Below are 67,748 nucleotides of genomic sequence, written 5' to 3'. Positions count from 1 at the left end.
TTTTCTGCCCATGCCTCCAATTGATCCATATCTTGCTATATCCTCTGACAATCCTTCTCACTATCTGCAACTCTACCAATCTTTGTATCATCCGCAAACCTACTAATTAGTCCAGCTGCATTTTCCTCAAATCATTTATGTAGATCACAAACAGCAGAGGAACTAGCACTGATCCCTGTGGAAAACCACTAGTCACAGCATTTCATTCCACCGCTACACTCTGTCTCCTATCACTAAGCCAGTTCTGTATCCATCTTGCCAGATCATCCTTGATACCACATGACCACCTTTTCTACCAGTCTGCCATGAGGGACCTTTACTGAAGACCATATCAATTGTTTTTCACTCATCATCTTCGTCATCTCAAAAAACTTCATGTCTCGTCATCTCAAAAAACTTGATGCCATGCTGACAACTTCTTGATGGACTTGTGGTGAAAGGTGTTTTTCTTTGCAAATTTCCCCAGGAAGGACAGGTGATACAGAATGGTTCGACTACTCGGAGCATTCCACAGCAACAAGGCCAGTCCCAACCTTTGCAACATCAGGGACAGTAAATTCAGGGAATGCGATGGCAGAGTGGTATTATCACTAGATCATTAATCCAGAGGCCAATCTTCAGAACCATTCTTCTGAAATTGTTTTCCTGCTGAGTTTTTCCAGCAATTTCTGGTTTTGGTAGTGAATGTGTTACCAAGTATCTCTTTAAATCAGCCCTTGAATTGTTTGTGCATTATCTCATCATGTTCCACTGTTTCGGTAACAAATATTGGAATGTTTGCTTCAGCCCCACAAACCGAAAAGTCCACTTTACCCCCAAGGTCTGACACAAGTCAGATTTCCAAACAAGTGAGGGTTTTAGCCAATGGGGAAATGAATCCAACTCAACCCCGCCCCTCATTCACTCCGATTGGTTGGAATACCTGTAACGCGTACCACCCTCCGGTTCCGTCCCCTATTGCTATTGGTCGGGAGGCGCCGACAATCACCTGGGCCCTATTGTCTACCGAAACATGCGCATTGACAACAGGTGGGTGTTTCGAGCATGCGCGTTGTGAGGTCTGGCCGTGGAGAGACGTTAGTTTGTCAGATCGGCGGGCGGTAAGGCGGGGAGGGGCGGGAGAAGGGGAGGTCACCGTTCGGCTCTCTGGCTCAGCGGGAAACATTCTTAAACGTCCAGTGCACGTCTCAAACCGCAGTAGAGGGCCTGTCGGCCTAGGCCGAGCGGCAAAGGGATGCACGCTGCCCGCGGGAAACAAGGGGCCCAGCGAATGGCCAAAAGCTCTGGGGGTCGGAGAAGAGAGAGCGATGAGGGGAGGGTGGGGGGGGAAAGATTTGAGCGGTGCGCATGCGCGACACATCCAATGACATCAGATTGGGCGTGGCCTGCTCCTGTGCCCACGTGACCCGGGGGTATTCTGAGACAGAGTCACATTGAAATTGAAACACAAACTCGTTCCTCGGTCCACACAGGCTACCTGTACTCCTAAGCTTCTGTGCCAGTTATCCCTTTTTGTCCTTTGTGGACGGTGACTCAGTGATCAGCACTGCTGCCTCACAGTGCCAGAGACCCTGGTTCGTCTCCAGCCTTGGGCGACTGACTGTGTGGGTTTCCTCCGGGTGCTCTGGTTTCCCCCACACGGTCCAAGGATGTGCAGGTCAGGTGGATTGGCCATGCTAAATTGCCCATAGGTGAGTAGCTCAAGGTGGACTGGCCAGGAAAAATAGAGGGCTTTAGGCATAGGCAAAGCAGTGAGTCATTGGGTCGAATGGCTTGTTTCCACACTGTAGGGATTCTATGAGGTGGGGATTCTACGAGGTGGGCCTTCATGCAGTATGTTCCAGGAGATGGCGGAGCAGAAGTAGACCATTTGGTCCATTGAGTCCACTCTTTCATTCAATGAAATTGTGCTTGATCTCATGATTTTCAAATCCAACTATTTCCCCATGACTCTTGTTTTTCCTTACCAATTAAAAAGTTTCTCACTCTCTCTCTCAACCTTGAATTTTCTTAATGACCCAGCCTTAGCTTTCTACCATAAATAGTTTCCCTAGTGCTCAATGCTGTGAGAGCAGAAGTTCCACCTCCACTGTCTTAAGTGGGTGACAAGATTGTCTTCTGGTTGCAGACTCTCGTGATCTCTTCCTATCACCTTGTTACAGAGGTCAACAGCACAGAAAATGGCCCATCAAGTCAATGCTAGTTTTTTTTTAAAAAAACCTAATTCTTCTTAAACTCATTTTCCAGGTCTTGTCTCATAGCCTTGTATGGTTCTTATCTAAATATGTTGTAAATGTTATGAAGGTTTCTGCCTCGATGATCCTTGCAGGGGTTAAGTATTAGATTCCCACCATCTCATGAAGTTAAAGTCAAGCTCTCTTAAAAATCTACATGTTACGATAAGGTCTCCACTCATTCTTCTAAACTGTAATGATCATAAGTCCAATCTACTCAACCACTCTTAAAATTAAAATTCCTCCATACCTGGGTTGAACCTAGTTGAAGTTCTGTGGACTGCCTCCAATGCCAGTTTATTTTTCCTTGAATAAGGGGACCAAAACCATTCACAGTATTCAAATTGTGGGCCCAGGAACATCAGGAGAGAATGTTGGGAATACCTATTCTGGACTGACTGGGATCAATCTTATGAATTGCTTTTACAGGGGTTAGAAGGGAAGAATTGACATGCAACAAACCTGACGTATGCTTCATATTCAGTTGTCATAGTTACTCAAACAATCTGGAAGTAGACATTAAAGAGTTGCGTGTGAGCATTAAAATTTATTTTACTCTTTCAGGGGATGTGGGGTTAGCTGCCAATCCTTTTACTGCCCATCCCTGGTTTTCCTTGAGATAGTGGTAGTGAGTTGTCTTGCAGAACCACTGCTGTCCAGTAGTTATGGGGTGCACCAACAATGCTGCACAGGAGTTCCAGGATTTGGTCCCAGCGTTGGTGAAGGAAATGCAACATAGTTCCAAGTCAGAATGGTGAGTGGCTTAGAAATGTAAAACATTGGAGCAGGAACAGGCCATTCAGCCATTCAATCCTGCTCTCTCAATCAAAATAACTGTTATTGATCATCCAACACAGTACCTGGTTTGTGCTTTATCCCCATACCCTTTAATCCCTTTAGCTCTAAAAGCTACAGCTAACTCCTTTTTGAAAGTGTTCTATGTTTTGACCTCAACTGCTTTCTGTGGCACAGAATTCTGCAAGCTCACCACTCTGAGTGAAAATATTTCTCTTCACCTCAGTCGTCAGCCTTAGAGGGGAACTTGCAGGTAGAGATACACATTGATGGTACACATTATTGTCATTAAGTTGTTGGTGGAGGGACTGAATGTTTGTGGATGTAATCTTAATCAAGCGAGCTGCTTTGTCCTGGGTGGTGTCAAGCTTTGGGAGTATTGTTGGAGAGACAACCATTCAGGGCAAATGGGAGGATGCCATCACACTCCTAACTTCTGCCTTGTAGATAAGGATTTGGGGAGTCAAGAAGTGAGTTACTTGCTGCAGGAATCCTTGCTGCTGTCCTCCTCTTGTCGCCAGTGTTTATGTGGCTAGTCCAGTTCAATGTCTGGTCAGTGGTAACCCCAGGATGTTAATAGTTTGGGAATTTAGTGATGGAAAAGCCATTGATTGATTGATTGTCATGGGGAATGGTCATATTCTGTCTTGATTGATATGATCATTGTCTGACAGTTTGAGTAGCACAGCGTTACTTGCCATTTGTAAGCCCAAGCCAGAATATTGTCCTGGCCTGCTGCATTTGGACATGGAAAGCTTCGGTATCTTAGGAGTTGTTTATTCTGCAAGCATCTTGACATCTGATCTTTTGATGGAGGGAAAGTCATTAATGAAGTAGCTGAAGATAATTAGATTGAAAAGTGACCTTTCCTGGCCTAAGGACTTGTAGCACAGTGATAGTGTCTTTAATTCCAGGCCACTGGGCCTAGATTCAAGTCTGACCTACTCCGGAGGTGTGTCATAATGACTACACTAATGAAGACCTACAGCCCTTGTAGTTCAGTGGTAGTATCCATATGTCTGAAGTAGGAGGCCTGGGTTAAAGTCGCAGCTGTGCTAGGGGTGAGTAATAACACCTCAGAACAGGTTAATTTGAAAATGTCTGCAGTTGAAACTACTGACCTCCAACAGTGATTGTCTTCTCATTTGCTAGCTACTAGCAGCACAGAGTTTCACTCGATTCTCACTGAATCTTGTTTTTTGAGGGCTCCTTGATTTCATGCTTGATCAAATGATGCCTTGCTGTGAAGGGCAATCACTGCCTCTACAGAACAAAGGTGTTGCCAGAGTCCTTGAAACGTCTCCGTAATCCTTTTATGATTAGCTACAGCGTTTTCTGTATCCATGTCATCCAAAAATTCAAACATTTGCACACCTGTTAGTTTCCCTTCTTGAGATTCTTACACGCTTGTAGTAACTGCAATACATCAACTTCTGTGAACAGCCACGATTTATTTCGGCAAGTACCAGCTTTTGGAGGATCACTTAACACTCTTCGCGATGTTTGTGGAGTGTCAAGCGAGGCTCTCTGAACAAGGGAACCGTCCTCCCATTATACAGGGTTTTACATCACAGTCAGTGATGCACACAAGACACCACCCTGCTGCCGCTCCCCCACAGTTACATGCCACCCAAAGACAAAGTACCATAATTAGATTATTTCCAGAAACAATGTGTGGTTAGGTTATTCCTTAAAACAGAGTACCATTATCAGAAAATCACCCCTTCCCCAGGACATCCAATTTCTTACATGTCAGCAGAGTAAATTAACCCTTTAACATCTCACACCTCTATCAAATCTCCCCTGCACCTTCTTTCCTTGAAGAAGGACAGTCTCAGATTCGAAAAATGTGTTGCTGGAAAAGCGCAGCAGGTCAGGCAGCATCAAAGGAGCAGGAGAATCGACATTTCGGGCATAAGCCCTTCTTCAGGAAGGGCTTATGCCCGAAACGTCGATTCTCCTGCTCCTTTGATGCTGCCTGACCTGCGCTTTTCCAGCGACACATATTTTTCAGCTCTGATCTCCAGCATCTGCAGTCCTCACTTTCTCCCAGTCTCAGATTCCTCAACCTAATCCTGCAACTAAAATTGTTCAAGCCCTGCTGATATATCTCTACTACATCCTGTCAAGGACACTTCCCACCCTTCATGTTGTTTGCTGATCACGGGCTTGTGCAGACCCAGATGGTCTGTGTTGATGTGTTATGTGATGGCATTGCGTGATTCTTCAAGTGACTACTTCATGCACCAACAGCTGCACAGTGATATCACTGCATTCTTTGAGCTGTTTCTTCAACTGAGTTCTGACTCCAGGGCTTCTGAATCCTTTCCTGCAGTAGACTTCAGCGGGAGATTTAAATATTCAAATTCTTTCAGATGCAAATCCTTTGTCCATTCATCTTCAGTTTAGAGCTTTTGTCAATAGGCTCTGTTATCTGAGATGTTCCATATCTCCAGGGCTTGTGTAACCTCTTTGCTGTACTTCTGAATTTATGTCCATCTGTTGCTCTGTTTCAAGTTTTCCATTCCTGGACACCTCTGCAATTGTCTAGCCTGATCTATGTCTAATAATGGATATATTTTAATTCTGTTTAGTATTTCGCCATTAATTCTGCTGATCTTGTATAAATGAGGTTTCTCCTGCTATGCATCCCCTGACAACATGTTGCTGGTGTACCAGATTTGTTTTCCCATTGTACGAGCGTAGAACAGTACAGTAAAGGAACAGGCCCTTTTGGCCACAATGTCTGCACCAGCCTGATGCCACTCTAAACTAATCTCGTCTACCTGCACATGGTCTGTATCATTCTATTTCCTGCCAGTTCACATGTCTAAATGCCTCTTAAATGTTCCTATCATATCTACTATCACCGCTGTTAAGCATGTTCCAGGCACCTAGCACCCTTTTGTGTGGGGACGAAAAAAACTGTGCGTCACACATCTTGTGAAGGAGGTTGGCGAACGTGGTGCCACTGTTTAAGAAAGGTGGTAAGGACAAGCCAGGGAATTCCAGACCAGTGAGCCTGACATCGGTGGTGGGCAAGTTATTGGAGGGAATCCTGAGAGACAGGATTTATGTGTATTTTGAAAGTCAAGGACTAATTAGGGATAGTCAACATGGCTTTGGGCGTGGGAAATCGTGTCTCACAAACTTGATTGAATTTTTTGAAGAAGTAACAAAGGATTGGTGAGAGCAGAGCGGTGGACGTGATCCAAATGGACTTCAGTAAGGCATTCGACAAGGTTCCCCATGGGAGACTGGTTGGCAAGGTGAGATCTCCTGGAATACAGGGAGAACTAGCCATTTGGATACAGAACTGGCTCAAAGGTAGACACAGGGTGGCGGTGGAGGGTTGTTTTTCAGACTGGAGCCTGTGACCAGTGGAGTGTCATAGGATTGGTGCTGGGTCCACTACTTTTCGTCATTTATATAAATGATTTGGATATGAACATAGGTATGTTTAGTAAGTTTGCAGGTGACATCAAAATTGGAGGTGTAGTGGACAGCGAAGAAGGTTACCTCAGATTACAACGGGATCTTGATCAGATGGGCCAGTGGGCAGAGAAGTGGCAGATGAAGTTTAATTTAGATAAATGCGAGGTGCTGCATTTTGGGAAAGCAAAAATTAACAGAACTTATACACTTAGTGGTAAGGTCCTAGGGAGTGCTGCTGAACAAAGACCTTAGAGTGCAGGTTCATAATTCCTTGAAAGTAGAGTCTCAGATGGAGAGAATAGTGAAGAAGGTATTTGGTATGCTTTCCCTTATTGGTCAGAGTATTGAGTACAGGAGTTGGGAGGTCATGTTGCGGCTAATAAGGACATTGGTTAGGCCACTTTTGGAATATTGTGTACAATTCTGGTCCTTACTATCGGAAGAATGTTGTGAACTTCAAAGGATTCCAAAAAGATTTACAAAGATGTTGTATTGTTCAAGGATTTGAGCTATAGGGAGAGGCTGAATTGGCTGAGGCTATTTTCCCTGGAGTGTCGGAGGCTGAGGGGTGATCTTATAGAGGTTTACAAAATCATGAGGGTCTTGGATAGGTTAAATAGACAAAGTCTTTTCCCTGGGGTGGGCTGAGTCCAGAACTGGAGGGCATAGGTATAAGGTGAGAGGGGAAAGATATAAAAGGGACATAAGATGCAGCGTTTTCACTCAGGGTGGTACGTGTATGGAATAAGCTGCCAGAAGATGTGGTGGAGGCTCGTACAAAAAGGTATCTGGATGGGTGTATGAATAGAGGAAGGGTTTGGAGGGTTATAGGCCAAGTGCTGGCAAGTGGGACTAGATTAGGTTGGGATATCTGGTCGCCATGGACGAGTTGGACCGAAGGGTCTAATTCCGTGCTGTACATCTCTGACTCTATCTTTAAACTTTCCCTCTCTCACCTTAAACCTATGCCTCCTAATATTTGACATATCTATCCTGGGAAAAAGACTGATTAAATACCCTATTCATGCCTCACATAATTTTATATATTTATATTAAATTGACTTTCAGACTCTGACACTCTGGCAAAAACAATCCAAGTTTGTCCAACACAAACAAGAACCAGGTTGCTGGTAAAGCTCAGCAGGTCTGGCAGCATCTGTGAAGAGAAATCAGAGTTAACATTTTGCATCCAGTGACTCTTCCTCAGAACTGTTCTGAGAAAGCATCACCGGACTAGAAACGTTAACTCCAAGTTTATTCAACCTCTCCTTTGTCGCAAAGACGTTCTAATCCAGACAACATCCAGGTAAACCTCTTTTGCAGTTTCGACAGCCCCTACTTCCTTCCCATAGTGTGGCAACCAGAACTCTACACACTACTCCAAACGAGGCCTAACTAAAGTTTTGTATAGCTGCAACATGACTTGCCGACTTTTATCCTCAATGTTCCCCTGCCACACACCTCCTTTACTACTTTATCCACTTTTGTGTTGTAACTTTCAGGGGACTATGGACTTGCATCCCAAGATCCTCAAATCAAATTTACTGTATACCTGTACTTTCCTCTGGCATTTGACCTCACAAAATGCATCAACTCAGACTTGTATGTTTCATAGTCAGGCATTGTTTTGACTGTGCTATACTCCATTTGGTTGCAAAATTCTGCACCTTTTTTTTATTTCCTGCAATTCATTCTGCACTTGGAGTGTTAATCTTGTTTATCTCTCCACAGTTACCAGAAAATACTGCCCATCCACAGTTACTCGTGGAGAAGATGATGTTTGATCATCTGAAGTCGCTGCAATCCATGTGGTGAGGGTGCTGCCATAGTGCTGTAGGGTAAGGAATTACAGGACTTTCATTAAGATGAAGGATCAGCAGGTCAACAAACTAATTTGTATTTTTATCAGACTTTTAATGGAATAATATTTTCTAAGGCATTTCACATGGATTTTACAAAGCAGTGTTTGACACCAAGCCACTCCAAGTTCCTGTGCAGCCCAGATGAGATATTCTGAACCCAAACACCAGGTAGGCAGCACAACCATTGGGACTCTCTATCCTGGTCCGAGAGAACAGTGTCTGTGCCTCTAACTGTAGTGTCACCAATTACAACAACATTTATCTTCTCCCCCCCCCCCCCCACCACCACCACCACTTGAATGGCTCCCTGCACCCAGGTCCTGCAGTCCCCATTCCCATCCACACAGGGAGCAAAACTCTTGAATCTGTTGGACAAGGATAGGGTCTGAGGCTCCTGCAACTCTACTTCTTGGATCCCTCCATGTGCCTCACTCAGCGCCACACGCTCCTATATAGATTAGATTACTTACAGTGTGGAAACAGGCCCTTCGGCCCAACAAGTCCACACCGACCCGCCGAAGCGTAACCCACCCATACCCCTACATTTACCCCTTTACCTAACACTACGGGCAATTTAGCATAGCCAATTCACCTGACTTGCACATCTTTGGACTGTGGGAGGAAACCGGAGCCCCCGGAGGAAACCCACGCAGACACGGGGAGAACGTGCAAACTCCACACAGTCAGTCGCCTGAGTCGGGAATTGAACCCGGGTCTCTGGCGCTGCGAGGCAGCAGTGCTAACCACTGTGCCACCGTGCCGCTCCTGTCCCGGACCACTGGCAAAATTTGCGTTAGTTAGTCTGAGGGTGTGACTGTCTCCTGAAACACGGCATCCAGGTAACCCTGATGTGTCGAAATGTTTGAAGGTCAGATTCCAGCTAATCGACTCTGAGCTACAGTTCTCCCAGCACCAATATTTTGTACAGACAAGGTCATTGGGAGCAACAACTTGAACAGTCTAGTTCAGCCTCTGAGAGGAATGGAGTTGCTGGCTCAGAAATGGACATAGAGTCATAAAGATGTACAGCATGGAAACAGACACTTTGGTCCAACCCGTCCATGCCGACCAGATATCCCAACCCAATCTATTCCCACCTGCCAGCACCCGGCCCATATCCCTTCAAACCCTTCCTATTCATATACCCATCCAAATGCCTCCACCATATCCTCTGGCAGCTCATTCCATACACGTACCACCCTCTGCAAGAAAAAGTTGCCCCTTGGGTCTCTTTTATATCTTCCCCCTCTCACCCTAAACCTATGCCCTCTAGTTCTGGACTCCCCGACCCCAGGGAAAAGACTTTGCCTATTTATCCTATCCATGCCCCTCATAATTTTGTAAACCTCTATAAGGTCACCCCTCAGCCTCCGACGCTCCAGGGAAAACAGCCCCAGCCTGTTCAGCCTCTCCCTATAGCTCAGATCCTCCAACCCTGGCCACATCCTTGTAAATCTTTTCCGAACCCTTTCAAGTTTCACAACATCTTTCCGATAGGAAGGAGACCAGAATTGCATGCAATATTCCAACAGTGGCCTAACCAATGTCTTGTACAGCCGCAACATGACCTCCCAACTGTTTGTTACTGAGACTGAGACTTTGATCTTCCCAATATTTACAGGTAGAAAATGTCTGCTAATCCAGTCAGACATGTCAGGATGTTGTGTAATTTAGTGGTGGTGGTGTTCACATTCGCTTTCAGGTGCTCTCACTCAACTGAATGAGAGTTGTGATTTTTTTCCTTCTGAAAAGCAGCTTTCACAGTGATTTTGTTTTCCTTGTGCCAGCCTCAACCTACCAGATTCATTCAGCTCCATTTCACAACATGCCGTTGTGTTTTGGTGGGTTCTCTCTCACTCTCTCTTTCTGTTATGTCAATTTCACAGGATTTTGAACAGGGAGAATTTGCAGTTGGGAGTCTTGAATCAAACATCCCATCAAGATATTTGAGTCATTCAATTGAACGTAACCTTCAATGCCATAGAATTTTGAACATGGAAGAAAATAACACTGTTCGCCAGTACAGTCACACCGAGGAGCAACTGTTGAAGTGTGGTGTCAGAGAGGAGGGATTCAGTTACCAACCTGAGCTGGACGCTCATCAATATACTCACACAGGGGAGAGGCCATTAACCTGCTCTATATGTGGGAAGGGATTTGCTCGATTATCTCAGCTGATGGCACACCAGCGAGTGCACAGTGGGGAAAGACCTTTTAAGTGCCCAGATTGTGATAAATGCTACAAAAGCTCTGGGGACCTGAAGTCACATTATCGTGTTCATACCAATGAGAGACCTTTCAGGTGCTCTCAATGTGGGACTGGGTTCAGGGGATCATTCCAACTCACTGTGCATCAGCGAATTCATACAGGGGTGAGGCCATTCATCTGCTCCATGTGTGGGAAGGGGTTCACTCAGTTATCCCACGTATTAAGACATGAGAGAGTTCACACTGGGGAGAGACCTTATAAATGTCCAGATTGTGAGAAGTGTTATAAAAGCTCCGGGGAACTGATGTCCCATCAACGTGTTCACACTGATGAGAGACCCTTCAGGTGCTCTCAATGTGGGACTGGGTTCTGGCTGTCATCTGAACTCAATATACACCAGCGAGTTCACACTGGAGAGAGGCCGTTCATCTGCTCTGAGTGTGGAAAAGGATTCAGTCAGTCAACCCAGCTATTCACACACCAGCGAGTTCACACTAGGGAGAGACCATTTACCTGCTCTGAGTGTGGAAAGGGATTCACCCAATCATCTGACTTGCTGATTCATCAGCGAACTCACACTGGAGAGAAGCCGTTCAATTGCTCTGAATGTGGGAAAAGATTTACTACGTCATCCCACCTGCTAAAACACCAGCGAGTCCACAAGAAGATGCAGTGATGGGATTTTGCTGATAGTTGTATCCTGATTGAACTGTTTGTTGGGATATGTTTTTGCTGATGTTCACAAACTCCAGTCCAATTATAGGTGTTAGTATTCTGCATAGAAGTCAAATAAAGTAATTTTGTGTTAAATGCTGTGTACTGAATCTTTTTAATATCTATCAAAAGTTAGTTCTTAATGGGTTTGTTTTCTTGACTTTTTCCTCCATTCTTGCCTCCAACCAAGAGCTTTATGGAGCTTATGGAGTTTCTTTGTTATTAAGATTGAGCAGGGAATGTAAGATGTACAGCATGGAAATAGATCCTTCAGTCCAACTTGTCCATGCTGAGCAGATATCCCAACCCAATCTAGTCCCACCTGCCAGCACCCGGCCCATATCCTTCCAAACCCTCCCTATTCATACACCCATCCAGATGCCCTTTAAATGTTGCAATTGTACCAGCCTCCTCCACTTCCTAAGTTTCTTTTCTAACCCTGACCTTTTTGCACAATTCAAATTTTGATTGCTGGACCATTTGTGGATATACTTTGAGCTGTTGAAGTCTCTACTGTGTAGTTCCCTGCCCAAAGCACTCCATCTCTCAACATCAGGGACCCGGGTTCGATTCCAGCCTTGGGGGACTGTCTGTGTGGAGTTTGCACATTCTCCCTGTGTCTGTGTGGGTTTCCTCCAGGTGCTCCGGTTTCCTCCCACAAATACAACGATGTGCAGGTTAGGTGAATTGGCCATGCAAAATTGCCCCTAGTGTTCAGGGATGTGCAAGTTAGATACATTAGTCAGGGGGAAATGTAGAGTCATAGGGTAGTGGAATGGGTCTGGGTGGGTTACTCTTCAGAGGGTTGGTGTGGACTTGTCGGGCAAATGGCCTCTTTCCACACTGTAGTGATTCTATGATTTTCTATCTCTTCATAAGATGTCCCTAAAATTTTTAATTGTACTTTTTTCCATTGGTCCTAACATGTGGCTGTGGAGTTTAGATGATATGTCCCATTGGGATAGTTTACTGTGGTAAATGTGTGATATAAAGGGAGAAATTAATTTGGAAGTGATGAATAGCAGCAAGAATGTTAGACTCTTACCATTGTAATCACTTGTGATTTGGTGATCTAGCAAGCTCTACTGAAGTGACTTTAGTTTTTGACTCTTACTGAGAGCTAATTCAGACCAGGAGTATTTCCCTGAAGACTTATGTCTGCTGAACTCAAGCTTCACATCCCACATGGGAGAAGCTGCCAGAAAAATGGACTTGCCTCCAAATTAATTTTGATGAGCTTTAGCTATGCTATAAATATCATAGATATTTGAAGGGTCTGGGATTTCTCTCTCCAGAACTCACAGGTGCCAACTTAAGTAGCTTGGTTCATTTCACTCGTAACTGAAACATAAATGAGACAGTTTACTAATTTTAACAATTATATTACGCAATATGTTTTGTAGCAGCTACCTGGCTGCTAAAACACAGATAGATTGCTAACTTGGCCAAACAGCAAGTGACGCTGGGTATATTGGCCAAATAAAATGCTGAAATCTCAAAACGCACACTCCAGATATGGTGCAAACACAGCAGATAGATCCTAATGCTAATTAGCATAATGTAAAAGGCAACAGTTATCCTGGACATATATACCCCCAATAAATTATCCACTAAACAAGTGAGGGCACAGACAGGAAGGCATCAGGTCTCGCTGCACAAAGAAACAAGCAGTAGCATAGCACCCAAATGATTGACATTGTCAAACTATTAACCGAGTAGCCCTGATTAGCCAGAACTACAGAAAATTCCAGAAAACCATCTAAAAGGGTATAAAAACAGAGTCCACCTGCAAATGCTCTCCTGGACCTTCTCCTGAGGAGACTAGCAAGGCAACAGGCAGCACAGCTGACCATCCAGAGAGAGAGATAAAGAAAGCAGCTTCACAGAGCCAGAGCGAGTGACTGCGTATTCATAACATTCTGGTTGGAGTTGTCTGACTTGTTTAAGGAGGAATTAGACAACGGTTTGGATAAGTATGCTACTATGCCAAAAAAAATTATCAAAAGATGTATCATCAAATCTAATAAAATCCAGTTAGATGTTATTTATCATAAAGAATATCCAAGAACATCTAGAAGTATCTATAACAGCTAAGAATGGAATAACCATCAACATTTAAAGTAAACTTTTACCTGAAAGCCCTAAATAAAAAAGATATCTTCTGGTGGACGAAAATATATTTTGAGAAGTATTATCTGAATACTTCTGAAATTTCAGTGAAAGGCTTTTATTTTTGTATTGTTTGGACCCTTCTGGCTTTATACATGTAAATGTTTACCCTCTGTAGAGCTTCCTTCCACTTTTACGTGATGCTGTATCACTTTATGCTATTCCATAATTATTCAGTGATGATTCCTTGATGAAGTTGTGAACTTTTATCTCATCAACTTGTGATATTTTATACTCATATGGATATTCTATTCATCTCCCCTCATTCTTTCTGTTAGAATTAAAAGGCTTATCAGCAAAGTCTAAATGTCTGATCATGCTTTGCCATTTCTAAGCTGTTGGATGGTTTTGGTATTCCTATTGTAATTAACATCTTCTTTGTATGTCTAGGTGTGATGTTGCCATGTCTGTTTTTAGATCTTTTTCTCAATAATTAACCATTCTTTATACCTTTTTGTTGTCTGTATTGAATAAGAATCTATTAAATAATAACATATATGAGTCATATTTGTGTCCCCTTCTATATCCATTCTAACTTCAAAGTAAACCCTTCTTGTTTGCTGCAATTATACCTTTAATCATTAACTCCTACATGAATTTTTATTTTGCAATGTTTTTAACATCTATCCATGTCCTACTTAATTAGTTATCCTTATTTCTCAATTAAACTTGTATTTCTAAACAGGTGTCAATACAGTATGAAAGCAAAGTACAATCAAAATATTGCAGATGCTGCATATCTGAAATAAAAACAAATGCCAGAGAAACTTAGCAGTTTCAAGTTCAAATAACTTCTTAAGAACTGAATCTGTTCTGAAGAAGTCTCAGGCTCAAAACATTAACTCTGTTCCACTCCTGAGGGATGCTACCAACATTGTCTGTTTTTATATAATGTTGAATCACTTCCTTTACACTGACCAAGTGAATGGTCTCTCCCCAGTGTGACTGCACCATTGAGTTAGTGCCTTAGCTAGGTAAATGAATTCCAATCACAGTCCAAATATTTTCACAATATCTTCATAGTAGAGCAATGTAGAAAATAGAAGCAGGAAAAGACGATTTGGCTTACTGAATCCTCTTTACCATTCAATAAGAACATGGCAGATCCTCTGCCTCAACATTATATTCTTGTTCTCTGCAAGCCCATTTACACTTGTATCTTCTTGAAATTTATTGATTTTGTTTTAGAAGATATTCAATAACTTTGAATCCACAAGCTTTCATGGTAGAGATTCCATAGATTCTTTACTTTCTCAGTAAGGAAATTTCAGATTTCAGTTCAAAATGGCTTACCATTTATGCAGATATTCTTTTGTCTCTCCTATCTGGATGATCAGTTAAAGTCTCAGCTAAACATAAAACATGTATGTGGTTTCTCACCACTGTGGACCATGCATTTGAGATGATGCAACTTCATGTCAGTGAAACACTCTCATTTAGGTGTGTGTCTCAGCGCTTTTCCAGTTACACTGATGAATTAAATATTTTTCTGTTTCGAGGTTCCTTGTGCAGTTTCCAGTTTTCTCAATTATTTCAACCATCTGTTTCTTTACTTTTTGTCTTTTCTCCACTACACTAAAGCCCTAAAAGGAGCATTTTTACATTGGTAATCCAACTATATCCCCTTTGGCTGCCAGTGAGAACATTTTACTGTACAATGATACAACTCTTGTCTAATTACAGGTGTGATCATGTGAACAATATAACTCTGTCTAGGACAGCATGCACATTCCCCTGTGATTACATGGAACTTCTGCACATCCACCTAAAGACTATATAAATACTCAATGAAAGAAATAAATTCCTACAGGTGTTAAAACCCACGTGAAGAAGGCATATGGTGTGTTAGCTTTTATTGGTAGAGGTATTGAGTTTCAGAACCACAAAATCATGCTGCAGCCATACAAAACTCTGGTGCGGCCACATTTGGAATTATTGCATACAGTTTTGGTCACCGCATTATAGGAAGGATGTGGAAGCTTTGAAAGGGTTCAGAAGAGATTTGCTAGGATTTTGCCTGATATGGAGGGAAGGTCTTACGAGGAAAGGCTGAGGGACTTGTGGCTGTTTTCGTTAGAGAAGAAGGTTGAGAGGGGGCTTAGAGTCATAGAGATGTACAGCATGGAAACAGACCTTTCAGTCCAACCCGATATCCCAACCCAATCTAGTCCCACCTGCCAGCACCCAGCCCATATCCCTCCAAACCCTTCCTATTCATATACCCATCCAAATGCCTTTAAAATGTTGCAATTGTACCAGCCTCCACCACTTCCTCTGGCAGCTCATTCCAATCACGTACCACTCTCTGTGTGAAAAAGTTGCCCCTCAGGTCCCTTTTATATTTTTCTCCTCTCACCCTAAACCTATGCCGTCTAGTTCTGGACTCCACCACCCCAGGGAAAAGACTTTGCCTATTTACCCTATTCATGCCCCTCATAATTTTGTAAACCTCTATAAGGTCACGCCTCAGCCTCTGACACTCCAGGGACAACAGCCCCAGCCTGTTCAGCCTCTCCCTATAGCTCAAATCCTCCAACCCTGGCAACATACTTGTAAATGTTTTCTGAACTCTTTATTGAGACATATAAGATAACCAGAGGGTTAGATAGGTTAGACAGTGAGAACCTTTTCCCTTGGGTGGCAATTGCTAGCATGAGGGGACATAGCTTTAAATTGAGGGATGATAGATATAGGACGAATGTCAGAGGTAGTTTTTTTACTCAGAGACTGGTAGGGGCGTGGAACGTAATGCCTGCAACAGTCGTAGACTCACCAACTGTAAGGGCATTTAAATGGTCATTGGATAGGCATATGGACAAGAATGGAATAGTGTAGGTTAGATGGGCTTCAGATTGGTTCCACAGATCGGTGCAAACATCGAGGGTCGAAGGTCATTCTTCTGTGCTGTATCTGGAAACTGGATGGCTAAGTCGATCTACCCAGGCATGTAGCAAGTGAATAGCCTCATCCCAGTGCAATTTCACTGAAAACTTTCTAGCTTCAAGGGATTTTAAAACGAATTCTCAATGTCCCCACTTTTCCACGATTTCTCCCTATTGTGGGTGTCCTACTGCCTCTCCAGGTTGAAACCTTTCAATGATTACACAGGATACGCAGAACAGAAACGGGCTATTGAATTCTAGAAGTCATTGAATTTGACATTTTCATTCTGTTTCTCTCGCCACAAATGCTGCCATACATGTTCTTCCAGCATTTTTAAAATTCAGATATTTAGCATGACAGTGTTAACAAAAACAGGGCATTCAGCCTGACCAGACCATGCCGGAGTTTATGCTCCAGGAATTTTCATCAATTCTCTTTCAACACATTTCAAAGATTAATTTGGTCTATTTTACTCTGGTAGATTTATGCAAAATTAGATTTCCAGGGAACAGGAATCCAGTGCGCAGCCGCGGATCGGACAGTGCTCTGAGCATGCTCAATGTCAGTCATAGCGACAAGCTGAGGGGCGGACATTTCAGGTGGCGGTGGCAGGAGATTGAGACAGGGTAGGGATGGAAACCACGACACTGGGGCCTGGTAACTTCATCAATTCCTAAAGGTAAGGCTGGGACCTTGAATGAGAGTCCTTCGGTGCCGTATTTATCGTGCGGGCGGGATCAGGCCTCGGGGGAGCGGTCTCGCTGATCGCCATTTTGTGAGTGGGTGTCAGGGCGGATCAGGGAGGAGGGCCGTCCCGAGGTTACCCAGGCAACCGTTCAACCTCCCTCCATCTTTGGAAAGGTAGGTGCGGAGAGCACAGCGAATGGACAGCCATCTTGGTGAGGGAACTGGATGTGAGCTGGGCGTCAACACCCCAGTCACCATGAGAGATTAGATTAGATTACATTACAGTGTGGAAACAGGCCCTTCGGCCCAACAAGTCCACACCGACCCGCCGAAGCGAAACCCACCCATACCCCTACATTTACCCCTTACCTAACACTACGGGCAATTTAGCATGGCCAATTCACCTGACCCTGCACATCTTTTGTGATGTGAATTGAACCCGGGTCTCAGGCGCTGTGAGGCAGCAGTGCTAACCACTGTGCCACCGTGCCGCCCACGGTGATGACTGATTTGATTATCGCACTGCAGGACTACATTTCCCCCCCTCCTTTACCTTTGCCATTGGTACCAACGTGGGCTTTGGCTGCTCACCCACCCATCCTTATCAATGTCCTGCAACTGCATGTGATAGCCTTGATCCTGGCAGGAGAGAGGCAACATTAGCATTCTTGGAGTCATGTCTATAGCCATAGACATGTCTGTTTGTTCCCTCACCACGATTGCTCTCCCACTCATCTTCCTGTAGATCTGGACCATCAGTGGTGCTCTATGTTTACCTCTTGCCATTCTACATTGTTAAAGTTTTGAGAGATGGCCTCCGGGAGTGCTGCAATAGCTGTCTGGCTCTCTTCAACTGCCTGGTGGTCACCTGATGCTTCTCTACCTGCATGTGCCTAGCCTGTGTGTGATCACCTATCTGATTACGCTACCAACAAAGTTCCCAGCCTCATGGATATACCACAGTTAGTCCAGTTGCTTCTTGAGCTCTGAAACCCATAACTCAAGCTTGTTCAGCTGGTAGCACTTCCTGCTTATGTGCTTATCCAAATCGTAAAGTGTCTATGACTCTCCACGTGCCACAGATGGCACACCTTCATCAGGCTTTTGTGTTACTTAGATTCAGAGTCATAGAGATGTACAGAATGGAAATAGACTTTTCAATTCCAACTTGTCCATGCTGACTAGATATCCTAAATTAATATAACCCCATTTGCCAGCACTTGGCCCATATCCCTCTAAGTCCTTCCTATTCATAAACCCACCCAAATGCCTTTTAAATGTTGTATTGTACCAGCCTCCACCACTTCCGCTTGCAGCTCATTCCATACATGCACCATCCTCTGCATGAAAAAGTTGCTCCTTAGGTCCCTTTTAAATCTTCCCGCTCTCACCCTAAATCTATGCCCTCTTGTTCTGGACTCCCCCACTCCAGGGAAAAGTCCTTGTCTATTTACTGTATCCATGCCCCTCATGATTTTATAAACCTCTATAACATCACCTCTCAGCCTCCGACGATCCAGGGAAAACAGCCTCAGCCTCTCACTATAGCTCAAACTCTCAACCCTGGAAACATTCTTGTAAATCTTTTCTGAACCCTTCCAAGCTTCACAACATCCTTCCGAAAGGAGGGAGACCAGTATCGATTTTTTTTTTTAGTTTTTTTTCTAAATGTATTTTTTCCAAAATTTATGAACTTTGAGACACAGGTCCTAACAGCAGTTTAGAAAGGAACAACTCCTTACCCCCCTCCCCCCACCAGCTTCACTGAACTCCCCACTTAGCCGACTTAACTTCTTACATTAAACCTAACTTAAAACACACTTTTCCACAATGCATTGAATTCCCATTTTGAATTAAATTTCAGGTATTCAGTATCTTGTCTCAGTGTGGCTCACTCTGACTGTACATCCCTTACTGACCAAGTGATTTTAAAGAAAAACAGTTTTTTTAAGCGACACTCTGACGAATAGGAGAAGTGAGGACTGCAGATGCTGTCTGATGAGTAACCAGCTAACTTAGCTTCCTGTTACAATGATCAACATTAGCTGGGCAATGAAGATGATGGCATGTGAGTCTGGATTTCAGCCCAGGGAGAAGGGATAGAGTGTGGCATGGAAATTTACATTTGGGAAGAGGTGGGGTGTTGGGTCTAAAATGAGCATAACTAGTGATCTGCACAAGGGCAAGTCCTCTGCTCTTTTCTTGATTTTTTTGGGCCCTCTTCTTAAATCACACGTCGGTCCCACATCAATATCAATGAACCACGAGTAATATAACTGTGAATAGAATACATGTATTGGTTTCCCAGTGCCTTCCTTGCAAGTGTTTAAAGGAAAAGACTTCACTAAAAATCCTCACTCTTTGTCCTTTTGAGGTTCCAAAACCTCAGTCACCAAATATTTGCTCTTTGTCATATTAGTGTGACTCGATGCATTTGTGTCCGTGTTTGCATGTCAGTGAATGTGTTCGTGTGTCTGTATGTATGCCTCCAAATGTGTTTTTGTGGCTCCCTGCTATTTCTCATCTATCTGCTCTTCCTTGGTGACATGAAGAAAACACAGTATATAATCGTGCATGTACATCAACAACCCCTAGTTCAACCTCCCAACCACCCCTCTCCTCTCCACCTTTTCCTTGCACCTGAAAAAAAATCACCCTGCTTGTTCCACATCTAAATTGCATCTTCAGAGAATCAGCTCCAGCTGGATGCGGTGAATGGCCTGCTCCTGGGCTGTAATCCTTATGAATCACACACAGGTTGTTATTTTAGTTTCTCTCAGGTCATGTTCTTTCTGTTATTTTAGGTTATAGCATTTCAAATTTGTATCCAGCTGTTTCAAAGCGTGTGTTTTTTTAAAATTATTCATTCATCAGCATTTATTGCCCATCTCTAGTTGCCCTTAAGAAGATGTGGTGAGCTGCAGATTAGGGTTTCAACCTCGACCAGCTTTTCAGGCAATGCGTTTCAGATCTTCACCACCAGCGTTTGGATGAAAAGATGTCAAAGTATCCATTCCTCAATCTTGTTTCCCTTACTTGGAATTGAAATATTGTGATTGGAGGGTAGATTGAAGAAGTTGGGACCGTCCTCCTTGGAGAGGCAAAGAGTAAGTCAGAGAGAGGTTTTCAAAATCATGAGCGGGCTAGCTACAGTAGATCGGGAGCAAGTGAGTAGAGTAGGTTCTTTCTTGATTATGTGTTTTTGGAGATGTCTCTTGATTAAACTTAAAATATAAGCCATAACTATTTATTTAACCTGGGGCAGTGTTTGTGGAGGAATATGACAATGTTATTTTCTGGGTTTGTAGATTGTGAAGGAGCAAAAATGGCCTTTAATAGAGTGATATGTACCTCTTGTCAGATGTGAGAGTTTAAAGAGAGTTTAAGGGTTACTGTGGATTATATCTGCCATAAATACTGTTGGATGCAAATCTTATCAGATCGAATGGATCGGTTGGAGAGACAGTTAGAAGCAATGAGGAATTTGCAACAGCTATAGTATGTGATGGATGGCAGTTATAGGAAGGGGGGGAAAGTCTCAGATACAGTCACATAGATGGGTTAACTCCAGGAAGGGTAAGAGAGGTAGGAGTGCAGGAGTCTCTTGTGGATATACCCATTTCAAACAGGTATGCTGTTTTGGAAAATGTAGGATTGATGGATTCTCAGGGGAGCGTTGTACGAACAGTCAAATTTCTGGTATGGAGACTGGCTGTAATGCAATGAGGGGACGTTGGGTTCCAAGAGATCAATTGTGTTAGGGGATTCTCTAGGTCGAGGTACAGACAGATGTTTCTGTGGCCAGCAGTGAAAAAGCAGAATGGTGTGTCGCTTCCCTGGTGCCAGGACCAAGGATGTCTCGGAGACGGTGCAGAATGTTCTCACAGGGGAGGGGGGCCAGCAAGAGGTCATTGTCCACATTGGAACCAACAACATAGGAAGGGAAAAGGTTGAGATTCTGAAGAGTGATTGCAGAGAGTTAGGCAGAAATTTAAAAAAGAGGTCCTCGAGAGTAGTAATATTTGGATTATTCCTGGTGCTACGAGTTAATGAGGGCAGGAGTAGGAGAATAGAGCAGATGAACGCATGACTGAGGTGCTGGTTATGGGAGAAAGATTCACATTTTTGGATCATTGGAATCTCTTTTGGGGCAGAAGTGACCTGTACAAGAAGGACGGATTGCACCTAAATTGGAAGGGACTAATATACTAGCAGGGAGATTTGCTAGAACTGCTTGGTAGGATTTAGATTAGATTACTTACAGTGTGGAAACAGGCCCTTTGGCCCAACAAGTCCACACCAACCCACCAAGGCGCACCCACCCAGACCCATTCCCCTACATTTACCCCTGCACCTAACACTACGGGCAATTTAGCATGGACAATTCACCTAACCTGCACAACTTTGGACTGTGGGAGGAAACTGGAGCACCCGGAGGAAACCCACGCAGACACGGGGAGAATGTGCAAACTCCACACAGTCAGTTGCCTGAGGTGGGAATTGAACCCGGGTCTCTGGTGCTGTGAGGCAGCAGTGCTAACCACTGTGCCACCGTGCCGCCCATAAACTAGTAAGATGGGGGGATGGGATCCAGGGAATTAGTGAGGAACGAGAGCAATCTGAGACTGGTACAGTTGAGAACAGAAGTGAGTCAAACAATCAGGGCAAGCAGGGACAAGGTAGGATGAATAAATTAAACTGCATTTATTTCAATGCTAGGGGCCTAACAGGGAAGGCAGATGAACTCAGAGCATGATTAGGAAATGGGACTGGGATATCATAGCAATTACAGAAACATGGCTCAGGGATGGGCAGGACTGGCAGCTTAATGTTCCAGGATACAAATGTTACAGGAAGGATAGAAAGGGAGGCAAGAGAGGAGGGGGAGTGGCATTTTTGATAAGGGATAGGATTACAACTGTGCTGAGGGAGGATATTCCTGGAAATACATCCAGGGAAGTTATTGAGAAATAAGAAAGGGATGATCACCTTATTGGGATTGTATCATAGATGCCCTCATAGTCAGGGAAATTGAGAAACAAACTTGTAAGGAGATCTCAGCTATCTGTAAGAAAAACAGGGTGGTAATGGTAGGGGATTTTAACTTTACACACATCGACTGGGACTGCCATAGTGTTAAGTGTTTAGGTGGAGAGGAATTTGTTATGTGTACAAGACAATTTTCTGATTCAGTATGTGGATGTACCTACTAGAGAAGGTGCAAAACTTGACCTACTCTTGGGAAATAAGGCAGGGCAGGTGACTGAGGTGTCAGTGGGGAAGCGCTTTGGGGCCAGCGACCATAATTCTATTAGATTTAAAATAATGATGGAAAAGGATAGACCAGATCTAAAAGTTGAAGTTCTAACTTGGAGAAAGGCCAATTTTGACGGTATTAGGTAAGAACTTTCGAAAGCTGATAAGGGGCAGATGTTCACAGGTAAAGGGACGGCTGGAAAATGGGAAGCCTTCAGAAATGACATAACAAGAATCCAGAGAAAATATATTCCTGTCAGGGTGAAAGGGAACCAGAGAAAATATATTCCTGTCAGGGTGAAAGGGAAGGCTGGTAGGTATAGGGAATGCTGGATGAGTAGAAGAGTATAAAGAAAGTAGGAATATATTTAAGAGGGAAATCAGGAGGGCAAAAAGGGGACATGATATAGCTTTGGCAAGTAGAATTAAGGAGAATCCAAAGAGTTTTTACAAATACATAAAGGACAAAAAGGTAACTGGGGACAGAATAGGTCCCCTCAAAGATCAGCAAGGCAGCCTTTGTGTGGAGCCGCAGAAAATGGGGGAGATACTAAATGAGTATTTTGCATCAGTATTTACTGTGGAAAAGGATAAGGAAGATATAGACTGTAGGGAAATAGATGGCGACATCTTGCAAAATGTCCATATTACAGAGGAGGAAGTGCTGGATGTCTTGAAATGCATAAAAGTGGATAAATCCCTAGGACCTGATCATGTGTACCCTAGAACTCTGTGGGAAGATAGAGAAGTGATTGCTAGATCTCTTGCTGAGTTATTTGTATCAACGGTAGTCACCGGTGAGGTGCCGGAAGACTGGAGGTTGGCTAACGTGGTGCCACTGTTTAAGAAGGGTGGTAAGGACAAGCCAGGAAACTACAGAACAGTGAGCCTGATGTCAGTGGTGGGCACGTTGTTGGAGGGAATCCTGTGGGACAGGATGTACCTGTATTTGGAAAGGCAAGGACTGAATATGGATAGGCAACATGGTTTTGTGCGTGGGAAATCATGTCTCACAAACTTGATTGAATTTTTTGAGGAAGTAACAAAGAGGATTGATGAGGGCAGAGCGGTAGATGTGATCAGTATGGATTTCAGTAAGGCGCTTGACAAGGTTCCCCATGGGAGACTGATTAGCAAGGTTAGATCTCAGGGAATGCAGGGAGAACTAGCCATTTGGATACAGAACTGGCTCAAAGGTAGAAGACAGGGGGTGGTGGTGGAGGGTTGTTTTTCAGACTGGAGGCCTGTGACCAGTGGAGTGCCACAAGAATCGGTGCTGGGTCCTTTATATAAATGATTTAGATGTGAGCATAAGAGGTACAGTTAGTAAGTTTGCAGATGACACCAAAATTGGAGGTGTAGTGGACAGCGAAGAGGGTGACCTCAGATTATAACACAATCTTGACCAGATGGGCCAATGGGCTGAGAAGTGGCAGATGGAGTTAATTCGGATAAATGCAAGGTGCTGCATTTTGGGAAAGCAAATCTTAACAGGACTTATATACTTAATGGTAACTTCCCAAGGAGTGTTGCTGAACAAAGAGACCTTGGAGTGCAGGTTCATAGCTCCTTGAAAGTGGAGTCGCAGGTAGATAGGATAGTGAAGGCGGTGTTTGGTATGCTTTCCTTTATTGGTCAGAGTATTGAGTACAGGACATTGGTTAAGCCACTGTTGAATATTGCGTGCAATTCTGGTCCTTTGTACTTTCACTCTGCATTATCTGAGTTAAATGTTCCTGGTAAACGTTTGTGAGCAGCCAGTTAATGGAATAGTCATTTCCTCATCTCTTAAGAGCTCAAATCTGTCTCTAATTAATGGGGCAGCCTGTCTCACTGCATCAGCGTTTCATTGTCCCTCTGTCTGTGCAAGAGGTGATGACTTGTCTGACATCCGGTTGTGGATGAACAGATGTTCCCTCCAATGCTCCCGATATTTAATTGAAGTTCCGGATCCAAACTGCTGACTTTGTCCCTCTGCATGGCAACCTCTTGAGGCTGAGGTGTCACATTTGATCTTTGGCATTAAGACCACCCTAACATCACTTAGCTTCACCTTTGTTTCAAGTCTTCTGCTGAAACTCTGTTTTAAAAAAATTCTCAAGGTCAGGTTCGCAGGAGAGTAGTCTGACACAGAACAAATGACCAAGAGGCGAGTCTGCTAGAATATGAGCATTTTATTCCCCGCAGCGTCGCCACAACCAGGTCTCATACTTACAACGGGTCTGGCTTATACTCACTCTACATGTTACCGGAACTGGGAGCCGTCAGTTCTCGTAGAGCGGTTGCCAACAACCCACGCTCGGCGGTTAAACGCAACCCCGGAGCAGACTCACCGAACTGGAGACTTTTCCAGCTGATATACTCTTTTCCAGATATAAACATTCATGTGAACAGCAGAGCAAGGCTAAAAAACACATTCCATTCTGGTTACATACAGATAAGAAGATTCACACGGGGAGGTGTGTAATAAGATTCACACGGGACTAAGCAACACCTCCATTCCGGTTAGATTCACACATGTATTGGGACATAATTTTTAACCGTTTCACCACAAACTCTCATTTGTATCTTTGTTAAAAAGCAATTCAGAGAAAATACATCTTTACTCGTTCCTGAGATGAAGGGGTTTTCTTTTGAAGATAGGTTGAATGGTTTAGGCCTACACCCACAGGAGATTGGAAGAATCAGAGGTGATCTTATTGAAATATACGACTTCCTGAAGAGTCTTTATGTGGATTTTAAGAGGATGTTTGAACTTCGGGAGAGCACAGAATCGGGGGGCAAGGTTTAAGAATTCTTAAGAGGTTGTAGGACAGAGACGAGGAAAGGTTTTTCTCTTTCACAGGATCATACGTCTTTGGAAACCTCTTCCATAGGGAACAGTGTGGGGTGGGCTTGTTTAAGACTGAGATGGTTAGGTTTTTTTGACAGACAAGGGAGTCAACATGAGGGATAGAGCAGACAGAAATACAATTTATACCACAACCAGATTATCTATGATCCTACTGAATGCAGGCTTCAAATTAAAAAGGCTATTTGCATGTACAAATGTTCATTTTGTGCCTCTGTTATTTACTTTTCATTTATTATTTTGACACTATTATTCCAAGGCCCTCCTTACTAGTACCCACATTCTACTCTCTGAATCTTGATGTTATTCAAAATTCTGCTGCCCAGTGTCCTAGCTCACACATAGTCCCAATTCACCCCTGAGCACACTCCAGGCTTGCTAACCTGCATTGACTCTTCGTTGAGCAATGTCTTGATTTAAAAATATTTGATCATATTTACAAATGTTTCCATGGTCCTCCTTCCCTTCTATCTCTGTGAGGTCTTCCAGCAATACATCCCTCTGACATCTCCACCTTCCTCTGATTCTGGCCTCTTAGCATCCCTGGTTTTAGTCATTCCACCGCTGATGGTTGCAACTTCAGCTACTTGGACCCTAAGCTTGGAATTCCCTCTCTAAATCTCTCTACTGCATGCTCTCTCTCTATCCTTTACGATGGTTCTTAAAAACTGGCTCTTTGAACAAGCTTTTGGTGATCAACTCTAATATACTTGATACAACGTACCCAGCTATTGAAGCTATTATGCAAGCCTAAGCAGTTGTTCTTTAATTGAAAGGACAATGTCACTGACCCATACATGACCCATTAAGTGCAATTTGGAAGGAGATAAAGCTAAGGCTGAAAATAGTCTCTTCTGAATTTCTATCCTGTGCTTACAGGAAATATTCATGCTAGCTGCCTGTAATGAATGAATGATTTGCAGGCAGGAAACTCGAACCAAAGTCAACACCAATATCCCAATCGTTCAGTCGATTTAGAGCGAGTCTTTGTCAATGGAGCGGGAAAGTAGCAACTACAGTTAGGGGACACCACATGCCTGCTGCATTTGTCATCGCTCGTTCAGCCGATCATCCAATCTGCTGAGGCATCTGCGCAGTCATGCGAGGGAGCAGCCACATCAATGTGGGCGCTGTGGGAAGAGCTTCAGTTACCCTTACCAGCTGGAAATGCACCAGTATGTACACACTGGGAAGAGACCATTCACCTGCACAGTGCGCGGCATGGGATTCACTCAGTCTTCCAGCCTGCTGTCCCACCAGCAAGTCCACACTGACGAGGCCCTTCCCGTGCACTGACTGCGAGAAATGCTTCAGGAGCTCCCGCCAGCTGTTGCAGCATTGGCGGCTCCACACCGGGGAGAGGCCGTTCATCTGCCCAGAGTGTGGCAAGGGATTTGGTCAGTCTTCCAACCTGATCAAACACCGGCGGCTATACACTGGAGAGTGGCCTTACATTTGCTCCGAGTGCGGCAAGGGATTCACTTTATCATTCAACCTGCTCGTTCATCAGCGGATCCACTCCGACGAGATACCCTTTCAGTGCTCAGACTGTCAAAAAAAACTTCAAGACTTCATGGGCACTGACCCAGCATCGGCGCAGTCACAGCGGGGAGAGGCCGTTCACCTGCTCAGTATATGGAAAAGCCTCCACTTGGTCATTCACCCTGCTAATACACCTGCAAATCCACTGATTACTGCAAGGGCCTGGTTGAGTCATTTCTTGCATCCAGGAGTTCTCACCTTAGGACTGGCCATTGGTGCTCCTCTTGCATTTTTAAAATAAACCCTGTAAATGGAATCTTGATTCGTGTTCAATGAGACTCAGTGTTGGTCTGTTAAAGGAAGACTTGTGTTCATTTTGCACGTTTCATGACCAATGTCTAAAAAGCACATTATGACCAATTAAGTACCTCTCAAGTGGATGTGAGTAAAGATGCGAACATGTTTGTGCACAGCAGGTTCCCACACACCAATAATAAAGGACAGATGGTGGCATGAAAAACTAGTCTTTGTAATAGTGACCAGGACAATTATCACGATTGTTGTGAAGATTCATCTGATTCACTAATGTCCTTTTCAAGAAAGAACCTGGTCTAGCTGACATGTGACTTCAGACCTCCACAATGTGGTAGCTCGGAGTTGCCCTCTGAACTGGCCCAGCAAGCCACTCATTTCAAGACCAATTAGACATGAGCAACAAATGATGGCCTTGCCAGCAATGCCCTCATCCAGTTAAATAATCCAGAATTGATATTAATGAGCTAAACTTTGGAACGTATGAATAAACTTACAGTGGAATACAACTGACATATGTTAAACACACACTAATGTAATATAAAGGAATGTAAATGGAATAGAGGAGCAAATGGGTATCGGGTACACATACATCCTTTTGTGGATGTGGATCTCGACGACAAGGTCAGCATTTGTCATCCATCCCTCTAGAAGGTGGAGGTGAGCTGCCTCCTTGAACCACTGCCACAATGCTGTTAGTTAGGTCCAATCCAGTCCAGTTCCTGATCAGTGGTAATCCCCAGGATGTTGATTGTAAAAGATTCAGTGACGGTAATGCCATCAAATGTCAAAGAGTGGAAGATTTGTAATTTGACTCTTGAAAGTATGGCTTTAATTTTTAGATTCCACCTTCTCTCCCTAGAGATTCCAACTTACAGAAGTAGTTTCTCTCTATCTACATCCTCTCTTGCCCCTTGGGTACAGTAATAGAAGGGTCTTTAATCTGTTCCCATTCATGATGGATGATCGAGGAGGATATGTTAGGGTAGTGTAGAGAGACAGTTTGTAACAGTATAACATAGTAGTCAGTAATGTCCAGCCTAAAACTGCACTTCAAGCCTCATAACTAAATACCAACAGTCTACATTCACCTTAAAACAATTGCCCATTTCCATCCCAGCCTTGCCACACTGTTGTGCAAATCTTCACTTGAACTTTGGTCCTCTGCACACTTAACTTTGTTCAGTTCCACCCTGATTAACGTCACCTCATCCCCAAATCTAATGCTTCCCTCCAGTCATAGACCTGCCCATCCAGCGACTGTCCACCAGCCAACCTCATGGTGACCATCGACTACCCTCAACACAAGTATAATCGAACAGGACATGGTCTGCCATTGTTGAAAACAAATTTTATAACAGCAAGGGGGAACCTGAGATGAAAAAGTCAGCAGCCTTGTTCTCCACACACCTCTGTTCCATCTTTATTGCACCCCTTCAGTCAATGAGTTGCTATAAATACATTTCATCTTACTTTCAGCATTTAACATAAACCTCTTCAAAGGTTGAATGTTTTGCAGTGTTGAAACATGAATTGTTTATGAACAACAGGTCACGTGACTATGCCCCAGGTGTCTTGAAGCATAGTCAGGTGCACACAACATTAACACAGCTCTTTCTGTCAGAGATATATCTATTTATTTCTTGAGGCCTTTAAATGTTATAAAAATGAACTTGAGCTCTCAATTAGTTAATGCTTCTTTTCTAGAACATTTTGTCCAATGTCAATACACAGAACTGCCTCCAATTAAATATGGGGGGAATTTATAGTCAGTAAAGTTAGGATAGCTCAATTTCTTGGAGTTAAACTTCTGACCATTTTAACCAAAGCCAACTCAAATGAATAGGTTCAGTCTGTCTTCAGAATGAGAGAGGAGACTCAATAGGATGTAAATAAGCTGATGACTTAAAGTCACAGAGATACCTCAATAACGAAGCAACTGTTACAACCAGAAATTTTTCCCGTCCTCCATCTTAGTTCCTCTTGGAATTGTTTCCTCTTTGCATTAAATTTGAGCCAATGACAGAAAATGTTTTGCTCCAACAGCAGGAGTAATGGAGAAAAATGCTCAGAAAACCTTTTGAGAGAAATAGAGGGTAAAAGGGGAAACACAAAGCTTTCTCTGAATGAATTAAGATCAGGTGGAGGTCTCCCGAAGCTGTCATTATTTCATGATTAGCTCCCATGACCAAATCTGGCCCCACCCACCACTACTCTATCTTATGTTTCTCTAACTGCATTGTACCAGAATGTGTACAGATTTACATGAACATCCCATCACAATACATAGCCTGTGGCTGCACTTGGAAGAAAACAGCTGCCTGTCCACATCCCCTTCAAATTTCTTTCCCCCATGTCTGGGCCATGCAAACATATTTAGCAGTCTTCAATTCCCTCTGTTGAAAAGTCTACACCTCCACCCCCTGGTTTGTGTGATACAAGGTGATACTCTCCTCACAGAGAAATCTCAACTCACGGAAATCCAGAGAGTTCAGGAGATGGGCTAAGGCTTCAGGCTTCCACATGGGTACTTCTGAAATTTAATGGGCAAAATCCACAAACTGCCAAACACATGGGAAATAATAATCTCACTAACAGTTCAGCTTGTTGCAGCCTACCTACTTAGCCCTTTGCTGAACAAAGTGGTAAGATTGTCTGCCCATTTCATACTAAGTCTATCCAAGGACATTTGGTACTGGAACAGAAGTGGAATGGGACCAGATGCAATGAAATCTGTCCAGCCTGTTATAAAACCAGAGTGTAGAGATGTCAGTGTGGCAATCTTGCATGGTCCAGAAGCACAACATCCCTGACTATATAGCGACAGGACTGCTTCAGCTGATGGAGTCATTAACATTGTGCAATCAGGGAACATCCCCACTTCTGACCTTACGATGAAGGGAACTTCCCCACTTCTGACCTTACAGTGAAGGGAACATCCCCACTTCTGACCTTACGATGAAGGGAATGTCATCAATGAGGCGGCCTGAAGGTGTCTGGGACAACCAAGAGTGATATCCTGCGACTGAAATGACTGACCTCCAACAAGGACAACCATCTTCCTTTATGTTATGTCTGACTCCAAACTGTGGAGATATTTCCCCCGATTCCCATTAACTTCAATCTTTAATAGGCACTTCTCTGTTTTTTGTAAATATAATGAGTAAGAGACCACAGGGGCCAAATTAGGCACCATTGAGGCAATCTGTGGATCTGGAAGACATGAGCACAGTCCTCAGTGAATACTTTGTAATGGTCTTCACAATGGAAAAAGGATGACACCAGGTGCAGACATTCGCATGCAGGACAGTGAGATATTACAAGAAATTAACGTAGAAAGACAGGAAGACCTAGCAGGTATAGTAGCCTTTAAAGTGAATAAATCAGTAGGTCTAGATGAAATGTATACAAGGCTGTTAAGGAAGACAAAGGACGAGATATCAAACATCTTTGCATTAATATTCAAATCCTCCCTGGTTACAGGTGAGGTTCCAGAGGCTGGAGGACAATTAACATTATCCATTAACTGAATAAATGGCAGGAACTAACAGACCAGGAAATTACACACAGTCAGTCTAACCTCGGTGGTGAGGAAGAGGGTCAGAATGTATCTTAGAGAGACACAATTAATCTGGGATAGTTGGTTTGGATTTGTTAAGGAAAGATTGACAAATTTGATCAAATATTTTGAGGAGGTAACCAGAAATGTTGATGAGGGTAATGTATTTGATGTGGACTTTGGCAAGGCTTTTGATAAGGACCCTCACGACAGACTGGCTAAGACTTTGTCTTAATGAGAGGAAGCAGAGGGTGATGTTTCTGAGATTGTCTACAATGGGGTTCCACAGGACTCTATGCTGAGGCCTGTGCTGTTTGTGGGGTAGATTAATGTTTTGGACTCGGAAGATATGATTAAGAAGTTTGCAGATGACATGAAAATTAGTAAGGTGGTAGATAGTAAGTAGGATAGTTGTCAGCTACAGGAGGATATCAATGAACTGATCAGCTGGGCACAGCAATGGCAAATTGGATTCAATCCAAATAAGTGTCAAGTAATGCACTTGGGAGAGAGCTAACAAGGCAAGGGACCCTAAACAGTACTGGAGATCAGAGGGACCTTTGGATGCATGTCCACAAATCCCTAAGAGAACAGGACAGGTTGATAAAATGTTTAAGAAGTCATATGAGGTACTTGCCTTTATTAGCTGAGGCAGAGAATGCAAGAGCGTTTCAGTTATACTGGAACTGTATAAAATGCTGGTTGTGCCTCAACAGGAGTACTGCATACAGTTCTGTTCACTACATCATCAGAAAGATGTGATTGCAGTAAAGAAGGATCAGAGGAGATTTACCAGGATGCTGCCTGGGCTGGAGGCTTTGTGTTATAAGGAAAGATTGATCTTTTGCTTTCCTTGGCACAGCGAAAATTGAAGGGGGAATTGAATAGAGGGTATATAAGATTATGAGGGGCCTAGATAGGAAGAGAGTTTTTTTTCTTTTATTAGAGGGCTTGACAACAAGGGGACACAGATTTAAGATGAGGTAAAAGGCGAACAGGAGTATTGAGGAGAAATTACTTATATCCAGAGGGTGATGGAACTCTAGAACTCACTGCCAGAAGGTTTGGTTGAGTCAGAAACTCTTGTAATGTTTAAACAGTATTTAGATTCACTTTTATTGCATTAACCTCCGGGGTTATGGAGCAAAAAACTGGAATAGGATTAGTGTAATCAGATTTTGTTGACTGAAATAGACATGATAGCCAAAATGCTACAAACATCTATGAGTGTTTCTGCCACTGAGTTGCACTGCTTCAAGTCTGTATCCAGGTGTTTGCTAAAATGTGAATACTACACTTAGTCAAATTCTTTGATAACAAGGGTAGTCATTCTGCACACTTTGGGTGACTCAGTGATGCCTCACAGTGCCAGGGACCCAGGTTTGATTCTAGCCACGGGTGATTGCCTGTGTGGAGTATTTTCCTCTCTCAGTCCAAAGCTATGTAGGTTAGGTGGATTGACTATGCTGAATTGCCCACAGTGTTTAGGGATGTGTAGGTTAGGTGTGAGGAGTAGGTTAAGAGTCCAGGATGAGCAGGGTAGGTGGATTGGCCACGGTAAATGCATGGTTTAGATCAGAGTGGTGCTAGAAAAGCACAGCAGGTCAGGCAGCATCCGAGGAGCAGGAAAATCGACGTTTCAGGCAACTTTTGCCCGAAACATCGATTTTTCTGCTCCTCAGATGCTGCCTGACCTGCTGTGCTTTTCCAGCACCACTCTGATCTAAACTCTGGTTTCCAGCATCTGCAGTCCTCACTTTTGCCATGGTAAATGCAGGATTACAGGGATAGAGTAGGGGTCAGGACAGGATGTTATGTGCAATCTCGATGGGCTGAATAACCTCTCATTGCTTAGTAGTGATTCTATAATTCACTCCTGCCTCACAGTTTACTATCCTGCTCGGTATATATCTCGAACATTTTCTATTTTAATTCGAGTTATGTTGCAGTTGTACAGGACATTGGTGAGGTTGCACTTGGAATAGTGTGTTCAGTTTTGGTCACCTTGCAATAGGAAGGATGTTATTAAACTGGAACGAGTGCAGAAGAAATTTACAAGGATGTCGCCAAAACTCAATGGTCTGAGTTATAGGGAGAGGTTGGAGAGGGCAGCACAGTGGTTGAGTAGTTACACTTCTGCCTCACAGCACCAGGGACATGGGTTAGATTCCTGCCTTGGGTGACTGCGTGGAGTTTGCACATTCTACCCGTGTGCCTGCATGAGTTTCCTCTGGGTGCTCCAGTTTCCTCCCACAATCCTCAAAGATGGGCAGTTTCGGTGTATTGGCTATGCTAAATTGCCCACAGTGTTTAGGGATGTGTTGGTTAGGTGCATTAATCAGTGGAGATGTCGAGTAATAGGGTAGGGGAATGAGTCTGGGTGGGTTACTCTTTGGAGGGCCGGGTGTGGACTTGTTGGAACAAATGGCCTGTTTCCACAAACAATTGGGATTGTATGATCTATGCTAGGACTTTTTTTCTTTAGAGTTTAGGAGACTGAGGGGGATCTTAGAGAAGATCATGAGAGGCATGGATAGGGTGAATGCACTCAGTCTTTTTCCCAGAGTTAGGGAATTGAGGACGAGGAGTGATCAGTTTAAGATGAGAGGGGAAAGAATAAAAAGAACCCGAGGGGCAATTTTTTACATAGAGGGTGGTATGCATATGGAAGGAGTTGCCCATGGTTATGGTTGAGGCTGGTACATTAACAACATTTAAAAGTAATTTGGACAAATACATGCACAGGAAAGGTTTAGAAGAATGTGGACCAAGTGCAGGGAAATGGGGTTAGCGTGGATGGACATTTTGGTCGGCATAGACCCGTGTGGGCTGTAGGGCCTGTGTCCGTGCTGTACGGCTCTGAGAATTCCAGCGTGCTGCAGTAATTTAGTTTTCATGCTGGAGGCAGCAAAACCCCACGCCTGTTGTTTGAAAGCAGTGCGGGCGTTAAGTAAATGCAAGTGTTTGTTGAATGAACGTGGGCGGGGTCGGAAAAGGATGTCACTGAAGTAGGCGGGGCAAGAGTTAGGACCGCCCACTTACCGTCACAATAGGTTGGAAAGGGCTAGTCCGGGCTCGCCCCCTCCGTCCCTATTGGTCACTGTTAGTGTCAATCAGCGCTCGTATTGTTGCGGTCACGTGGTCTTCCCGGCGCCGCTACGTAAATGCGGTTGTCGCGCGCGACCTTCAACGTTTTCCGTCCGTTAAAACTCACGGGTTTGAAACGTTCGTCTTTTCGCCGATACGAGTGAATTTCGAAACAAGAAACTTATCTCCAAAGATTCCTTCCCACTTCTAATCGCTGGCGGGCGGTCCGCCATGTTTTAATCACCATGCACGCGAACGAGTGTGAGCTGCGGGTAGTGACGCCCCCGTAGGATGATGGACGTGCGCTCGGGTCAACCACAGGCCGGGAAACCACTCGGAGGCGTTCTGGTCCTCCAACCAATCAGAGCACACGGTGCCCTTTGTCCGATTGTTACATCCCTCTGCCTGTAAATTAAATGCCTCTTGTGTTTCTCTTCATTCCATCTGATGAAGGCGCAGCGCTGTGAAAGCTTCTGGTTTCAAATAACCTTGTTAGACTCCAGCCTGGTGCCGTGGGACTTCTGAACTTGTGTCTGCGAAGGTGGGGTCCTGAAAATTTTGTTGCCTTGTACCTTTCTGTTGTCTGCACCCAGCACCAACATTCTCCTTTTTTTTAAATAAATGAAAGGGGCAGGCAAGGTGCAAATCACGTGAAAGGGACAGACGCCTTCCATTTGTGAGTTTAAAAAGCCTTTTCTTATCTCTTTTGGTACGAACAGAGAGAGACGAGAGTGTGGTGCTGAAAAAGCACAGCAAGTCAGGCAGCAAACGAGGAGCTGAAAAAATGTGTTGCTGGAAAAGCGCAGCAGGTCAGGCAGCATCAAAGGAGCAGGAGAATGACGTTTCGGGCATAAGCCCTTCTTCAGGAATGAGGAGGGTGTGCCAAGCAGGCTAAGATAAAAGGTAGGGAGGAGGGACTTGGGGGAGGGGTGTTGGGAATGCGATAGGTGGAAGGAGGTTACCCTCACCTTAACCAAAAAAAACGCCTCATCTACCGCCTAGGAATCCTCCAACCACAAGGGATGAATGCTGATTTCTCCAGCTTCCTCATTTCCCCTCCCCCCTTTCTCAGTCCCAACCCTCGGACTCAGCTCTGCCTTCTTGACCTGCAATCTTCTTCCCGACATCTCCGCCCCCCACCCCCTCTCCGGCCTATCCCCCTCACCTTAACCCTCCTTCCTACCTTTTATCTTAGCCTGCTTGGCACACCTTCCTTATTCCTGAAGAAGGGCTTATGCCCGAGACATCGATTCTCCTGTTCCTTTGATGCTGCCTGACCTGCTGCGCTTTTCCAGCAACACATTTTTCAGCTCTATCTCCAGCATCTGCAGTCCTCACTTTCTCCTAGCAAACGAGGAGCAGAAGAATCTACGTTTCAGGCAAGAGCCACACCTTTTAAATAGCCCCTACAACTGTTCGTATCACTGTCACCTCCTCCAGCCTCAATAATCTTCTCAATATCTCCCACCTTCTCCATTCCTGACATCTTCTATATCTCTCGCTTCCCACTTCCAAAGCCCTCACTGTCTCTCACCTCTTCTAGCCCCTACAGTGCTCCCTGTCCCTGTAACCTCCCCCAGTCTAATACCACTTTCTATCTCTGTAACCTCTTCCAGCCCTGACACCACTTCCTATCTCTGTAACCTCCTCCAGCCCCCTACAGCCCTTCCTGTTTCTGTAGCCTTCTCCAACCCTTACACCCCTACACATTATTGAATCATTTTTTTTAAAACAACTTGGTTACTTCATCGCCATGTTTTTGCACAAATTATAAAATTCACTCAATTCCAGTTCAGACTACATTTGTGTTTTCGTGGTTCTCTCTCGCTTTGTTTCTTGTTTCCAGTTCGTTTCACACAGTATGTATGAGAAGGTGAAGTTTGATATTTGGAACTCGAACTGAAATGTCACAGCAGGATCTGCCATCCATCTTATCGTGCCCTGAATAGCTTAGAATATTTAAGCATGGAAGAGAAAAATTTCACGTACAAGCAGAATCACACTGGGGGAAAACCATGGAAGTGTGGGCATTGTGAGGAGAGTTTCCATTATCCATCTGAGTTGGAAATTCATCGACGCAGTCACACTGGGGAGAGGCCATTCTCCTGCTCCATATGTGCAAAGGGATTCACTCAGTCATCCCACCTGCTGACCCACCAACAAGTTCACACTAAGGACAGACCTTTTGAATGCTCAGACTGTGGGAAGTGCTATAAAAGTTCCAGCGAACTGATGCGCCATCAACGCGTTCACACCGACAAGAGACCCTTTCAATGCCCAGACTGTGAGAAGTGCTTTAAAAGTTCGAGAGAACTGATGTCCCATCAACTTGTCCACACTGACAACAGACCTTTTAAATGCCTGGACTGTGGGAGAAGCTATAAAAGTTCCAGGGAACTGATGCGCCATCAACGTGTTCACACTGACGAGAGACCTTTCAAGTGCTCTCACTGCGGGACTGGGTTCAGGCACTCATCTCACCTCGCTGTACACCAACGCACTCATACCGGGGAGAGACCGTTCACTTGCTCTGAATGTGGAAAGGGGTTCACTCGGTCATCCAACCTGCTTACACATCAGCGTGTTCACACTGGGAAGAGACCTTTCAAATGCCCAGACTGTGAGAAATGCTATACAAGTTCCAGTGGCCTGATGTCCCATCAACGTGCGCACACTAACAAGAGACCTTTTAAATGCCCAAACTGTGGGAAGTGTTTTAAAAGTTCTGGGGACCTTCTGTATCATCAACGTGTTCACACTGACGAGAGACCATTCAGGTGCTCTCACTGTGGGACTGGGTTCAGGCAATCATCTCAACTCACTGCACACCAGCGAATCCACACTGGGGAGAGGCCGTTCATCTGCATTGTGTGTGGGAGGAGATTTACTCAGTCATCCAACCTGCTGAGACACCAGCGACTCCACAAGTGACTAAAGTGAATGAACCTTGCTGTTCATTGCATTCAGGACTGAACAGTATTCATTTGGGTCTGTTGTTGCTGATGATGGAAAATGCCAGGCCAGTAATATTGATATGTTCTGCGTAAAAGTCAAATAAATCAGCTTTGTGTTAATTATAATGTGTTGAATTTTCAATATCTCAAACACAAATCCATTCCTTTTGAAAGGCTTCCTTGTCTTCACTATCCTTACCTCTAACAAGTGCAAAGGGCTCATTAACATCTTTGACACTAAGATCGAGACAACCCGACTAGCTGCCTCTGCAATATGTTTCCTTCCACACACTCACTCTGGTGAAAATGTTGATAGATTTATAGTTATACAGCACAGAAACAGACCCTTTGGTCCAACCAGTCTATGCCAACCATAATCCAAAACTAAACCAGTTCCGCCTGCATGGGCTTGGCCCATATCCCTCCACACATTTCTTATTCATATACTTATCCAAATGTCTTTTAAATGTTATAACTACCCACATCCACAACTTTCTCTGGAAGTTCATTCCACACATGAACCACTCTATGTTTGAAAAAAAATTGCCATGCATATCTTTTTAAAATCTTTCTCCTGTCACTGAAAAATATGCCTCCTTGTCTTGAAATCCCCCAACCTAGGGAAAAGGCACCTGCCATTCACTCTATCTGCACCTCCCATGATTTTATAAACCTCTGCGAGGTCACCTATCAACCTCCTATACTCAAGCGGATAAAATCCCAGCATGTCCAGGCTCTCCTTATAGCTCAAACCTTCCATTCCGGCAACATCCTGGTAAGTCTCTTCTGAACTCTCTTTGGCTTAATAATATCTTTCCTATAACAGGGAGACCAGAATTGGACACAGTACTCCAGAAGAGGCTTCACCAATGTCCTGTCCAACCTTAACATAATGTCCCAATTTCTATACCCAGAAGTCCGAGCAATGAAAGCAAGTGTGCTAATTGCCTTTTCAATCACCTAATGTATATGTGATACAAACTTCAAACAATTATTTACTTGAACCCCTAGATCCCTCTTCTAGATCACTACCCAAGGCCCAACTTTTAATTGTATAAGTCTTGCCTCTGATTGTTTTACCAAAATGCAATATCTTGCATTAATCTTTCTTGTCTGAGCCTTGAATCTGCGACTTTCTTCAGTTCCTCTCCTGTATCCTGTCCTAGCCTATCAGATCTTATCTTGTGTATGAGATCCACCCCATGCTCCATTGATGCTGTTCCCAGTGAACTGCTGACCACAAACTTATCTATGTTCACTGATATTGTTCACGGTTCTCTTTTCTTGTCCCTCTCGCCTTTACATCTGCCATCGAAACCCAGCCTCTACGTGGTAACATCTTCCGAAAACACTATTAGTTTTCACGTACACTGACAATGGATAGCTGGTCCTCGCCATCATCCCTCTCCTTTCATCCACTGTTGTTACACTATCACACTGCTTATCCAAAATCCGTCATAATGAATGTGGCTCTGTAGTAATGTTCTTTCCTATGAACCAGGAGACCAGATTTAGGTTCCACCTGCTCCATAGGTGTGTAATAACATCTCTGAACAGGTTGATTACAAAATATGTGAAAAATTGTAATATTCTGGGGGGTAGGGATACATACAGTGGCCTCTTGGGAGCAGGGAGACGGAGTAGGAAGGAACTGCTAATAAAATTCATTTCTGCCTTATCTCTCCAAAGCTGCAGTGAATATTCCTGGTTTAGTTCTGTTCTGCTGGTTTCGTTGTGATTGGACACTGAAGATTGCTTGTCCATTGCTCTAAGGGAATGGTTTTAGCTTGGGGATATGGAATATGTGAGAGATCCTGGGTTCAAATCACAAATGAGCCCTGAGGTGTTGTCTCTCCAGGGCTTGTTAGGGACCTAATAAGCAAACTGCAGGTGCAATTGAAAGACATTGACGAGGTTTTAAATGAGTACTTCCTATCTGTATTTGTGATAGAGAAATGCAATAATGGTATAGAAATCATGGAAGAGGACTGTTACATCCTTGAATGAATTATGATTGAGAAAGAGGTACTGGTGGTTTTAGCACTTAAAATTGGATAAATTCCCCAGGCCCTGATGAGATGATTCCCAAGTTTCTGTGAGAGGTAAGAGAGGAGATGACATGTGTCCTGACATTAATGTTCAATTCTCTCTGGATACAGCAGTATTGGGGAGACCTAATGGTATTATCACGAGCCTACTGATCCAGAAACTAATGTTCTGGGGATTGGAACTCAAATCCCTCCACGGCAGATAGTGGAATTTACATTCAATAAAGAATCTGGAATGTAGAGTCTAAAGATTATCATGAAATTGTTATCGAAAGTGTTAGAAAAGCCCATCTGGTTCACTGATGCCGTTGAGGGAAAGAAATCTGTCATCCTTACTTGTTCTGGCCTACATGTGACTCCAGACCCTCAGCAAAATGGTTGACTCTTAACTGCCTTCTGGGCAATTAGGGATGGGCAATAAATGCTGGCCCAGCCAGTGACACTCATACCCCATGGGTGAATTAAAGAAAAGGAGAGGAGCTAAAAGAGTGGAAGATAGATAATGTGGTACCATTGTTCAGAAAGGAAATATAGGCTACTGAGTGTGATATTAGTAGGAGGGAAACTCAGTCATAGACTTGGAGACAGTAAGGACTGCAGGTGCTGGAAGCCAGAGTCAACAGATATGAAGCTGGAAAAGCACAGCAGGTCAGACAACATCTGAGGAGCAGAAAAGTCAATTTGTTTGTATCTGCCAAATATTCTAAATACATCTAGTCCTATTTGCCAGCACTTGGCCCATATTCCTCCAAACTCTTTCTATTTGTATACCCATCCAGATGCCTTTTAAATGTTGATGGGAGTGCAGCAAAGGTTTCCCAGGCTGATTCCGGGACTGACATATGAGGAGAGATTGACTGGGTTAGGATGTGTTTTCGCTGGAGTTCAGATGAATGAGGGGAGATTTCATAGAGACTTGTAAAATTCCAACAGAACCAGACAGGGTAGATACAGGGAGGATGTTCCCAATGGTGGGTGTGTCCAGAACCAGGGGTCACAGTCTGAGGATTCGAGGTGGGCCATTTAGGATGGAGATGAGGAGACATTTCTTCACCCAAAGAATGGTGAGCCTGTGGAATGCATTGCCACAGGAAGTAGTTGATGCCAAAGCATTTAATGTATTCAAGAGGTGGCTAAATATAGTTCTTGGAGTGAGTGAGGTCAAAGGTTAGGGGGAGAAAGCAGGATTAGACTATTGAGTTGGACGATCAGCCATGATTGTGACGAAGGGTGAAGCAGGCTGGAAGGGCTGAATGGCCTCCTCCTCCTCCTGTCTTCTATGTTTCCCTGCAACAGCAAGAGGTGAAACGCCTGCCCCTACACCTCCCCTCTCACCTCTGCCCAAGGCCACAAACAATCCTTCCAGATCCAGTAGAGTTTCGCCTGCACTTCATCCAACCTGATCTGTTGTATTGAGAATGTGTATACGGTATGAGTAGGTAGGGAAAGAGTTACGCTTTGGGCTGTGTGAGACAAAAGGCTCAGCTTTTATGACTCAGATCAGATAAGAATGTGCAGTGATCAATGAGGTGTTGGAGGCAAGGGTAGTGGTTTAACAAGGTGAAAACACATTCATTATGAACAGCTATTTAACAAGATGAAGCAGCATTCAGTATGTACAGTCAGTTAACAAGGTGAAAAGTATCCATTATGTGAAGCCAGTTAACAAGGTTAAGAACATTCATTGTGTAACATCAGATGGCTTAATCTTTGCTATTGACACTTGCTGATTGCAACGTTCATCCAAACAATATGTGTGTTGCCTTATCTGGATGCTCCTCCCTGTAAAATGACTATATAATTCATTAAGAAACTGCTGTTCGAGAGAAGACCGTGAACTCATGTCCCTGTGTACATGGGTGATCATTCTCTCTCCCTCCAGGGCCCGGAATAAAGATGAAGGAGGTAAAACGATATTTCACCTGCTTTGACTGAGAGGGGAAACAGGACGACAATATCCATTGCTCCCGATGTGGGAAAAGTCCAAGCTTAGTCAACCTCTCTTCGTACAACAAGCCCTCCCGTCCAGGTAGTATACTGGTAAACCTTCTTTGCACCCTTTCCAAAGCCTCCATATCTTTCCTATAATAGGGTGATCAACTGGACACAATATTCCCAGTGTGATCTCACCAGGGTCTTACAGAGCTGCAGCAAAACCTCGCGGCTCTTAAACGCAACCTCCTTGTTAAGAAAGCATATGGTATTTTGGCTTTCATTAACAACCGTATCCACCTGCGTGGCAACTTTGAGGAATCTATGTACTTGAACACCAAGATCCCTCTGTTCCTCCACACTGCCAAGAATCTTGTCTTTAATCCTATATTCAGCATTCAAGTTTGACCTTCCAAAATGCATCACTTCAACATTTATCCAGGTTGAACTCCATCTGCCATTTCTCAGCCCAGCTCTGCACCCTGTCTGTGTCGTGCTGCAGCCTACAATAGCCCTTAATACTATCATCGACAAATTTACCAACCCACCCCTCAACCTCCTCCTCCAAGTCACTTCTAAAAACTACAAAGAACTGAGGCCCAAGAGCAGAGCCCTATGGGACCCCACTCAACACTAACCTCCAGGCAGACAACTTTCCGTCTACAACCACTCTCTGTCTGCTGACCAATTCTGAATCTAGACAGCCAAATCTCCCTGTATCCCATACCTCCTGACTAATGAATGAGACTACCATGGGGAACCTTATCAAATGCCTTGCTGAAGTCCATATACACCACATCCACTGCTCAATCTTTGTTGACCTGTCTCGTCACCTCCTCAAAGAACTCAGTAAGATTTGTGAGGCATGACCTGCCCCTCAAAAAGCCATGCTGACTGCCTTTAATCACGCTATGCTTTTCCAAATAGTCCTATCCCTCAGAATTATTTCCAAAACCTTGTGACCACAGACATAAGACTGACTAGTTTGTAGTTGCCAGGGATTTCCCTTTGCCCCTTCTTGAAAAGAGGAACAACATTCACCTCCTTCCAATCCTCTGGTATGACTCCTGGGAGAGTGAAGAAGCAAACATTTTCGCCAGCGGCTTAGCAACCTCCTTTCTCGCTTCCCGGAGCAACCTAGGATAAATCTGGTCTGGCCTGGGGGCTTATCAATCTTAATCTTTGCCAAAATTTCCAGCACATCAACTTCCATCAATCTTGATCTGTTCAAGCCTGTTTCCCAGCTCCTCAAAGTTCTCATTCACAACAAGGTCCCTTTCCTTCGTGAAAACTGAAGCAAAAAACTCATTTAGGGCTTCCCCTATCTGCCTAGACTCCACATGCAAGCTCCCTACGTTATCCCTGACTGGCCCTACCTCCTCCCTGATCATTCTCTTATTCCTCACATATGAGTAAAATGCCTTTGCCTTTGGGTTCTCCCTAATCCTTCCTGCCAAGCCTTTCTTGTGCCCCCTCCTGGCTCTCCTCAGTCGATTTCTGAGCTCTTTTCTAGTAAGTCTGTAATCCTCCTAAAGCTGTGCTAGATCCTTGCTTCCTCCACCTTACGTAATCTGCCTTCTTCCTTTTGATGAGAAGCTCCTCTGTTCTCATCATCCAAGTCTCCTTAATCTTACCCTTTCTTGCCCATTTCAGAGGAACAAATTTGTGCATCACTCGTAACAACTGCTTCTTAAATAGTCTTCACATGTCTGCTGTGCCCTTTCTGTGGAACAATTGCTCCCAATCTGTACTTCCCAACTCCTGTCTGAAAGCGTCATAATTTCCTTTTCCCCAATTAAATATCTTCCCTTGGTAACTGCTCCTTTCCCTCTCTAAGGGTATGGTAAATGTGAGGCAGTTGTGGTCACTGTCACTAAAGTGTTCTCCCTGTCCTGGCTCATTGCCAAGCACCAAATCCAAAATGGCCTCTCCCCTCGTCGGCCTGTGTACATACTGAGTAAGGAAACCCTCCTGAACACACCTGACAAAAACGGTTCCATCCCCAAACCATCTGCACTAAGAAGGTTCCAGTCAATATTGGGAAAATTGAAGTTACCCATAACAACAGCCCTGCTACATCTGCATTTTTCCAAAATCTGCCAGCCTGTGAGTTTTTCAATTTCTCTACTGCTACTCGGGGGTCCGTAGAAAATCCCCAATGCGGTGTCTGTTCCCTTGCTGTTCCTAACTTCCACCCATACTGACTCAGTAGACAAATCTTCCTCAACAACCTTTGTTTCTGTAGCTGTGATGCACTCTGATTAGCAGTGCTACACCCCCTCCTCTTTCTCCATTCTCTCTGTTCTTCTTAGACGTTCTAAACCCTGGAACATTCTGCCCCTGTGAAACCCACATCTCCATTATGGCCACAACATAATAGTCCCAAGTACTGATCCATGCTCTAAGTTCATCACTATTATTTCTGACACTCCTTGCATTGAAGCAGACAAACTTTAACAGATCCCTTTGTTTCATCACATGAAAAACCTTCCCGATACATTCACTACATCCTGCCATCTACAATTACCCTCCTCTCAGATAATAAGCCATGGTTCCCATCCACTTGCCAAACTAGTTTAAACCCTTTCCTCTCATGTCCTTGTAATTCTTCATAAGTTTGAATTGAAAATATCTTCGCTCTGTCACTTCCTGGACCCAGATAATTTCTGGGATGGATTCTTGTGTGTGTTTGCCTGGCTGTCATTACACGAATGAATTATGTGGCTTCAGATTCTGGATAATCCAAGATAGAGGATGGGAAAAAAATAGTGATTGTAAGAGCTGCTCCTTTTTTTGGATATTTTAGGTGTTGGAGGTGATTCCCTCGAATTTGAGGAGCAGTAATTACTGTTTTATAAGCAGTTGCATTGTTTTGGAACTTTGGGGCAAAAAATATCAAAAAACAGCACTTTAAGAAGGAGAAAGGGAGACAAAGGTAGAGACCACTCGATCAGTGAATCAAACAAGAACGAAACCTGCACCGCTATCTGACACAGCAGTGAATCTGCACAGCTACTGCCTTTGCTCTTTGAGTTCAAGTACCTCTGGACATCGGAGTGCATCTAAGAAAAATTAACAAGCAGCAAAATTCACAATTGCTCTTGGAGGAACCTGTGTGGGAGAGCCCACAGCACAAGAGCAGCTAAATGTACAGTTAATAAGTGTAACCTTGCTATTCTTTTTATTTGTAAATCTACAAAATTGAGTAGAGTGTGTCATTTTTTGATTATATGTTTTATTGAGATCTGTCTCAATTATGTTTTAAAAATATAAAACATAGATTCTAAGTTAGTGTATTTTAGAGCAGTAAGACTGTACTATTTTATGGATCTGTAGATTGTTAAGGTGCAAAGATAGCCATTGGAAGAATGATGTGCTCTTCCTATCGGATGTAGGGGATTAGGGAGAATTTCCATGTTATTGATGATTATGTCTGCAGTAAATGTGTTTGGTTGTGAATCTTATCAGATCGCATGGATCGGTTGGAGCGACAATTAGAGGCAATAAGGAATTTACAGAAACTAAGGGGTGTGATGGATGGCAGTTATAGGATGGGAGAAAAACCACAGATACAGTCAGGTAGATGGGTTAACTCCAGAAAAGGTAGGAGAGTGAGACAGGTAGTGCAGGAGTCTTCTGTGGCTATCCCCATCTCAAACAAGTATGCTGTTTTGGAAAATATAGGGGCTGATGGACCGTCAGGGGAATGTAGCACTGAAAGCCAGGTTTCTGGTACTGAGACAGACGTCTCTGTGGCTGGCATCAAGAAATCAGAATGGTATGTTGCCTTCTTGGTGCCAGGCTCTAGGATACCTTGGAGAGGGTGCAGAATGTTCTCAAAGGGGGGAGGCACCAGCAGCAGTTAGTTGTACACATTGGAACTAACAACATAGGAAGGGAAAAGGATGAGATTCTGATAGGGAGAATGTAGAAAGTGATGCAGGAATTTAAAAAGAAAGTCCTCGAGGGTATTAATCTCTGGATTATTCCTGGTGCTACGAGCTGGTGAGTGTAGGAATAGGAGGGTAGAGCAGATGAATGTGTGGCTGAGGAGTTGCTGCAAGGGAGAAGGGTTCACATGTTTGGATCATTAAACTAGATTTAAACTAGGAAGGTTGACGGGGAGTGTGGTGGGTCCCAGGGAGATGGTGAGGAAAGTGTATTCCTGGGAATACACCCAGGTAAGTTATTTGGATGGAACTGAGAAGTAAGAAAGAGATGATCACTTTACTGTGATTGTGCTATAGATTCCCCTAATAATCAGTGGGAAATTGAGAAACAAATTTGTAAGGAGATCTCAGTTATCTGTAAGAATAATAAGGTGGTTATGGTGGGGGATTTTAACTTTCCAAACATAGACTGGGACTGCCATAGTGTTCAGAGTTCAGATGGAGGGGAATTTGTTAAGTATGTACAAGAAAATTGCCTGACTCAGTATGTAGATGTGCCTACTAGAGAAGGTGCAAAACTTGACCTACTCTTGGGAAGTAAGGCAGGGCAGGTGACTGAGGTGTCAGTGGGAGAGCATAATTGTATTAGTTTTAAAATAGTGATGGAAAAGGATAGATAGATTACCTACAGTGTGGAAACAGGCCCTTTGGCCCAACAAGTCCACACCAACCCTCCAGAGAGTAACCCACTTCCCTCTGACTAATGCACCTAACGCTATGGGCAATTTAACAAAGTCAATTCACCTAACCTGCACATTTTTGGACTATGGGAGGAAACCCACACAAACACAGGGAGAATGTGCAAACTCCACACAGACAGTCACCCAAGGCTGGGATTGAATCTGGGACCCTGGTGCTGTGAGGCAGCAATGCTAACCACTGAGCCACCGTGCCACCTTTTAGATAGCGTCTAAAAGTTAATGTGCTAAATTGGAGGAAGGTATGTTTGACAGTATTAGTCTGGAACCTTCAAAAGTTGATTGGGTGTGGATGTTTGTAGGTAAAGGAACGACTGGAAAATGGGATGCCTTCAGAAATGAGATAACGTGAGTCCAGAGACAGTATGTCCCTGTTAGGGCGAAAGGCAAGGCTGGTAGGTGATGGGAATGCTGGATGACAAGAGAAACTGAGGTATTAGTGAAGAAAAAGAAAGAAGCATATTTCAGGTGTAGACAGCAGATATTGAGTGAATCTTAGAAGAATATAAAGGCAGTATGACTATACTTGAGAGAAATCAGGAGGGACATGAGATAGCTTTAGCAAATAGAGTTAAGGAGAATCCAAGGGTTTTTATAAATATATTGAGGACAAAGGGGTAACTCGAGAGAGAATAGCGCACCTCAACAATTAGAATGGTGTTGGAAAAGCACAGCAGGTCAGGCAGGTCATCATTCCTGATGAAGGGCTTTTGCCCGAAACGCCGATTTTCCTGTTCCTCGGATGCTGCCTGACATGCTGTGCTTTTCCAGCACCACTCTAATCTAGATTCTGGTTTTCAGCATCCGCAGTCCTCACTTCCGCCTTAAAGATCAGCAAGGCAGCCTTTGTGTGGAGCCGCAGGAGATGGGGGAGATACTAAAATGAGTATTTTGTAACAGTATCTACTACATGGAAGAAATAGAATATGGGGAAATAGATGGTGACATCTTGAAAAATGTTCATATTACAGAGGAGGAGGTGCTGGATGTCTTAAAAATGCATAAAGTTGGATAAATCCCCAGGACCTGATCAGGTGTACCCTAGAACTCTGTGGGAAGCAAGTGAAGTGATTGCTGGGCCCCTTGCTGAGACATTTGTATCATCGATAGTCACAGGTGAGGTGCCGGAAGACTGGAGGTTGGCTAACATGGTACCACTATTTAAGCAAGGTGGTTAGGAAAAGCCAGGGAACTACACACCGGTGAGCCTGACATCAGTGTTGGGCAAGTTGGAGAGAATCCTGAGCGACAGGATGTACATTTATTTGCGAAGACAAGGACTGACTAGGGATAGTCAACGTGGCTCTGTGTGTGAGAAATCATGTCTCACTAACCTGATTGACTTTTTTGAAGAAGTAACCAAGAGCTTTGATGAAGGCAGAGCTGAGGACTTGATCTGTATGAACTTCAGTCAGGCATTTGACAAAGGTTCCTCATGGTCGACTGGTTAGCAAGGTTAGATCTCATGGAATATAGGGAGAACTAGCCATTTGGATACAGAACTGGCTCGAAGGTAGAAGACAGGGTGATGGTGGAGGGCTGTTTTTCAGACTGGAGGTTAGTTACCTGATGAAGGAGCAGCGCTCTGAAAGCTAGTGCTTCCAAATAAATCTGTTGGACTATAACATGGTGTTGTGAGAGTTTTAACTTTGTCCACCCCAGTGCAACACTGGCACCTCCACATCATGAGTTTAAAATAGAATAGCCTTTATTGTCACTTGCATTTGAATGAGTGCGGTAAAAAATTTGTAATGTTGCTGCTTTGGTGCCATCTTAGGTACGGGGTACCTAGGTACAGGTACTTTGTTGCAGAATTGAAAGAGTGAAAAAAACAGTCGAACATAGGAATACAAAGTTCAAAAAGTACTATGAATTACTCCGAGTCCAGAATAAGAATAAAATTATCTTTAAAAAGTACTCAAATTGCAGTCCTTTCCACTGAGTCCTCGCCTGTTGGGCTTCAGAACTTGATGACTCGCTGCCTCCTCACGCTGGCCTCCAGCTTGGGACCCACCACCAGGCATCGTCTCCCAGTCCAGCCTGGCCTGCCTCCCGCGCTGGGTTCCAGCTTACAGCTTCTCCACCAGGACTTGGCTCCAAAACTCATCTCCCATGCAGCTTTGGCTTGGCACTGCCTCCCGGCCTGGCTCCAGCCCGTGACCCGCTTCCAGGACTCGTCCTCCTGTCCGGCTGGGGCTTTGACTGCCTCCCGGCCTGGGCTCTGGCCCATGACTCACCTCCAGAACTCGTCTTCCAGGTCGGCCGGGGCTTTGACCGCGTCCCAGCCTGGGCTGCGGCCTGTGACTCAGCTCCAGGACTCATCTTCCTGTCCAGCTGGGGCTTTGATTGCCTCCCGGCCTGGGCTCCGGCCTGCGACTTGCCCCCCCGGGCCGGCATGACCTTTGATTCATCTCCTGCGTCAGCCTGGTCTTGGGCTCACCTCCTCCATTCTCCATTCTCTCCTGGAAAGTTTAAGAAATTAAAAGTTGTGGGGGCTGGGGGATCAGGATAAGAGAACCTGCAGCAAAGAGGTGGAGAAAAGAAAGCCCAAGAAAAGGAACTAGCAAAGCAGAAGAACTCCGGCTTCAGCGTATAACTCTGCTGGGGTGGCACGGTGGCTCAGTGGTCAGCACTACTACCTCACAGTACCAGGGATCCAGGTTCGATTCCAGCCTCAGGCGACTCTCTGTGTGGAGTTTGCACGTTGTCTGCGTGGGGTTCCTTCAGGTGCTTTGGCTTTCTCCCACAATCCAAAGGTGTACAGGGTAGGTGAATTGGCCATGCTAAATGTATAGGTTCAGGGATGTATTGGTTGTGGGTAAGTAGGGGATTGGTCTGGATGGGTTACTCTTTGGGGGGGTTGGTGTGGATTTGTTGGGCTGAAGCACCTGTTTCCACACTGTGGTGAATCTATCTTGCCATCAAAATTTTTTGAAGAAGTGAATGAGAGGAGTGAGGAAGGCAGAGCGGTGGACATTGTCTGTATGACTTCAGCAAGGAGTTTGACAAGGTTCCGCATGGTAGACTGGTTAGCAAGGTTAGATGACATCGAGTCTAGGGAGAGCAAGCCATTGGATACAAAATTAGCTTGAAGGCAGGAGAGAGAGGGTGATGGTGGAGGTTTGTTTTTCAGACTGGAGGTCAGTAACCAGAGGTGTTGCTGTAGGGATCAGTGCTGAAACCACTGCTTTTTGTCATTTATCTCCACGGTTTGGTTGTGAATGTAGGAGGAATAGTTACTAAGTTTGCAGATGACAACTAGGCTGGGGAAAGAAGGTTATCTCAAAGTACAATGGGACCTTGATCAGATAGGCCGATGGGGTGAGGAGTAGCAGATGGAGTTTAATTTAGATAAATGTGAGGTGTTGCAATCTGGTAAGTCAACTCAGGGCAGGACTTATACATTTAATAGTAGGCTCCTGGGAAGTGTTTCTGAACAAAGTGACCTTGGGGTAGAAGTTCAAAAGTAGACAGGGTAGCGAAGAAGGCATTCGGTACGCTTGTCTTTATTGGTTAGTGCATTGAGTGTCAGAGTTGCGTTGTCATGTTGCAGCTGTACAGTACATTGGTTAGGCTACTTTTGGAATACCACGTTCAATTCTGGTCTCCCTGCTAGAGGAAAGATATTGCTAAATGTGAAAGGGTGAAGAAAAGAGTTACAAGGATGTTGCCAAGGTTGGAGGGTTTGAGCTGTGGGGGAGGCTGAATAGGCTGGGGCTATGTTCCCTTGAGCATTGAAGGTTGAAAGGTGATCTTATAGAGGTTTATATAATTATGAGGGGCATGTATAGGGTGAACAGCCAATGTCTTTTTCCCAGGAAAGGGAGTGCAAAACCAGATGGCATCGGTGTTAGGTGCAAGAGGAAAGCTTTAAAAAGGACCTGAGGGGTAACTTTTTAACACAGAAGGTGATAGGTGTATGGAACCAAGTGCCAGTGGAAGTGATAGAGGCTGGTACAATTACAACATTTAAAACGCATCTGGATGGGTACACATGGATAGGGTTTAGAGGGATATGGGCCAAGTGCTGGCAAATGGGACTAGATTAATTTAGGATATCTGGTCAGCATGGACGAGTTTCCATGCTGTACAACTCTATGACTCTACCACTTCCCCTGGCAGCTCATTCCACACACACACCACCCTCTGTATGAAAAAATTGCTCTTTGACTCCCTTTTAAATCTTTCCCCTGTCATCTTAAACCAACGACCTTTCATTTTGGACTCTCCGAGCCTTGGAAAAAGACCTTGGCTATTCACCATATTTATGCCCCTCATGATTTTACAAATCTTTACAAGCTCACCCCTGATAGCCCAAGGAAAAATGTCCCAGCCTTTCCAGTCTCTTCTTCCAACTCAAACCATCCAGTCCCAACAACATCCTTGTAAATTTTCTTCCATACCTGTTCTAGTTTAGCAACATCCTTCCGACAGTAGGGAAACCAGAATTGTATGCAATATTCTAAAAATGGCCTCACCAATGTCTTGTACATCTGCAACATGACATCTCAACTCCCATACTCAATGCTCTGATCAATGAAGGCAAGCATGGCAAATGTTGTCTTCACCACCCAGTCTACATGCGATGTCACTTTCAAGGAACTGTGTGCCTGCACCTCTAGGTCCCTGTGTTCCACAACACTTCCCAGAGCCCTTCAATCAACTGTGTAAGTACTGCCATGATTTGCTTTATCAAACTGCAATACCTCACATTTATCTAAAGTAAACTCTATCTGCCACTTCTCAGCCCATGGGCCCACCTGATCAAGATCACATTGTACTCTCAGATAACCTTCTTCACAGTCCACTATAATACCCATTTTGGTGTCATCCTGAAACTTGTTAACCATACCTCCCATATTCTCATCTAAATCATTGATGTAAACGATGAACAACAGTGGAACCAGAACTGATCCTTTCAACACGCTGCTGGTTGCAGGGTTCCTGTATAACAATCCTCGACCAATACCCTTTGTCTTCTACCCTCAAGCCAATTTTCTATCCAATTGGCTATCTCTCCCTGGATCCCAAGCGATCTAACCTTGGATCCCATGTGGTTGTACTGGAGGGAGTGCAGAGGAGATTCACCAGGAGTTTGGTGATGAAGAGAGGCTGCGTAAGCATGGGTTTTATTCTTTAGAGCAGAGAAGGCTAAGAGTTGACCTGTATGAGGGCAAGGACAGGATGCAGCTGTTACCTCCATTGAAGATTTTTTAAAAGTTCACTGGTGGGATGTGGGCGTGACTGGCCGGCTAGCATTTATTGCCCATCCCTAGAAGATGGTGGTGAGTTGCCTTCTTGAGCCATTGCAGTCCATATGCTGTGAGTTGACCCATAATGCCATTAGGGAAGGAATTCCAGGATTTTGGCCCAGTGACAGTGAGGGAACAGTGATTTATTTCTAGTCAGGATGGTCAGTTGGTTGGAGAGGAAGGTGGTGGTGTTCCCATATATCTGCTGCCCTTGTCCTTCTAGGTGGAAATGATCATGGGTTTGGAGGATCTTTGGTGAATTTCTGCAGTGCATCTTGTAGATACTACACACTGCTGCTACTGAGTGTCTGTGGTGGAGGGAATGGATGTTTGTGGATGTGGTGTCAAGCGAGCGGGCTGCTTTGTCCAGGATGGTGTCAAGCTCCTTGAGTGTTGGAGCTGCACCCATCCAAGCAAGTGGTGTGTATTCCATCACAATCTTGACTTGTGCCTTGTAGGCGATGGATGGGGTTTGGGGAGACACAAGGTGAATTAGTTGCTGCAGTATTCCTAGTCTCTGATCTACTCTTACAGCCACAGTGTTATTGTGGCGAGTCCAGTTAACTTTCTGATCAATGGCAACCCCAAGGATGTTGATAGTGGGGAATTCAGTGATGATAACACCATTGAATGTCAAAGGGCAGTGGTCAGTTTGACTCTTACTGGAGATGGTCATTGCCTGGCATTTGTCTGACACAAATATGAAAGGTCAAAATATGTCAGCGTAGGCTTGGAGGGCTGAAAGGCCTGTTCCTGTGCTATAATGTTCTTTGTTCTCTTTTTTTTTAATGTTACTTGCCACTTGTCAGTAGAAGCCCAGATATTGCCCAGATCTTTTGCACTTGAACATGACTGCTTCAGTATCTGAGGAGTCGTGAATGGTGCTGAATATTGTGCAATCATCAGCGAACAACCTCACTTCTGACCTTATGATGGAGGGAAGGCCAGTGATGAAACCACATGAAGATGGGCTCGGACACTATCCTGAGGAACTCCTGCAGAGATGCCTTGGAGCTGAGATGACTGATCTCCAACAACCATGACCATCTTACATGCTGGGTATGACTCCAACCAGTGGAGAGTTTGCCCCTGATATCAATTGATTCCAGTTTTGCTCAGGCTCCGTGATGCCACACTTGGGTGAAAGTGTCCCTGATGCCAAAGGCTGTCACTCTCACCTCACCTCTGGAATTCAGCTCTTTTGTCCATACTCAAACCAAGGCTGCAATGAGGTCAGGAGCTGAGTGGTCCTGGTGGAAGCAAACTGGGTATTAGTGAACAGTTTACTGCTGAGAAAGTGCTGCTTTTTTAGCAGCACTTTGTTAGCACTGTTGATGACACCTTCCCTCACTTAATTGATTATCAAGCAGAGACTGAAGGGGTGGTAGTTGATTGGGTTGGATTTGTCCTGTCTTTTTTGTCTATGGGACATACCTGGTCAATTTTCCGCATTGTTGGGTAGATGCCAATGTTGTAATTGCACTAGAAGAACTTGACCAATGGTGTGTCATGTTCTGGGGCATAAGTCTTCAGTCCTATTGCCAGAATGTTGTCAGGGCTCATAGCCTTCACAGTGCCTCCAACTATTTCTTGATATCACATGGAGTGAATCAACTTGGAGTGAAGACTGGTTTGTGCTTCATCTTTTGCATTAATGTGTTGGGCTTTTCCATTATTGAGAATGGGGATATTTGGGGAGCCTCCTCCTCCAACGAGTTTTTTAATTGTCCACCACTATTCATGTCTGGATGTGGCAGGACTGCAGAGCTTGGAGCTGATCAGTTGGCTGTGGGATCGTTTCGCTCTATGGATATAGCTTGCTGCTAAAGTTTGGTAGCTTCATAAGGTTAACACCTCATTCCTAGGTTCGCCTGGTGCTGCTACTGGGAGGCCCTCTTGCACTCTCCTTTGAACTAATAATTAGGGGCATAATTTTAAGGTAAAAGGCAGAAAGTTTAGAGGGGTTTGCGGAATTTTGTTTTACAGAGGGTGGTGTGAATCTGGCATGCACTGCTTGGGAGAGTGGGAGGAACTGGAAACCCCACAACCTTTAAAAAGTACGTGGATGATACTTGAAATGTCCTAACATTCACTGCTATGGACCAAGGACTGGAAAGTGGAACTAGTGTGGATAGTTCAGTGTAGACTTAGTGGGCTGATGGGCCTAAACCGTACTGTATGACTCTATGGCCATCACTTTCCAGCTTCCCAAAAACCAGAGATAGTTTCCATCCCTATCAAATCTGTAGTTCAGTACAGATCTGTAGACGTCAGTACTTCTCTGTTCCTATGGGCTGCAAAGCCTCGTCCTTGGACATTCACACAACGGATGTCTTCAACTTTCTCAGCTTTGAATAACCAATGTGGATTTCTAAACATACACTCATAGACTTATACAGTCATAAGGCATGGAAATAGATCCTTTGGTCCAACTAGTCCATGCTGGCTATGTTTCCTAAACTAAACTAGTCCCACATGCCTGCATTTGGCCAGATCCCTCTAAACCTTTCCTATTCGTGTACTTATTCAAATGTATTTTCAATGTGTAACTGTACCTGCATCTACCACTTGCTCTGGCAGTTCATTTCATATATGAACCACATTCTGTGTGAAAAAGTTGCCCCTTGGTCCCTTATAAATCTTTCTCCTATCATCTTAAATTATGCCTTCTAACTTTGAACTCATCCATCCCAGAGAAAAGACCTTTGCTATTCACCTTATCTATGGCCTTTATGATTTTATAAACCTCTTTAAGGTCACCCCTCAACCTCCTAAGTTCCAGTGAAAAATGTCTCAGCCTATCCAGCCTCTCTGCATAACCCGAACTCTCCAGTCCTAGCAATGTCCTGGTAAATCTTTTCTGAACCCTCGTCATTTTAATAATATACTTCCAACATCCTGTACAACCTCAACATGATACTCCAACTCCTATACTCAATGGTCTGAGCAATACAGGCAAATGTGAATTGGTTCTAGGTTGTCAAAATGATCAGATTTAAATTTAATTGGTTCTTAGTCAACAAATGCCTGGTTTAAATAACTTGGCTAAATTTTTAAAAACATGTTGTCTTGCTAAAAATGCTGCTTGTCCATTTGATACAAAATGTTTCAGTTCGGGCACTCTGTGTGCATTTGCACTTTAAAATGCTGTTCAGATATCCATTTTAACTCTAAGCACTGAGAAAAAACATCTTTTAAAGGGACCACATAATGTTTTCTCCATATCATTTTACAAACATCAAATTCTAATATCCTGCCTTCCAATGCACAAATACTCTACCCAACTTCACAACACCCTCCAAGCCACTGTCACTTGGTCAAAATCCTGGAATTCTCTCCCTAATGGCATTGTGGGTCAACCCACAGCAGGTGGACTGTAGCAGTTCAAGTGGCAGCTCTCTATCACCTTCTCAAGGGCAACTAGGGATGGGCAATAATGCCCACATTCCAGAAATGAGCTTTTTTAAAAAAATTACCCACTTGTATTTCCCAACAGTGGAGTATAATCATTCCCAGAAAAATGTACCAGTCAGTTATCATGTTAGTCTCTTCCCTGACTGATTTCAGTCTGATGTATCACCTAATTTTATTATTTGATTTCCTTGGCCCTGGCCTTCCTGAAGAAGGGCTTATGCCCGAAATATCGATTCTCCTGCCCCTTGGATGCAGCCTGACCTGCTGCGCTTTTCCAGCAACACATTTGAACCCAGGCTGAACCCTGGCCTTCATCCAATATGTGCAACATAAGTCAGGATGAAGAAAAAAATGAAACAAAAACTGAAATTGCTGGAGAAACTTAGTGTTATAAAACAAAAGATGACACCTCCCTGAGAACTAAAACCAAACATCCAAAGAGGAGCACCTCACCCTGTAATCCGCGAAAAGTGGTGTAACCTGCTGTTCAGCAGCCACTAGTGGTTGAATAAGATAAATTTCTGACACTCACAACAATTAACAATATATCCAACTAACAAATTAACTAAACTATTAACAAACCAAAAAAATTCCTTCTAACTACCCCTCAGCCTCCGATGCTCCAGGGAAAACAGCCCCAGCCTATTCAGCCTCTCCCTATAGCTCATTCCTCCAACCCTGGCAACTTCCTTGTAAATCTTTTCTGAACCCTTTCAAGTTTCACAACATCTTTCCGATAGGAAGGAGACCAGAATTGCACGCAATATATGCGCAGTAGCTATCATGTACTGTGGTTTGTACTGTATGTTATTATAGTGGTACAGTTAACCCTTTGCTTCCAGCACACCACAGCACAACACAATGAGCCACTGTAAAGTTTTGGGCACAGCATTCACCTTTGGTTTGGCTCCATACGTTCTATGTTTTGTGTGGTTTATTGGAGAATTATGCTACAATATGCAGGCTCAAGAATGACATGCTTCTGATTTTTAAAAAAAATTCAATTTGGTCTCTGAGTGTTAAAATTGATCCCTAAGACATGCCCCTGGCATATATGGTCCCTCTGTCAGAATGATATCCATTATGGTCATTTCCACTGCAACCAGCTGAGATGTCCAAGGTTGATTCACTTCCACCAGTCTGTCTAATTGACATGAGTCGAATTTACTGATACCAATCAGCGAAGGAAGTATTCAGGAGAAGATAGGCTCAAGCTTAGGAGGATAACAACATCAGATCCGACACCAAGATAATGGTATTCAGAGCTGTGGTGGTTCGGACCCTCCTATAGGGCTCTGAGACGTGGACACCTCAAGGGGCTGGAGTAGTCCCACCAACAGTGCCTGCGCAAAATCCCGCCAACCCGCTGGGAGGACAGACCCACCAACAGCAGTGTCTGGGATGAGCTGCCAGAGGAAGTGGTGGAGGCTGGTACAATTGCAACATTTAAGAGGCATTTGGATTGGTATATGAATAGGAAGGGTTTGGAGAGATATGGGCTGGGTGCTGGCAGGTGGGACTAGATTGGGTTGGGATATCTGGTCGGCGTGGATGGGTTGGACCGAAGGGTCTGTTTCCATGCTGTACATCTCTATGACTCTATGACTATCTATTCATGAATAAAACAAGATTCTAACAGTATGCTGTTCCAATGAATACATTTCCCACTCATACAAACAAATAGAATTTAGTCTCCTGCAATTACAGCTAGGTTACATGTCTTCCAGAATGTTCTGTGTGCCTTCCATCGTTCTTCTGTCAGGAATGCTTCCTCCAATTCTTCTGTCATTTCATCATTGGTAACATTTTTTTAAGATGATGCTTTCTCTAATACATGGATGACTGTGAGAACCAAGTTCTCTCTCTCTCGAGCTGAGGGCTGTTGGCTCTGGCAGTTGGTAGTTGGGTCTAGGGTCTTTGTCCAACTGCACCTTTGTTTTATACCCTTGATGACATAACAGTATTTTTTACATAGGATCGGTCCAATGTTGTCAAAACATCAGATTTAAATTTAATTGATTTTTGGTATCTAAGTGCTTGGTTTAAATTGATTGGCTAAATTTAAAAAAGACTGTTTTCTTGATACAAACTGCTGCTTGGCCTGCTAACTGTACAGCCTTTGGATACAAAGGAGTTTGCACATTCTTCCGTGTCCTCCAGGTGCTCCGGTTTCCTCCCACTATCTGAAGGTGTGCAGGTTAGGTGAATTGGCCATGCTGAATTGCCTATAGTGTTCATGAATTAGGTTAGGTGCATTAGTCAAGGGAAATGTTGCATAGTAGGGTAGGTGAATGGGTCTGGGTGGGATACTCTTCGAAGGGTCAGGTTGGACTTGTTGGGCCAAATGGCCTAATTTACACATTGTAGGGATTTTATGATTCTATGAAATGTTTCAGTTTGTGTGCTCTAGGTTCCTCCAAACTTTAAAGATGCTCAAAAACATCCATTTTAACTATGAGCACTGAAAAAACATCATCTTTTAAAGACCCCACCCCCCACCAAATTCTAAATTCCTGTCTCCCAATCTACAATTATTCTCCCCAACTTTACAATACTCAGCATCTGAAGAAGAGTCACTGGACTGGAAACTCTGTTTTCTAGGTGTGTAGGTTTGCTCGCTGAGCTGTAGATTTGATATCCAGACATTTCGTTACCTGGCTAGGTAGCATCATCAGTGGCGACCTCCAAGTGAAGCCACTGTTTTCTCTTCTCTGATGCTACCAGACATACTGGGTTTCTCCAGCAATTTCTGGTTTTGTTTCAGAGATCCAGCATCCGCATTTCCCTTATTTAAGAAAACATAAATTTTTCATGGAGGGATATTACCCAGCATTCGCCGCAGCGGAGAATAGACCCTATTCATAACTGGGAAAAGATGCGCAGGCGTATTGTGCCAGTGTCTGGGGAGCATGCGCGGACAAGGTGCGGCGAGGGGAGGAGGTTCTTTTCTCTGATCAGCGACGGTAAGAATAGGGCGTAGCGGAGCGAGCGATGGATCTCGCGATCGAACGGGAAAGATTCATAAACATCTTGTATTAATCGCAAATCTTCAATAAAGTGGGTTATCTCTCGCAATTTGCAGTGTGTGGGGCGGTAACTCTCAGTGTTCGGCCCCGGGTGACAACCGCCATCTTCATTGGGGTGGTTAGGGGGTATTTAATATGTGGTCTGCTGCACCTCTGCCGCCATCTTTGTAGAGGGCAAAGATCTTCATAAGGGAGGGTTGGGCAGGGATCAAGCTTGCTTCCAGCAGAACAGAATAGTGGCAACTTGTCTATCCAGCTACAGTATTTGGATCCCAAGGTCTTAATGATGAACGATTTGCAATATCGATATACACATGTATGAATGTATATATAAATGAACTTGTCCCATTTCATCATCTGACAACAAATTCAAACCTGCTCTAACAGTGTGCCAGGCAGATAGTTGTGTTGCCTGTAGAACTTAAGTTCACTGAGGAATCATGAGCTGGACTTCTCCGTCTTCTCGTATTTCATTTGTTCACAATTTGATTTCTGACATCTGAGTGTTCTTGAGTGAAGATCAGAATGGAAAAACATTTCCACCACCCCTACATTGTCACAGATTCCCTATCGATTGATTTATGGAGTGTTACTCATGCAAGCTAAGGTCATCTCAATATAGTCTTTCTTCATTTTGTGTTCTGTCAAGAAATTATTATTTCCAGGACGCTCGCTGAAAGCAACAGTGTTTTCCTTGATCAGTTATTCTCTGACTGGCTTCTTTTTGAATAGACTTTGCATAACTTGGTTTCTTTTGACCTGTACACCATCTTACAGAACTACTTGAACATCATCCTTCTGATGCCTCAAGGATGTGCTTGCAGTCTTAAGAGTGAGAAGTGTTGATTGTAAGTGTTATGTTGTTTGTGTTGTATGAGAGTTTTGCCAGAGAGACCATTTAGTTGCATCTGTGGGCTGCTGCTTCTGTTCTTCAGCTTGGTATTCAATTTTGTATCATGATACTTGACCCTGCATTAACGTTAAAATGGATGAGAAAAATTAATTAAAAATGAATGATACAAATATTAGATTTGAAGCAGGAATAGGCATTTGGTCCCTGCCCACCATCCAAAAACTCATGGCTGCTCTGCCCCAGGTCTCAACTTTGTGCCAGCTTATCATAGCCCTCAGCTTCTCAAATCTACTTACTGCCTCTTTTAATATGTCATAGAATCCCTACATGGAAACAGGCTCTTCTGCCAACAAGTCCACACCAACCCTCTGAGGAGTAACGCACCCAGACTCATTCCCCCCTATCCTATATTTACCCCTGGCTCAGGCACCTAACCTACACATCCCTGAACACTATGTGCAATTCATCTAACCTGCACATCTTTGGACTGTGGGAGGAAACCGGCGCACCTGGAGGAAACCCATGCCGACATGGGGACAACGTGCAAACTCCACACACACAGTCACCCGAGGCAAGAATCGAACCCGTGACCCTGTGAGGTAGCAGTGCTAACCGCTGAGCCACTGTGCCGCCCTTTGTGATCTAGCCTCGACAACTCTCTACAGTAAGAATTCCAGCCATGTGGTCCTCCGGACAAAAAAGATTCTTTCACATCTCAGTTTTAAATGAGTGTCCCTTTATTCTGTAACAATGCCACTTGTTTGAGATTCTCCCATTGCTAGAAACATTTTCAACATATATCCAGTCAATTCTCTCAGAATTTTGTATGTTTAAAGTAAGATTACCCCACTGCATTCTTCTAAATTCTAATGAATAAAAGCCGATTTTAAAACTCCACCAGCTTTTGCCAAACTTAAGATGTTTGGATTAACAATTTCCCTTTGGAATGCACTGCATCTTTTATAATGCAGGTGTTTCTATTGCATTAACAGCTTTGTATGAGTAGGCATTTGAGTTTTTGCTGCTTTGAAACTACATCTTTCTTCTGTATATCTTCTGAAAGTGGCTTATAGTTTTCCAGATGTGGCATCCTTTTGTCATAACAGGATGCTGCTTGTTCTTAGACATTTTTGTTCAACAGTGCTGGCACTGACTCTGATGTTTAACGTACTCTTTGGATTGGCTTCTCAAACATGCTTATAGAACATTTCATACCTTATCAAGTAGATGGATTCTGTTTGCTCCTTGTTTGCTCTCCTGTCTTGATTTGTCTGGGATTCTTCCTTGTTTCTCCTCCCCGCACAGTCTGAATTGCTTTCTCCAAAGTCAGATCTTTGGACAGTAATAACTCTGATAAAGACTCATTAATAACTCCTACAGCAAATCTGACTTTGATCAATTCTGACTTCAATGTTCCATAGCCACAGTTTCCAACTAATATACAAAGATTATTAATGGATTCCTTTGAATGTTATCATCCTCTGTTAAATCTTGCTCTTTCAAGAACCTTATTTTATCTTGAATTAAAATATTTGTCAAAAGCTTGTAGAGCTTCATTACAAATAACACCTTTCTTTATCATAGAATCCCTGTAGTGCAGAAGCAGGCCATCCAGCCCATCGAGGCTACACCAACCAATCATAAGAGCATCCCACCCATACCAACCCCTCTACCCTATCCCTGTAACTCTGCATTTGTCATGGCTTATCCACCTAACTACACATCCCTGGACACTGTAGGCAATTTAGCATTGCCTCTGTATCTAACTGGCACATATTTAGACTGTGGAAGGAAACCAGAGCACCCAGAGGAAAGCCACCTGCAAATTCCACACAAACAGTCACCTGAGGGTGGAATTGAACCCAGGTCCCTATCGCTGTGCCACCCCATTTTGACTAAGTATATAACAATGTCAGCTGTAGCTCCTATATAAATATAGAAAAATAGAAGATAGCAAGAGGAGGCCATTGGGCCCTTCGAGTCTGCTCCGTTCACCACGATCATGGCTGATTGTCCAACTCAATAGTCTAATCCTGCTTTCTCTCCATAACCTTTGACCCCATTTGCCCCAAGTGCTACTTCTAGCTGCCTCTTGAATACATTCAATGTTTTGGCATCAACTACTTCCTGTGGCAATGAATTCTACAGGCTCACCACTTCTTCGGTGTTGACTAAAGAAATTGAGGGTTTGGTTAAGAAAAGAAGGAAGCATATGTAAGGTATTGACAGGATAGATCAAGTGAATCCTTAGGAGAGTATAAAGGCAGTAGGAGTATACTTAAGAGGGAAATCAGGAGGGCAAAATGGGGACATGAGATAGCTTTGGCAAATAGAGTTAAGGAGAATCCAAAGGGTTTTTACAAATACATTAAGGACAAAAGGATAACTAGGGAGAGAATAGGGCCCCTCAAAGATCAGCAAGGCGGCCTTTGTGTGTGTGGAGCTGCAGAAAATGGGGGAGATACTAAATGAGTATTTTGCATCAGTATTTACTGTGGAAGATATAGAAAGTAGCGAAATAGATGGTGACACCTTGCAAAATGTCCATATTACAGAGGAGGAAGTGCTGGATGTCTTGAAACTCAAAGGTGGATAATTCCCCAGGACCTGATCAGGTGTACCCTAGAACTCTGTGGGAAGCTAGAGAAGTGATTGCTGGGCCTCTTGCTGAGATATTTGTATCAACGATAGTTAAAGGTGAGGTGCTGGAAGACTGGAGGTTGGCTAACTTGGTGCCAGTCTTTAAGAAGGATAGTAAGGACAAGCCAGAGAACTATAGACCAGTGAGCCTGACGTCGGTGGTGGGTAAGTTGTTGGAGGGAAACCTGAGGGGCAGGATGTACATGTATTTGGAAAGGCAAGGATTGATTAGGAATAGTCAACATGGCTTTGTGCGTGGGAAATCATGTCTCACAAACTTGATTGAGTTTTTTGAAGAAGATGGGCGGCACGGTGGCACATGGCACATGGGCAGCGCGGTGGCACAATGGTTATCACTGCTGCCTCACAGCGCCGGAGACCCGGGTTCAATTCCCGCCTCAGGCGGCTCACTGTGTGGAGTTTGCACATTCTCCCCGTGTCTGAGTGGGTTTCCTCCAGGTGCTCCGATTTCCTCCCACAGTCCAAAAATGTGCAGGTTAGGTGAATTGGCCATGCTAAATTGCCCATAGTGTTAGGTGAAGGGGTAAATGTAGGGGAATGGGTCTGGGATGGGTTGCGCTTCGGCAGGTCGATGTGGAGTTGTAGGGTCGAAGGGCCTGTTTCCACACTGTAAATAATCTAAACAAAAGTAACAAAGAGGATTGATGAGGGCAGAGCAGTAGATGTGATCTATAAGGACTTCAGTAAGCCATTCGACAAGGTTCCCCATGGGAGACTGGTTAGCAAGGTTAGATCTCGTATATCTCTCTGACACTAACTAGCCATTTGGATACAGAACTGTCTGAAAGGTAGAAGACAGGGTGGTGGTGGAGGGTTGTTTTTCAGACTGGAGGCCTGTGACCAGTGGAGTGCCACAAGGATCAGTGCTGGGCCCTCTACTTTTTGTCATTTACATAAATGATTTGGGTGCGAGCATAAGAGGTACAGTTAGTAAGTTTGCAGATGACTCCAAAATTGGAGGTGTAGTGGACAGCGAAGAAGATTACCTCTGATTACAACAGGATCTTGACCAGATGGGCCAATGGGCTGAGAAGTGGCAGATGGAGTTTAATTCATATAAATGTGAGGTGCTGCATTTTGGGAAAGCAAAGCTGAGCAGGACTTTTATACTCAATGGTAAGGTCCTAGGGAGTGTTGCTGAACAAAGAGACCTTGGAATGCAGGTTCATAGCTCCTTGAAAGTGGAGTCGCAGGTAGATAGGATAGTGAGGAAGGCATTTGGTATGCTTTTCTTTATTGGTCAGAGTATTGAGTACAGGAGTTGAAAGGTCATGTTGTGGCTGTACAGGACATTGGTTAGGCTACTGTTGGAATATTGCGTGCAATTCTGGTCTCCTTCCTATTGGAAAGATGTTGTGAAACTTGAAAGGGTTCAGAAAGGATTTACAAGGATGTTGCCAGGGTTGGAGGATTTGAGCTACGGGGGGGGCTGTTTTCCTGGAGCGGCGGAGGCTGAGAGGTGACCTTATAGAGGTTTACAAAATTATGTGGAGCATAAATAGGATAAATAGACAAAATCTTTTCCCTTGGATGGGAGAATCCAGAACTAGAGGGCATAGGTTTAGGGTGAGAGGGGAAAGATATAAAAGAGACCTAAGTGGCAGCTTTTTCACACAGAGGGTGGTACGTGTATGGAATGAGCTGCCAGAGGAAGTGGTGGAGGCTGGTACAATTGCAACATTTAAGAGGCATTTGGATTGGTATATGAATAGGAAGGATTTGGAGGGATATGGGCTGGGTGCTGGCAGGTGGGACTATATTGGGGTGGGATATCTGGTCGGCATGGACGGGTTGGACCGAAGGGTCTGTTTCCATGCTGTACATTTCTATGACTCTATGACTGTACCATCTGGTTCACTAACATCCCTTAAGGACTGAAACTGCCATCCTTACCTCTTTACTATGTGGTTCCTGACCCACAGCAATGTGGTTGACCCTTAACTGCCCTCTGGGCAATTAGGGATGGGCGATGAATGATGGCCAAGCCAGTGACACCCTTGTCCTGTGAATGAATGTTTAAAAGCAGTCAGAGAATAGTTAACTAATCACACTGCAAAAAGATGCTATTTCGCTCGTTATGCCTGTGCTGACTCTCTGCAGTTCAGATCGTCCAACTCTCCTGCTCTTTCACTAACAAGACCAGCTAATATGGTGTTGTCCATTCACAGTTGTACATGGAGAAGATGATGTTTGGTCTTTTAGAACTAGTGCAGTCTATGTGATGAAGGTGCTCTTACAATTCTGTTGGGTGAGGAGTTACAGGTTATTCACCCAGCGATGAAGAAGAAAGAGCAATATATGTCCAAATTAACAATAATTTGCATTCATATAGTGCCTTTTGTGTAATAGATCATTCCAAGCTGTTTCACAGGAGTGTTATAAGGAAACATTTGCCACTGAACTACATTGAGACGTTAGGGTTGATGTCCAAATGTGTCTTTGAACTTTTGTGAGTCCCTCACTCTTGCTTTTTTCTGTTTCATAACAATTTCATAGGAAGTAGAAGGGGAGGATTCACATTTTGGAAACTTCAGGATCTGAGAGCATTATCCAATATATCATAACCACATGGAGGGGAAATGTGCTGTTCACAGTGAAGAGAAACCATACATATGTCCTGTGTGTGGACGGGGTTTCAGCCAAGCCTCTGGGCTGTCGAAGCACAAATGGAGCCATAAAAGGGAGAAACCATGGAAGTGCGGGGACTGTGGCAAGGGGTTCCGATTCCCGTCTGAGCTGGAAACACACCGGCGCAGTTACACTGGAGAGACCCCATTCGTCTGCTCCGTGTGCGGAAAGGGATTCACTCAGTCATCCCACCTCCGGAGACACCAGCGAGTCCACACCGGGGAGAGGCCATTCATCTGCCCTGACTGTGGAAATGGATTCACTAATTCCTCCAACCTGCTGGTGCACCGGCGAGTCCACACCGGGGAGAGGCCGTTCACCTGCTCCGAGTGTGGGAAGGGGTTCACTCTGTCATCCAGCCTGTCGACACACCAGCGGATCCACACTAGGCAGAAACTGGAGAGTGATCATTCACATGCTTCAAGTGTGGGAAGAGATTCAGTCAATCATCCCAACTGCTGAAACACCACCAAGTTCATTACTGACTGCAATGATGGGATATTGCTGTCAGTCACTTCGATGCTCATTGGGATCTGTTTCTACTTATGTTAATAAACTCCAGGCTAGGGCAATGTTCTGGGGGGGCTAGGGGTAGGGGTAGTATCACTGAACTAGTAACCAGAGCACCAGGTTAATGTTCTGGGGACATAGATTTGAATCCCATCATAGCAAATGGTGAAATTTGAATTCACTACATATTTGATTAAAAGCTAGACTAGCAATTAGCATGTAACTATCAATCATTGTAAAAACCCATTTAATTAGTGACGAAAATCTGCCCTATTTATTTGGTCTGATATACATGATTAGATTAGATTAGGTCCTCGACAGTGTGGAAACAGGCCCTTCGGCCCAACCAGTCCACACAGACCCTCCGAAGAGTAACCCATCCAGACCCACTTCCCTCTGACTAATGCACCTAACGCTATGGGCAATTTAGCATGGCCAATTCACCTGACCTGCACATCTTTGGACTCTGGGAGGAAACCGGAGCACCCAGAGGAAATCTCATGCAGACACAGGGAGAACGTGCAAACTCCATACAGACATTTGCCCGAGGCTGGAATCAAACCTGGGACCCTGCTGCTGTGAGGCAGCAGTGTTAACCACTGAGCCACTATGCCGCCCCAACACACACAGGAATATAATTCACTCTGAGTCTTAACTGCTTACTGCAATGGCTCAACAAGCCACTCAGTTGTATCAAACTGCGATTAAGGATAAAAAAAATAAATCGCACTGGACCGATTCACCCTGTCTTGACCTAGGCACCGGAAAAGACTAGGGCAAAACCAGCCCTGCAAAGTTCATTAGATATAGGAGCAGAATTAGGCCACTCAGCCCATCGAGTCTGTTCCGCCATTCGATCAAAGCTGGTCTGGTCCTCACACCCATTTTCTTGCCTTCTCCCCATAACCCTTCAACCCATTACCTATTAAAAATTGGTCTAACTCCCCCTTAACTTTTCTCACTGTCCCAGCATCCACCGCACTTTGGAGGTAGCGAATTCCACAAATTCACAACCCTGTGGGAAAAGTAGTTACTCCTCAGCTCGGTTTTAAAATTGCTACCCCTTTGAATATGACATCTCGTGGAATGCCCCACAAGAGGAAGCATCTGCTCCATGTCTGTTTTATCCATTCCTTTTATCTTTGAATACCTCAATTTGATCTCCCTTCATTCTTCAAATCCAGACAGTATAAGCCTAAACTGTTCAATCTCTCTTCATACGACAACCCCCTCATCTCTCGGATCAATCTATTGAATCTCCTCTGAACTACCTCCAATACCACGACATCATTCCTCAAATAAGGGGACCAAAACTCTGCACAATACTCCAGGTGTGGTCTCACCAATACCTTGTATCGTTGCAACAATCCTTCCTTACCTTTTCTATTCTATTCTTTTAACTATAAAAGTCAACATTCAATTCACTTTATTATCTGCTGTACCTGCATGCTCGTTTTCTGTGACTCATGAACGAGGACATCTAGATCCCTCTGCACCAGAGAACCCTGAAGACTCTCCCCATTAAGATGATAGGTCGCCTTTTACAATCAAAATGCATGACCTCGCATTTATCGACATTAAATGCCATCGGCCACATTTTAGCCCACCCTCCTAACCTATCTATATCCATTTGTAAGGTTCCTGTTTCCTCAATGCAATTTATTGTCCTGCTTATTTTTGTGTCGTCGGCAAATTTGACCAAAGAGCCTTCCATCCCTGTATCCAAGTCATTCATGTAGATTGTAAATAGTGGGGTCCAAGGACCGAACCCTGTGGCACCCCACTAGTTACATCTTGTCATTCAGAAGAAAACCATTTATCCTGACTCTTTGTCTTATGTCCAGCAGCCAGTCATCTATCCAGGCTAATAATTTTACCCCTAATCCCATATGATTCAACCTTGTAAATTAATCTTTTGTGTGGCATCTTATCAAATGCTTTCAGAAGACCAGATATATTGCATCCACAGGATTCCCATTATCCACTTTGCTTGTTACTTCTTCAAAGAACTCTAGCAAATCAGTCAAACGTAATTTGCTCTTCACAAAACTGGGCTGACTCTGATGAACAGCGTTTTGACTTTCCAAATGTCCTGGTATTGCTTCTTTGATAACTAATTCTAATTCTTTCCCAATAACAGATGTTAAGCTAACTGGTCTTTAATTTCCCACATTTTCCCTCCCTTTCTGAATAAGGGCATGACATTACCAACATCCAGGGGCTTGTGGTAAAATTGGGAGAGTTGTCCCACAGATTAGCTGAGCAACAGTTTGATGTAGTCATTTTCACAGATTTGTACCTTATGGCCAACAGCCTGACACCACCATTGCTATCTGTGCTCATGGAACAGAGCTGATGCATGTCAATATACACCCTGGAAGGAGTTGCACTGTGAATCTTCAACATTGATTCTGGGCTCTATGAAGTTTCAGTGGGTCAAACATGGACAAGGAAGCCTCCTCTGATTACCATGTACTGTCCACTCGTCTGCTGATGAACTCCTTCATGTTGAGCACCAGTTGAAAGAAGCACTGAGGTTGACATGGTCGCAGAATGTACTCTGGGTGGGCTTCTTCATTGTCCATTACCAAGAATAGCTAAGGAGCACTATTACTAACTGGGATGACTGAGTCTCAAAGGATATCGCTGCCAAACTGGGTCTGTGGCTGGTGGCAGAGGCCTATGATAAAGAGAAGAATCTACTTCAGCTCATCTTCACCAGTCTACATACTGAAGATGAGTCCATGACACTATTAGCAAGAGTGACCATAGCACAGTCCTTGTGGAGACAAGATCCCACCTTCACATTGAGTATACCTCCATCACATACTACGTGATGACTGGGACAGCCTTTCAACAGATCTAGCAACTCAAAACTGGACAGCCAGGAGGTGCTGGGTGTCGACGGCAAATTTGTATTTGACTGCAGTCTCTAACCTCACAGCCCAACATATCGCTCCACATTACCAGTACCACCAGGCTGAGAGATCATCCGCAGTTCAATAAGGATTGCAGGAGGGTATGCCAGGAACAGCACCAGGCATATCTTAAAATGGAGAGTCAATTTGGTAAAGCTACAGTATACAAGTACTGGAATACCAAACAGCGAAAGAAGCATTCAATAGACAGGACTAACTGATCATACGTAAGCTTTCTAGACCTGCTATATCCAGTCATGAATGATGGTGGACAATGAAACAGCTATAGGAAGTGAAGGCTCCACAAATGTTGCCATCCTCAAATGTGGGGGAGCTCAGCATATTAATGCAATAGACAAGGCATTTACAACAATCTTCAGCCAGACGTTGACTAATGGATGATCCATCTCAGCCTCTGCCTCTAAGCTTCCCAACATTGGTCTTCAGCCAATTCAACTCGTTCCCAGTGATATCGAGAAATGGGGGCTGACCAAATTGGAGTCAGTGGGCATTAGGGAAACCTCTGCACTGGTTACAGTCAGACCTAGCACAAAGCAAGACAATTGTGGTTGTTGGAGGTCAGTCACTTCAATTTCAGGACATCTCTGTAGGTGTTCCTTCGGGTACTGCTCTAGGCCCAACCATCTTCAACCGCCTCATCAAAGACTTTCCCTCTGTCATAAGGTCAGAAATGGAGATGTTCACCAATGATTGCATAATTTTCACTGCTATTCTCAACTCTTCAGGTACTGAAGTACTGTGTGCCTATAGGCAGCAAGATCTGGACAAAATCCAGAATTGGGCTGATAAGTGGCAAATGACATTTGTGCCACACAAGTGCCAGGTAATGACCACCTTCAACTTAAGAGCATCTAATTATCACCCCTTGACATTCAATTGCATTACGAATACTGAATTCCCCCATTATCAATGGCCTGGGTGTTACCCAAAAGAACTAGATGAGATTTTTACATATGTTGTCGCAAGAGCAAGTCAGAGGCTAGGAATTCTGCAGCAAGTAGCTTGCCTCCTGTTTCCCCAAAGCCTGTATGCCATCCAAAAGGCACAAGCGAGGAATGTGATGGAATAGCCTTCACTTGTCTTGATGGGTGCAGCTCCAATGACACTCAAGAAGCTTGACACCATCCAGAACAAAGCAACTACTTCAGCAGCACCTCATCCACCACCTCCAAAATACAGTCCCTTCAGTAACAATGGGCCGTGGCAGCAGTGTGCATCATCGACCCGGGATGAACTGCAGTAATTCACCACTTTAACAAGACCTTCCAAATATGAAACCTGTGCTACCTAGCAGGACAAGGGCAGCAGATACATGGGAACACCACCGGTTGAAATTTCCCCTAAATGT

The 67,748-nt window shown here is 44.1% G+C and overlaps 3 protein-coding genes across 8 annotated transcripts; all 3 read left to right on the top strand.

The window, feature by feature from the left end:
• The first annotated feature begins 8,211 nt into the window (after positions 1-8,211).
• Positions 8,212-11,345, top strand: LOC122543891 (zinc finger protein 239-like). Of its 2 annotated transcripts, XM_043682760.1 has the most exons (3): positions 8,212-8,302; positions 8,401-8,494; positions 10,213-11,345. In XM_043682760.1, exons 2-3 carry the CDS (start codon positions 8,468-8,470, stop codon positions 11,209-11,211), a joined length of 1,026 nt encoding a protein of 341 aa, XP_043538695.1. In that variant the 5' UTR covers positions 8,212-8,302; positions 8,401-8,467; the 3' UTR covers positions 11,212-11,345. The 2 variants fall into 2 exon arrangements, with proteins under 2 accessions (XP_043538695.1, XP_043538696.1); XM_043682761.1 differs by lacking the exon at positions 8,401-8,494 and having other exon boundaries at positions 8,215-8,302.
• Positions 11,346-16,551: 5,206 nt separating this feature from the next.
• Positions 16,552-36,609, top strand: LOC122543892 (zinc finger protein 235-like). 5 transcript variants are annotated; one of them, XR_006310175.1, is made up of 2 exons: positions 16,552-16,980; positions 34,255-34,294. XR_006310175.1 is itself a non-coding variant. In XM_043682764.1 (2 exons), the coding sequence occupies exon 2, from the start codon at positions 35,501-35,503 to the stop codon at positions 36,464-36,466; it is 966 nt and encodes a 321-aa protein (XP_043538699.1). In that variant the 5' UTR covers positions 16,806-16,980; positions 35,382-35,500; the 3' UTR covers positions 36,467-36,609. The 5 variants fall into 5 exon arrangements, 3 of the variants coding, with proteins under 3 accessions (XP_043538699.1, XP_043538698.1, XP_043538697.1); XM_043682764.1 differs by lacking the exon at positions 34,255-34,294 and adding an exon at positions 35,382-36,609 and having other exon boundaries at positions 16,806-16,980; XM_043682763.1 differs by lacking the exons at positions 16,552-16,980; positions 34,255-34,294 and adding exons at positions 33,975-34,076; positions 35,382-36,609.
• Positions 36,610-56,694: 20,085 nt separating this feature from the next.
• Positions 56,695-63,827, top strand: LOC122543901 (zinc finger protein 664-like). Its single transcript, XM_043682789.1, has 2 exons — positions 56,695-56,746; positions 62,820-63,827. Exon 2 carries the CDS (start codon positions 62,892-62,894, stop codon positions 63,411-63,413), a length of 522 nt encoding a protein of 173 aa, XP_043538724.1. The 5' UTR covers positions 56,695-56,746; positions 62,820-62,891; the 3' UTR covers positions 63,414-63,827.
• Positions 63,828-67,748: the final 3,921 nt, after the last annotated feature.

This window comes from Chiloscyllium plagiosum, chromosome 45 (assembly GCF_004010195.1).
Source record: "Chiloscyllium plagiosum isolate BGI_BamShark_2017 chromosome 45, ASM401019v2, whole genome shotgun sequence".
NCBI classification, from domain to species: Eukaryota; Metazoa; Chordata; class Chondrichthyes; order Orectolobiformes; family Hemiscylliidae; genus Chiloscyllium; species Chiloscyllium plagiosum.
Note: the sequence above shows the minus strand (reverse complement) of the source record. Positions and strands in the feature narration are given on the sequence as shown.

What these genes read in the sequence shown, in the direction of transcription:
- LOC122543891 (XM_043682760.1), top strand. Translation starts at nt 8,468, where the DNA reads ATGAGATATTCTGAACCCAAACACCAG. An exon ending in ATTCTGAACCCAAACACCAG is followed by an intron (nt 8,495 to 10,212) that starts GTAGGCAGCACA and finishes TCAATTTCACAG; the next exon opens with GATTTTGAACAGGGAGAATT.
- LOC122543892 (XM_043682764.1), top strand. Translation starts at nt 35,501, where the DNA reads ATGGAAGAGAAAAATTTCACGTACAAGCAGAATCACACTGGGGGAAAA.
- LOC122543901 (XM_043682789.1), top strand. Translation starts at nt 62,892, where the DNA reads ATGGAGGGGAAATGTGCTGTTCACAGTGAAGAGAAACCATACATATGT.